At 44.2% G+C, this 72,089-nt stretch overlaps 1 long non-coding RNA gene across 1 annotated transcript; it reads right to left on the bottom strand.

Annotated features, from left to right (window-relative positions):
* Positions 1-33,298: 33,298 nt before the first annotated feature.
* Positions 33,299-44,717, bottom strand: LOC138848834 (uncharacterized). The gene is made up of 3 exons (XR_011386958.1): positions 44,438-44,717; positions 35,307-35,380; positions 33,299-34,925 (listed from the first exon to the last, which is right to left on the bottom strand). It is a non-coding gene; the product is annotated as an uncharacterized lncRNA (long non-coding RNA).
* Positions 44,718-72,089: the final 27,372 nt, after the last annotated feature.

Genomic DNA, 72,089 nt, shown 5'->3' with positions numbered 1-72,089 from the left:
TAAATTTATTCCAAGATATTTAATTATTTTTGGAGCTATTGGGAATGGGACTGATTTTAAAAGTTCTTTGTCAGTCATGACAGAGACTGTATTTACAAAGGTTATTGATTGTTCCACTTTGATTTTATATCCTGCCACTTTATCAAACTCTTTTATGAGTTCCAATAGTCTCTCAGTGGAGTCTTTAAATCGCCTATAAATAGAATCATATCATCTGCAAATAGGGATAGTTTGATTTCCTCCTTTCCAATTTGTATTTGTTTGATTTCTTTTTCTTGCCTATTGGCTCTGGGTAAAACTTCCAGGACTCTATTAATTACCAATGGTGAGAGTGGACATTGTTGTCTGGTTCCAGATCTTAGGCAGAATGGTTCCTGCCTTTCCGCATTCAATGGGATGCTGGCTGAGGCTTTGTCATAAGCTATCTTGATTGTGTTGAGGAGTGTTGTTTCTATACCAGAATTGCTTAAGGTTTTCATCATGAAAGGTGTTGTATTTTATCAAAATCTTTCTCCGTATCTGTTGAGATAACCATATGGTTTTTGTTCTTCAGTTTGTTAATGTGATATATCACATTTACTGATTTAAGAATGTTGCACCATCCCTGCATACCAGGGATACATCCAACTTGGTCTGGGTGAATGATCTTTCTGATGTGTTGTTGGATTCAATTAGCTAATATTTTGTTGAGGAGTTTTGCATCTATCTTCATCACAGATATTGGTCCATAGTTTTTCTCTGTTGTATATTTTTCTGGCTTAGAAATTAACGTGATGCAGGCTTCATAGAAGGAGTTTGTGAGGATTCCCTCTCTTTCAATTTTTTTGAGTCACTGAGAAGTATTTGAATTAGTTCTTTAAATGTTTGGTAGAATTCAGCAGTGAAGCTGCTTAGTCTTGGGCTTCACTTTGTTGGGAAGGTCTTTATTACTGATTCAATCTCTGTCTTGGTTATTCATTTGCTTAGATTTTCTAAACATGCCTCAGTTTAAGTAGACTATGTGTATCTAGGAATCTATCCATTTCTTCTAGGTTTCCTAATTTGTTGGCGTACAGCTCTTGTAGTAATTCCTGATTATCTTTTTATTTCTGTGGTATTATCTGTTGTTACATTTCCTTTTTCATCTCTAATTTTTGTTGATTTGGGTCTTAACCCTTTTTTTCTGGTTAGTTGCATTAATGGTATGTCAATTTTGTTTATTTTTTCTTTTTTTTCTTTTTTTTTTTTATTGACAGGCAGAGCAGACAGTGAGAGAGAGAGAGAGAGAAAAGTCTTCCTTCCGTTGGTTCACCCCACAATGGCCACTACAGCTGGTGTACCATGCTGATCCGAAGCCAGAAGCCAGGTGCTTCTCCTGGTTTCCCATGTGGGTGCAGGGCCCAAGCACTTGGGCCATCCTCCACTGCACTCCCAGGCTGCAGCAGAGAACTGGACTGGAAGAGGAGCAACCGGGACAGAATCTGGCGCCCTGACCGGAACTAGAACCTGGGGTGCCAATGCTGCAGTGGAGGATTAGCCTATTGAGCCTCAGTGCCAGCTCTTCATTTCAGTAATCTTTGTAATTTTTTCAATTTTGTTTATTTCTTCTCTAATTTTAATTATTTCTTTCTTCCTAGTAATTTGGGTTTGATTTATTTTGTTTTTCTAGGTTCTTGAGATTCATTGAAAGCTCATTTATTGGCACCTTTCCATTTCCTTCATGCAACAATTTCTATAAACTTCCCTCTTAACACTTCTTATACTGCATCCCATCATTTTTTATTAAAGATTTTATTATTATTTGAAAGGCATATTTACAGAGAGACAGAGTTAGAGGCACAGAGAAAGGTCTTCCATGCACTGGTTCACTCCTCAAATGGCCACAATGGCAGGAGCTGGGCCTATCTCAAAGCAGGAGCTAGGAGTTTCTTCTGGGTCTCCGACATGGATGGAGGGACCCAAGGACTTGGTCTACCTTCTATTGCTTTCCCAGATCGTAGCAGAGAGCTGGATCAGAAGTGGAGCAGCTGGAACTTGAACTAGTGCCCATATGGGGTTCTGGCACTGCAGGTAGTAGCTTTACCCACTATGCCACAGTGTCAGCCCCATCCCATGAATTTTGATATGATGTATTTTCATCTTCACTTATTTCAAGAAATTTTTTGATTTCTCTTTTGATTTCTTCTATGACCAATATTCATTCAGGAGCATGTTATTCAGTCTCAATGTGTTTGTATATGATCTAGAAATTTTTGAGTTTTTGATTTCCAACTTCATTCCATTGTGGTCAGTAAAGATGGACGTTATGATTCTGATTTCTTTTAATTTGCTGAGAGTTGCTTTATGGACTAGCATATGGTCTATTCTAAAGCAAGTTCCATGCACTGGTGAAAAGAATGTGTATTCTGCAACTGTGGGATGAAAAAGTTCTATAGATATCCATTAGGTCATTTGATCTATAGTGTCAATTAACTCTGTTGTTTCCTTGTTGATTTTTTTGTCTGGTTGATCTGTCCATTGGTGAAAGTGGGGTATTGAAGTACCCCATTACTATTGTATTGGAATCTATGTCTTCTTTTAGATCCATTAACGTTTCTTTTAAATAGCCATGTGCGCTATCATTAGGTGCAAACACGTTTTTAATAGACACATCTTCCTGTTGAATTGATCCCTTAATTATTACATAGTGCCCTTCTTCATCTCTTTTAACAGTTTTTATGTTGAAATCTGTTTTGTCTTACATTAGGATGGCAACACCGCTCTTTTTTAGTTTTGTTAGAATGAGATATATTTTCCCATCCTTTCTTTTTCAGTTTGTGTGTTTCTTTGTTGGTGAGGTGTGTTTCTTGTAGTCAGCCAATACATCAGTCTTGTTTTTCATTCCATTCAGCCCATCTGTATCTTTTACCTGGAGAACTGAAGCCATTTACTTGCAAGGTGACTCTTGATAAGTAAAGACTTGGCCCTGCCATGTTTACATAAATATTCCTATTGTTAACTTTTGTAAAGTTGGACAAATGGTTACAAAAATCTTCCAATTTCTGTTTGTTACGGAAGGTTTTTATTTTACCTTTATTTATAAATGTACCCTTTGTAGGGTACAGTATTCTGGGTTGACTGCTGATGGTTTTTTAAGACTTGGACTATATCTTGCCATCCCTTTATAGCATGTAGGATTTCTGATGAGAAGTGAGCTGTGAGTCTAATTGGAGATCATCTGAAAGTAACTTGGCATTTCTCTCTTGCCAATTTTAGAATATTTTATTTATGTTTTACTGTGAAACATTTGACTACAATGTGTCATGGTGAAGATCTTTTCTGGTCATGTCTGTTAGGGGTTCTATGTGCTTCTTGTACTTGGATGTCCCTTTCTTTCTCCTAATTGGGTAAGTTTTTTTCTTAATTATTTCACTATATAGGCCTTCCAGTCCTTTCTCTTTCCACACTTTCAGGAACTCTTAAGATCTGTATATTGTATCATTTGATAGTATCCCATAAATCTCCAACTTTTTTTTAAGTTCTATTTTCTTCTTGCCTTTTTTTGGTCTGACTATAAGATTTCCAAAGATTTGTCTTCTAGTTAAGATTTTCTTTCTTTTTTTAAATAATTATTTTATTTATTTGAAAGTCAGAGTTACACAGAGAGAGAAGGAGAGGCAGAGAGGGAGAGTGAAAGAGGTCTTCCATTCCGCTGGTTCACTCCCCAAATGTCAGAGCTTAGCTGATCAGAAGCCAGGAGCCAGGAGCTTCTTCCAGGTTTCCTATGTGGGTGCAAGGTCATCTTCTACTGCTTTCCCAGGCCATAGCAGAGAGCTGAATCAGAAGAGGAACAGCTGGGACTAGAACTGGTACCCATATGGGATGCCGGCACTGAAGTCTGGGGTTTTTTTTTTTTTTTTTTTTTTTTTTTTTTTTTGACAGGCAGAGTGGACAGTGAGAGAGAGAGACAGAGAGAGAAAGGTCTTCCTTTGCCGTTGGTTCACCCTCCAATGGCCGCCGCTGCAGCCGGCGCACCGCGCTGATCCGATGGCAGGAGCCAGGATCCAGGTGCTTTTCCTGGTCTCCCATGGGGTGCAGGGCCCAAGCACCTGGGCCATCCTCCACTGCACTCCCTGGCCATAGCAGAGAGCTGGCCTGGAAGAGGGGCAACCGGGACAGAATCCGGTGCCCCGACCGGGACTAGAACCCGGTGTGCCGGCGCCGCAAGGTGGAGGATTAGCCTAGTGAGCCACGGCGCCGGCCTGAAGTCTGGGGTTTTAACCTACTACACCACAGTGCCAGCCCCCAGATATTCTTTCTTTTGCCTCTCCTAGTCTGCTCTTAAGGCTTTCCACCACATTTTTTATTTGATCTATTGAATTCTTCATTTCTAATGTTTCATTTTGATTTCTCTCTTTTTATCTTTTATTTAATAAATATAAATTTCCAAAGTACAGTTTTTGGATTACAGTGGCTTTCTCCCCCCCCACCATAACCTCTCCTCCCACCCACAACCCTCCCATCTCCCGCTTCCTCTCCCATCCCATTCACATCAAGATTCATTTTCTATTATCTTTAGTATAAATTATTATACTAAATTTATAATAATAAATTAAATAATATATATTATATAATATATATAATATATAATAATATATTATATATATATTATATATATATAATAATATACAATAATAAATTAAATAAAGATTTCAACAGTTTTCACCCACACAAAAAAACAAAGTGTAAAGTACTGTTTGAGTACTAGTTATACCGTTAATTCACATAGTACAACACATTAAGGACAGAGATCTTACATGGCGAGTAAGTGCACAGCAACTCCTGTTGTTGACTTAACAAATTGACACTCTTGTTTATGGCGTCAATAATCACCCTAGGCTCTTGTCATGAGTTGCCTAGGCTGTGGAAGTCTGACCTAAAAAAAATGACCTAAAGTGATTTCTCTTTAAAATCTCAATTTCATGGGAAAAATTCTCATTCATTTCATGTATGGTTTTCTTTAGTTCATGGATTTGTGTCTGTTTACTTTTGTGTAATCCTATGATTAATTTTTTGAATTCCATTTCCAGCATTTCCTCAATCTCTTCATCTTCACATTTTAATATGTAAGTGCTTTTGTGTTCCTTTGGGGGAGTCATGTTGTCTTTCTTATTCTTGTTTCTTGAATTTCTTTATGTGTTTTAGGCATTGTGGAGTTGATTTTTGTTTTTTCCCTCTGATGAATTTTATCTCTGAGCTGTTCCTCTTTGGCTTAGTGGAATGCCTGTACTTTCAGTGAATACCAAGAGGTGTGTGGTAGGTGTTTCCAGGGAGCCCTGGTCAGTGCTCCAGGGTGGGGCAAGTGTCCAGGATAATATTCAACTTGGGCATGGTAGATCTCAATACCCAGCTACACCCTGCACCTTTTCATGTAACCACCAGGTCCCCAGTCTCATGGTTCCCACAGGCACTGGATCCAGAAGTTTCTCTCTTCTGTGCCAGCCCTCCTGTCAACAGAGAGGCACATGTTCCCTAACATAGCTCCACTTAGGCGGCTTGATCCTGGAAGGCTGTGTGCACCTCACTGTCCCATATGGTTTTCCAGCCACCTCCCATAAAGGCTCAAAATCAGTGGGGACTGAGAACTGTTCCCTCCAGTAGAATCTCTGGATCACACGTGTCCACAAGAGCCACTGGCCTAATGTGGCTCTCTGCCTGCCACAACCTCCAGTCCTGCCAAGAAGCTGTCCTGTCACAGCCAGTTGCTGTGCACATGCATAAAAGCTTCCACAGCTGCCACTCAAACCTAAAATTGTGCCTGCTCTTTCTCAGCTGAGCAGTGGGTGCTGTTGTGGGGATGTTGGTGTGACATAAACCTGCCCCCTCTAGTTCCACTGGGTCCAGTGAGAAAGCACTAGCAACTGCTAGTCCCCAGGACTCCAGTCTGGACTCTTGCCGATCTCTCCCTCTGGCTATATCACCACAGGATGCAGCAGTGCAGTTTCACCTCTGTCTCCAAATTCCCACAGGCTCTGGCTCATGGCTGCTTCCATTGTGTTCATGTTCACGCTGTGCGTCTGCTCCCTCCACTCAAATCCACGCCATCCCTCTTCCTCTTGTAGGATTTCCAGTGTGGTTTTCTCTCCAGTTCTCTCCCCTGATCCCCTGAGAGTGCACGTCCTACATTTTTTTTTTTACTGTTTATTCCTAGCCTGGTACAGTATCATTCCGTAATCCGCCATCTTGGAATTTCCCATCATCAGAATTTCTATGTAAAATGAAAGAGAGCTCTTGCTACCAAAGTTTTTAACAATTGCAATCAATTGATATATTTTGGAGGTAGAGTGATAGTGAATTCCACCGCCTCTGGAATTCAAAAGCACTTTATTCTCCTAACTGGCAGGGTCAACTTAGGCTGCAGGCTTCCTTGTCTCTCAGCATCAGTTTTCTTTTCTCTACACTGGAAATAATAATAATGGCAGTTTAGCAGGCTCACTGCGAGTGCTAAAGGGCTGATGTGCATGAACAAAGTGCTTTTGTTCCTTTATCCTTCCTTTGGGGGGGTTGTTTGGAAAGTGGGAAGTTGAGCAGAAGGCTGCTTATGTTGAATTTTTGGCAAAGTGTCTTTTAACATGTTAACATTCAATTGAGGGGCAGGTACTGTGGCTAAGCCTCTGCCTGTGGCACCAGCATCCCATGTGGGCTCCAGTTCCTGTTCTGGCTGAGCCTCTTCCAATCCAGCTCTTTGCTTATGGCCTTGGAAAACAGTAGAACCTGGCCTAACTGCTTGGTCTCCCCTACCCACATGGGAGACCAGGAAGACACTCCTGGTTCCTGGCTTCAGATCAGCCTTGGCTGTTGCAGCCACTTGAAGACTGAACCACTGGATGGAAGACCCCTCTATTTCTTCTGATCTCTGTCTGTAACTCTACATCTCAAATAAATAAATAAATATTTTAAAAAAGATTCAATTGATACCTTAGACTTACAATTTAGAGGGACATAAGGTAATGTCAACCCCTTCAAAAACACAGCATTGATAATGTGTTTTTCCCGCTAATTGTGACATTACATCATGGAGTCAGCAGTACAACCCCAATCTCCAGTTTACTTTGTCTTAGAAAGAATTACTGGTAGTTTCTGAAGTACCATAGTATGATTTTTGATTTTTTACTTTGTTATGGTGCAAAAATGATATGACACAGTAGAAACTGTGTTTAAAATTTTGAATTTTTATGTTTTCCTAGGTTAGCAATATGTGATTCAATGCTCTGTCACAGAGCTGGGCAGAGGAAGAGAGTATAGCTGACATGGCAGCTATTCAACATTTTAGTATAAAATAGACTTATTGATAGATGATTTTGTTTATTGATAGGCAAATATGAGTGTTCTGAGAATGTTTGGAGTAGACAAAGCTAAGCTACAAGGCTAGCTAAGTAACATTTCTTTCTTTTCTTTTTTCTTTTCTTTCTTTCTTTTTTTTTTTTTTTTTTGACAGGCAGAGTTATACAGTGAAAGAGAGAGACGGAGAGAAAGGTCTTCCTTCCGCTGGTTCACCCCTCAAGTGGCAGCTACGGCCAGCGCGCTGCACCAATCCGAAGCCAGGAGCCAGGTGCTTCTCCTGGTCTCCCATGCGGGTGCAGGGCCCAAGCACTTGGGCCATCCTCCACTACCTTCCCCGGGCCACAGCAGAGAGCTAGACTGGAAGAGGAGCAGCCAGGACAGAATCCGGCCCCCCAACCAGGACTAGAACCTGGAGTACTGGCACTGCAGGCAGAGGATTAGCCTAGTGAGCTGTGGCGCTGGCCAGTAACGTTTCTTAAATGCATTTTTGACTTAGAATATATTCAGTTGATGAAGGCTTTATCTGAATGTAGCCCCATTGTAAATCAAGGAGCGTCTGTATAGGAAAGTAGAACATGCCTTTTCTAGGAAAAGTGGTCCAAATGTCTGCTGAGATTCTTCTCCCTCAGTCCTTCAATCAAAGAATGTTCACACATAGCCCATTGATGATACAGACGTCTGGGACCAGACCCTTATCGTCTGTCTTCATGACTCCGGGATTTTCACTGATGATGCTCTTATACATCCCTTGCTTTATTCGGCTTTCAAGGTTAACTTTTTTTAAGATTTTATTTTATTTATTTGAGAGAGAGAGTTACAGAGAGAGGGAGAGACAGAGAGAAAGGTCTTTCATCTGCTTGTTCACTCCCCAAATGGCTGCAAAGCCTGGAGCTGAGCTGATCCGGAACCAGGAGCCATGATCTTCTTCTGGGTCTCCTCTGTGGGTGCAAGGGCCCAAGCATTTAGACCACCTTCCACTGTTTTCCCAAGCCATAAGCAGGGAGCTGGATTTGAAGAGCAGGTGGAGGCTCAGCCTACTATGCCACAGTGCCAGCCCCTCAAGGTTAAATTTGAAGTGTACCTCCTCCCTCCAGCCTTCCTCTATATTCCTGGGAAGAATTAGTAGTTACCACAGTCATTCCACTGCACCCTGTCCCGTTGCTGGCATCATCTTCCTCTGAATGTATCTTCCCATAATTTGCCTGAAGACCTAGAACTCCCAGAGGACAAGGTCATTTTTACTTGTAGTTTACGTTCTTCAGCCCATAGCACATTGTCTGATGCCTGTAAGTGATGGTTAGATTAGAAAGAAGGAAGAAGGGGCAGAGGGAGAAAAGAAGGAAAGATGGGGAAAGATACAAGAGAAAAACAAGGACATATTAATTATTTTGGGGGGCATTACCTTGGTCAGTTTCTCTTGGGCTAATTCACATGTAGATAATAATGTAATTACCTGCACTTTACAGAGAAGGGAATTGAGGCTTAGAAATGCCAAGGATTATGCAGCCAGTAAGTGCTGGGTTGATAGGAAATATTACAGTGGGTAAGGAAGGAAAATAGGAGGTTTGAAAGCTGATGACAGGGAATGGTTGAAGATTGGGACTACTGCTGGGTGACCACATGGACTGCTACTGGTGTGCATAACAAAATCCAAGCAAACAGGGTAATTGAAAGAGAGTTGTTGCATAGTGATTTTTTAAGGGACATAGAGTAGGAATAATCTTTATTCAATGTTGGAGGCTCCGAGCTCACTGATAACAAGGGTGCTACACTGTGTGGGCTGTGCTAGTATGAAGATACAACCAGCCGGGCCTGCACGTTCTGCAAACTGGGAAGTCACTGATCCTGCTCATGGGCCTGGAGAAGGCTTCCTGGAGGGTGAACAGAGGGAGCAGATTTGCTTTCAAATACCACCTCCCAGCCACAGTTGGCCTACAACAAAGCTGTCTCCTTTTGCCCGAGCTGGAACCCAGGCTCTTCTCCGGTCCTCTCTGCTCTCCCTGTCACAGTCTCTGCCTTTTTCTTCTCTCAGACTGAACTACTTTGGTGTGATCTCCTTGATCTCATAACTTTAATTGCATGATGTCAATTACAAATGATTTCCACAACCCACCTAAACTCCAGCTTGAACTCCTCCTCTGAGACCCACGCCTGGACTCGCTCAATAAGCAGGTCCAGCTGAATGGGCCAGCCTTGTGCCTCACTTTCCAAAATCACTTTTTCAGTAGCAGATTGAATTTTCTTCTCCATCCATCTGCAAAGAATTGGTTCTAAGCATGGAGGCTGACTGATGAAAGAGATGCTGTTCATTCTGGTTCTTACTTTACAGATGAGAAAAGCTAGTTCTGAACCCAAGGGTAAAATTGCATCCCAGTTCCTTCACCCGCAGTAACAGAGTGGAGATCTAAGGCTACATACACCCTTCCAAAGCCCCAACCTATGATTTCTTAGTACAGACTCCTTGGAGGGGAGTGGGCTTACATTGGAATAATTCATTTAACCATGCTGACATGTAATCTCAGGCCATTTATTGGGAATTTGGAAATTATTTGGGGATGAAAGACAGTTTTAAGTATTGGTGGTCATTATCATTACTGCTCGCCTCCTGGTTTGGATAATAACAGTTGCTGCCTCCAATAACCAACTCCAGCCAGGCAGTCTGCTGAATTTTGTACTTCAATGTGCAAAAGTAGTCCTAAACACATCAACACCAACATCAGCAAAAGTTTTGTGCCACCAATACTTAAAATTTGCCTCCAATACTTAAAATAGAAATGCCAAGGAATGTGTTATCTTAGGTAAATTGAATTTATTGATGACAAACCACAGATTTTTTTTTTTTTTTTGCAAAAAGATATTTCAAAAAGAGTCAGAACATGTCCCTTTGTACTTCAAAAGCCACTTGGTCTTGGGACCATAGGCAAAGTGGTTATTATGGTCGCGTGTGGGAAGAGGCGGTCAAGGCTGGAATGTGCCAGTAAACATGGAACCTCATCCTCAGAGCGCCACTTGCTCCCGCTGCTCTGGTGAGGCTAATTGGAGGAGAGCAACCTTTTTGAGAAAGGGAAGAAATTTTTGGATTTGAAGTAGATGTCTGAACCTTGCTGAATCTACGACTTAGGCTTTTAAAGGAAATATTGCAATAATTAGGAGTCCGGTTTGAAGTCAATGTGTTGCTGTAAAAATTAAGGATGTTTACAACTGTGGGAAGGTTCTCTTAAAAAACCCAATTCTGATTCCAATTTGCTAGCAAATTGCATCCTGGCTTCATGGAGGGAGTGATCAGGGAACCTGTTTAATAGGTCAGGATGTTCAGCATCTGGCAGAATGAGACTCTTCACGTGCTATTGATGAAACATAAATATGAATTCCCATGGATGATCTAGAATTCATTTGCTGAGTTTTGAAACTCAAAAGGATAGTCTGAGATTTGGAACCAAACAGAATGTTTTCTCAATTGATTAAAAACACACACAAACAGAAGACTTGGGTTTTCTTGTGTGGTCCCTGGAATAAGAAATCTAGTATTTGCTAAAATTACCATAGTTTCACAGATATTGGTTAGTCATGAAGCACCATATTATAGTTAAGTTCAGGTTATCCAAGGACAATAAATTAACAATGGGGTTTTCCTGAAGTCATGATTAGTATTAAGTACTCAGAAAAAAGTTAGTTTCTCTTGCACGTGGCAGAAGGGGGGAATGATGCTTATGTGTAGTGGTGAATCCAATGTATGGTGTTAAGTAGAAAGTGCTGTAACAAAGGGGGACTGGAGTTATATGCACCTGGGTGCAAATCCAGTTCCTATTATTTAGTAGATTTTTAGCCATGAACTTTTTGAACTTGGATTCATTAACTATATTGGGGATAATAGTACCTACCTTTCACTGTTGTTTTGTGAACTGATTACAATAGCATAGCTACAGCACTTAAGGCATGGGCCCATTCTAGAGACATAAAAACAATGACACAGATACTCACACCCCAACACATCTCCAGACACATACTGTTCATTTTGTTAGGTCTTGCAGTCACACACCAGTAGGTCAATGTCATTTTGGGAACCTCAGAGGGCAATGGAAGGAAACTGTGTTATGATCATCAAGGTGCTTCCCAACAGCCCTTCCTTTTCCCAGTAGAGGGTCCAAGGTCTAGCTGGGCACAGGACTGCCCAGCTGGAGGCTCCCTCTCTCTACTTGTGTTACAGTTATGTGCTGGGACTAGGCTCTGTTCGAGATACAACAGGAGTGGTGTGGGCAAGGTCCACATCGTGCCACTTGCCCTCCCCCTCCATTCTCTTCTCCATGGGCTAGAAAACGCACACAACATCAGGGATTTAACTCGACCACATCAGTGAAGCCAAGCCCCCAGTGGGCAGGTGGACAGCAGAATAGGAGCCCGGCATCTGGATGCTTGTGTCAGAGCTTCCAGTGCCTCTGAGAACGTTGATTTAACACTTTAGACTTTCATATGAGATTAGGAAAATACAGCGACTTTGCTTTGGTTATTTTATTTTGTTCGTTCTCATAACACCTACAATTAAATCATAACTATAATAAGAAATTATGTTTTTTTTTTAAAGCGCAAATTAGACCACGTCAGTACTTTGAGCCAGGAACTTCAGTCAGGGTCTAGTGCTGTGGTGTAGTGGGCTAATTCTCCACCTATGGCGCTGGCATCCCATATGGGTGCCAGTTTGTGTCCCGACTGCTCCTCTTCTAATCCAGCTCTCTGGTTATGTCTTGGGAAGATAGTGGAAAATGGCCCAATTGCTTGGGCTCCTGCACCCACGTGGGAGACCCAGAAGCAGCTCCTGGCTCCTGGCATCAGATCAGTCCAGCTCCAGATCTTCTGGCCATCTGGGGAGTGAACCAGCAAATAGAAGACTCCTCTCTCTCTCTCCCTCTCTCTCTCTCTCTGTAACACTGCCTCTCAAATAAATAATTAAATCTTACAAAAAAAATCAGTCACTATCCATGGGTCATTAATGAATTGCACTTACAGTCAGAATGTGTGACAGAATTGAGAAAGACTGATTCTGGGACAGAGAGAACACCTGTTTAGTTTGGTGATGAGAGAAGCTATTGACAAAAGAGAGATGAGGCTGGTGAGGCTAAGTTGAGGCTGCCTGGGCGAGGCTTTGTTGAATGACAAAGACAACCTTGGGTTGTTACTGTTAGGAAGTGGTTCTTGGGATTTTCATCCAGCCTTGCTGAACACTGCATGATTCAGTTTTATGTAACTATTGTTAGAGGCATTCATGTTTTGGAAGTCCATTTGGAATTTACACTGAGTATGTTCTTCAAGCCACAGCTCAAATACCGACTAATTCCTCAAGACCCTCCCCATTGCTCTGAAGTGTCCCAGTCAGGTGAATTGTACTCTACAACTTTCAATTACCTGTTCATTTACCCAGAAATCATTCGTTCATTTAATGGTCTAATTGAGCATGTAATGCTTACCTGGTCTGGACTAGGTATTGGGAATGCCAATATTCACAAAGCTTGACCCCCATGCCATGGGGTTTACAGTCTAGAATATGTTTAGCACTCATTGCCAGTGAGTAATGGCTTATCCTGTGTGAAGGGACTTTTGCAGGTGCTGTAAATAGAGAAAGGCTTTGTCTTCAGGAAGCTCATGATCCACAATTATTATTAAATACAGTTCTCACTTAGTTCTGCCTTATAATTATAGATAACTGTGTTCCATACTTGGCCCTATCACTAGACAGTGAATTCCTTCCAAGTGAAAACTGTGTTGTATTTATCTCTACTATTCTTCCCTGCTCACAAATATTTCTTGTCTAGAATATAGTACATATTCTACAAATATTTGCTCAAAGGAAATTCAATCCACATAGTAAAATACATCTCTTAAGAGGTTGACACTCCATTCCACAAAAAGGAACATATGAAGGCATTTTTAATTTCTCAATCATCTCTTAGCACCATCAAACTGATTATTATCAAAGGAACAATTTTAAAACACAAAGCAATCCTGTTTGCTTAAATGCTATTCCCCACTTTTTCTTTGTTAGTGGTTAGAACCGGTAATAAGTCTTTTCTTTCCAATGAGTTCCAGAAACCTTTTTGTAACTGGTCAAACTCAAATAACATTTTTATTTCATTTATGAGGCAGTAACTAAGTAAGTGGTTTGTACAATCCATGTATAATGTAGCCACTGAGGTACAGGTTATTTGGAACTATGTTTTTCAAGAAAATTTCAATTTGGTACCAAATAAGGCCTGCACTTTTGTAAAAGAAGAATTCATATTTGAAGATACTTCTTCAGTCTTTACTGGTTTGGTTTAGAGGAGGATAAAATTAGTTTATAAAATATGTCCTTAAAATGCTTTACCATGTTCTAATCAAAATATCAACTATAATAATGTGTCATTTTTCAAATGGCTAATCAATTTTAATTTTTACTGACACATACAGCTGAAAGGGACGCTGCCTTTAAGATATATCAAAGGAGACAAACCAAGTTCAAATCACAACACATTGGTCAGCGCCGTGGCTCACTTGGCTAATCCTCTGCCTGTGGTATTGGCACCCTGGGTTCCAGTCCCAGTTGGGGCACTGGGTACTAGTCTCGGTGCTCCTCTTCCAGTCCAGCTCTCTTCTGTGGCCCGGGAAGGCAGTGGAGGATGGCCCAAGTGCTTGGGTTCCTACACCCGCATGGGAGACCAGGAGGAAGCACACGGCTCCTGGCTTCAGATCGGCATAGTACCGGCTGTGGCAGCAATTAGGGGAGTGAACCAACGGAAGGAACTCCTTTCACTCTGTCACTCTCTCTCACTCTCTCTCTGTCTCTCTCTATCTCTCTCACTGTCTAACTCTGCCTGTCAAAAAAAAAAAAAAAAATCACAACACATGATTCAATAGTACAAAAGAGGAGCTGCGTGGGAGTCTGTTTATGAAGCTACATTTGCTAGAACTGGCTCCATTTATTACATTTATTAAGAGCACAGTTCTTTATTTCTGTGTAGTATCAGTCTGACTGTTTTGAAACTCCATATTTTATGGAATAATCATTATTGGTAAATTTGTTATGTTGTTCTGATTTTTTTTAAATGCTCTGATTCTGCAGCCTCAAATTTGGCTCGTGCTGGGCTCTGCAACCTTGCTCCTCTCAGGGACCATGCTGGACCTCTGGGTCTTAGCCACATCTTCCATCAGACCTGAGATGTCCACCACCAATCTCCTCTCCAAAGTCACCTTTTCAGTCATGTGTAACATGCATTAGTTGAGATGTCCATGATGTCAGCTATTGTTTATACTAATAATTGTCATTACTCTTTCAATTAGAGCACAAACAACACTACGTTGTCCTCACAAATTAATGTGGCTGGTGTGCCACTGTGGGTTTTCTCTTCAGCATTGTCTTTATTCTTCTTAAAATGAAGTATCCATTTGTAAATGACCGACTTCTCTGAATCACTGTGCCCACAAGCTTTTCATAAAGCATCAATGATTTCACCATTCTCCCACTCAAGCTTAACCATCTTCTTGTTCTTATTTCAATTTCAGTTGAATTCATGTTGCTCTGACAGGCAATGCTTTCAAATTGACTTCATATTTCTCTTAATGCCTCAAACTAGATCCTGTTCAGATAAGTTATGATAAGTTAGTATGAGTTTTTTGGTTGAAAAAAATTGAAATCTTTACATATATTTTCATAATACAAATGTTCATGAATTTCATAATATCATTTTATCCATTCTTTATAGATAAGCAACTGAAGATATACACTTTTTACTCATAGTACTATAGCTAGGAAGTAGAAGATATGAAATTTGAACTTCAGTAATCAAACTTCTATTCATTCAACTATTTCCAGTTTCTAGCAATATTGCTAGCACATAAAGGATATTTAATGAATAACTTTAGTAAGTTAATGACATTTTTCATCTTTTACCATCTAAAAATATAGCTCATTATTTTCTTTTGATAATATATATATATCAAATACGTACTTTTGTGTTGTATGAAATGCACACATATTAAAATGTAAAAAAACAAAAAATTCAAGGCTGACATTGTGGTGTAGCAGGTAAAGCCACCCCCTGCGACATTAGCAACCCATACTGGCATCATTCCAAGTCCCGGCTGCTCCACTTCCATCACCTGCTAATGGCTTGGGAAAGCATCAATGATGACCCAAGTACCAGCTCCCCTGCCACCCACACAGAAGACTGGAAGAAGCTCCTGGCTCCTGGCTTCATTCTGGCCCAGCCCTGACCATCGTACACATATGAGGAGTGAACCTGCTGATGGAAGATCTCTCTCTCACTGTCTCTCCCTCTCTCTCTCTCTCTCTATAATGCTTTCAAAATAATAAATCAATCTTTTTTAAGAAGAAAAAAATCACCTTTCAATCTTTCCACTTTGTTAACCTTTTGATGACAATCATTTCATGCATTCATAGTAAATATATACTATCTATGTAAAAGCATCATATGAAAGGAATTTTATATATATTTTCTACAACTTGTTTTTTAACTCAGTGTATCATGGACAACTTTTGCAATCAAAAATTTAGATCTATATTTTGAAATATTTTTAAAATGCAGAGTACTGTGTTCTTTTGCTGTATTATGGTTAGCTATCATTTCCTTTTTCATGGATGTATAAGTTATTACCAGTTTGGTTGGCTATGATAAACTGGAGGTGTGCTGGATATTTTGACACTTTAGTACAATTTTTTATTGCTTTTTAAAATTTTATTTAAGTTATGCAAGTTTCATGTATTTCATACATTCAAATTTAGAAACAGTGATAAAGATTAATTTCTAGAAGAGGATTCTCATCATCAAAGTACAAATATATCTTCAACTAGAACACATATTACTATACTGCCTATAAAAATAATTTACTTCTCCACTAATCATACATGACACCAAGAATACTGATTTCTCTAGGTTAGGACTTTACAACCCTAGTTCCCATTACAATAATCTGGAGTGCTAATACTAACTGATAAAATTAAAAAGGAGAGAACAATCCAACATGGGAAGCAGGATACACAGCAGACTCATAGAATGGCAGCACTCTGGCCTCAGAATCAGCCGTTAAGGCATTCAGATCTGGCTGAAGAGCCAGTGAGAGTATTTTAGGCATGGACAGCCAAGACACCCTGGAAAAAAAAAAAACATCTAAATGAAAGATCTCTGCAAATGAGATCCCAGTGGAAAGAACGGGGCCATCAAAGAAGGAGGTACCTTTCTCTGAAGGGAGGAGGGAACTTCCACTTTGACTATGACCTTGTCTAAATAAGATCAGAGTTGGCAAACTCAAAAGGCTTCCATAGCCTTGGCAACTCATGACAAGAGCCTAGGGTGATTACTGACGCCATAAACAAGAGTGTCAATTATTAAATCAACAACAGGAGTCACTGTGCACTTACTCCCCATGTAGGATCTCTGTCCTTAATGTGTTGTACTATGTGAATTAATGCCATAACTAGTACTCAAACAGTACTTTACACTTTGTGTTTCTGTGTGGGAGCAAACTGTTGAAATCTTTACTTAATATATGCTAAACTGATCTTCTGTATATAAAGATAATTGAAAATGAATCTTGATGTGAATGGAAGGGGAGAGGGAGCGGGAGATGGGAGGGTTGTGGGTGGGAGGGAAGTTATGGGGAGGAAGCCACTGTAATCCATAAGCTGTACTTTGGAAATTTATATTTGTTAAATAAAAGTTAAAAAAAATAGTAAAAAACAAACAAAAATAAAGAGAATGAAACTCAACCCAATTCCAAGATCAATTAAATTAGAATAGTTAGAATAGGATCCAAGCATCAATATTTTTAACTGACTTATTGAGTTATATTTTATATATAATAAAATTCACCAATGATGAACATATAATTCAACATAGCCACCATTACAATCAAAATACAGAACAATTCTGTCACCCCAGAAATGTATTTAGGCTACTTTATATCCCATGACCTGACTCAAATCCAGGAACCACGGGTCTACTTTCAGTCACCACAGTGCTTTGTCCAGAATTTCATAAAGATGAAATCATGCAGCATGTAGTCTTTTGCATTTAGCTAATCTTCGTTTAAATGATGCTTTTGAGATTTATCCATTTTTTTGCCTATATCAGTAGTTCATTCATTTTAATTTTATTTTGCCATTGTATGGATATACCACAGTGTTCTTATGCACTCATCAATTGATGGACATTTGGAATATTTCTAGTTGAGGACTAATATGAATAAACCTCCTGTATAAAGTGAAATATAAATTTTTGTAGGATGGGGTTTGTGGCATCAATAGCTGAGGCTCTGGTACCGTGTGATGTGAATTGGAGCTTCTCCAGACCCTGCTGGAGATTGAGCACAAAATGCTCCAGTCCCAGCACTGGGTAATTTGAAGGATGCCTTTCCCTGATCCTTTAGGGTGACGACTAGCTGTACTGGGGACTTTGTACTGGCAGGTGTAGGTCTGGAGTGGTGGAATGCAGGTGCGTTCTTCCCTAGGTCTCTCAGGGTTCATTCCAGCAACTCGGAGAAATTTACTACTAATAGTTAGAGTTCTGAAGCTCTAGGATGCAATAGGGCCAGCTGAGTGCCAGTTGCACTGGGGATTGTGGACTGGCAATGATGAGCCTAAAGCAGAATAATAAGGTAGATATCTCCAGATATCACTGGTGAATGCAAGTTACTCCAGGGATTGTGGCAAAAATAGTGACTGTCCCACGTCCAACAGGACTGAAAGGCACTTTCCATAGGACATGCAAAGGTGATGCTGGGGACTGTGCCCTGGGCACCCAGCACTGTATGTTATGAGATGCAGAAGAGACTTCTTTATGCCTGGTCCCCTTGGGTTTTCTATAGGCTGCTGCTTGTCCTGAGCCCCACGAAGCTGAGGAGAACGTGCCTGGATCATGCAGAGCTAGTGAGTGTGACTCCAGGGCTTGTGCAGTGGGCAGAAGGCTGCTCTCAGCCTTGGAAAGTGCCCTGTGTATGGCTCTGGTGGCTGCTGGTAGCATCAGGGCTGCTTGCTTTCCCTTAAGTTATACAGTTAGCAGTGGCTGTTCCATAGCCATTCAAGCATGGAACTCTAGGGGCACAGGGAGGCAATCTGGGATTCTTTTTCAGAGTTAAGTAGTTGCTTGGGTCCCAGGAGCTCCATAGATTATTTAAAGTCGGTGAGAATTGTGGAATTCTCTCATAGTTAGGGCTCCCCGTCTGTGGAGGGAGTGGGAGCTGCAGTGCTTTTTGCCTCCCTTTTCCCAACCAGATAGCGGCCCTCTGGCCAGGTGTATGATGTGGCAGCTGTGGAAGCTACTGAGGGCCTTGTTTCTCTCTCTTTCTCTCTGCTGGCTTTTGGGGTCTCTGTGCTGTTTGCCATTCCCACTGCTTCTTTACTAAAAATTTGGCTCATTCAGTCCCTTGGGAATAAAGTCCTTTTTGTAGTTCTGATTTGTTTCTGTGGCTAAAGTGAGTGAAGCTGTTCAGCCATCTTGGTGCCTCTTCAACTGTTTTCTTCTGTTATCTACCAAGATCATCTTCAGCATCTCATCTTCAGCTTCTTAATATGGTCATTTTTTTTAAATTTGCGAATGTTAAACCAGCCCAGCATTCCTAGGATATCATGACATCTTGGTTATCATGTACATTTCTTTTATGTTGATGAATGCTGTTCCTGAAGTGAAGTAGGCACGTATAGTGTTACTGACAAAGATTTGGTCTGTATTTCCTTTTTAAAATAAATATCTTTGTTTGATTTTGATATCAGGGTAATTTTGACCTCATTCACGCAGTCGGGAGATTTTCTGTCCTCTCCTGTTTTTTTATATTTTATTTTATTTATTTGACAGGTAGAATTATAGACAGTGAGAGGGAGAGACAGTGAGAAAGGTCTTCCCTTTGTTGGTTCACTCCCCAAATGGTCTCCACGGACGGAGCTGGGCCGATCCAAAGCCAGGAGCCAGGAGCTTCTTCCAGGTCTCCCAAGTGGGTGCAGGGGCCCAAGAACTTGGACCATCTTCCACTGCTTTCCCAGGCCATAGCAGGGAGCTGGATCGGAAGTGGAGCAGCTGGGACTCAACCCAGTGCCCATATGGGATGCCGGCGCTTCAGGCAGAGGTGTAGCCCACTATGCCACAGCACTGGCTCCTCTTAATTCCTTTTATAGATGTCAGTTTCTAACTGCTATCATTTTTCCCCAGCCTGAAGAAGATCCTTTCATGATTTTTAACAGCATATGCCAGCTGTCAATGAATTTTTAAGGTTTTTCTTGGTCTAAAAAACTATTAATATGTCATTATTTTAAAATTCACTTAGTAATAATTCTAAGTTTGAATTTTTCTTTTGCAGCTCTAAAAGTTTGTTATCTTCTATTTTTCACAACTTTTATTATAAGTCTGATTTAATTCTGTGCTTCTCTGTGAACCATGGATTTTTGGTTTGCTTTAAAAAGTTTTCTTTGGAGCTGGTGCTGTGGCATAGCAGGTAAAGCTGCTGCCTGAAGTGTCAGCATCCCATATGGGTGCCAGTTCAAGTCTTGGTTGCTACATTTTCAGATCCAGCTCTCTGCTAATGTGCCTGGGAAGGCAGCAGACGATGGCTCAAGTATTTGGGTCTCTACACCCACATGGGAGACCCAGAAGAAGCTCCTGGCTCCTGGCTTTGGATCCGTCCAGCTCTGGCTATTGTGGCCATTTGGGGAATGAACCCAAGGATGGAAAATTCTCTCTTTCTCTCTCTCTCTCTCTCTCTGCCTCTATGTAACTTCCACTTGGACCATGGCCTTGTCTAAATATGATCAGAGTCAGTGAACTCAGGGGGCTTCCATAGCCTTGGCAGCTCATGACAAGAGCCTAGGGTGATTACTGATGCCATGCACAAGAGTGTCAATTTGTTAAGTAAACAACAGGAGTCACTGTGCACTTACTTCTCATGTAGGATCTTTGTCCTTAGTGTTCTGTACATTGAGATTTAATGCTATAACTAGTACTCAAACAGTATTTTCACTTTATGTTTCTGTGTGGGAGCAAACTGTTGAAATCTGTACTTAATATATGTTAAACTGATCTTCTGTATATAAAGAGAATAGAAAATGAAACTTGATGTGAATGGAAGGGGAGAGAGAGTGGATAAGGGGAGGGTTGCGGGTGGGAGGGACGTTATGGGGGGGGAAGCCATTGTAATCCATATTCTGTACTTTGGAAATTTATATTCATTAAATAAAAGTTAAAAAAAAAAAAGAAATGCCACGATAATGTGCTTCGGCATGATATTCTTTGTGTTTCTTCCTCATAGACTCACTAAACTTTTTGAATCACTGTGATTATAATTTAATCAAATTTTAGAAAAAATTACCTTGGTCATTCTATCTTTGGACACCCTTTTCTTCCAAGTGTTTCTCTCTTCTCCCTGTACGGTTCAGTTACATCTGTCAAGTAGCTTGCTACTTTTCCAAAGGTGTGCTTATTTTCACTTGTTTTCTTTCTATGTTTCATTATGGGTATTTTCCATTGTCACATTTTCTCATTTGTCAGTGATTCTTCATTTCTAATGTACTGCTTCTGCCTTTTGGTGTATTTTTTTTCTTTTGAAATTTTGTCTGTTTCATCTCTTGAAGGTCCATTTGAATTTTTTTGTATCTTCCATTTCTCATATCATACCCACACTTTCCCTTACATCCTTTAGTAACTAGAATACTGTTATAGTAACTATTTTAATACTCTGTTTGCTATTATAATCCTGCCATTTTAGTGTCTGTTTCTTTTGATTGATTTTTCTTCTGGTCATAGGTCCTATTTTTCTGCTTCTTTGCTTGCCTGTTACATCTTTTAATTTGTATTTGATGCTCAACATGTTGCGTCTTAAGCTATTTTGAGTTACGGATTTTGTTTTAGTCTTTTAATTAGCAGACTTCTTTTCCTGGCATGTAATAAAGTCATTAGCATTAGCTTCAGTCTCTTTGGATTGCTTTTAAATTTTGCAAGAACCTACTGCAAGTTCTAGTCTTAGGCTAATTTAACCCCATTAACTTTTGGAAGGCTACACCCACTATTAACAGTGTTTTATGAGCTCCCCAAGATGTGCATCCTAACGTTTTCTAGTGTTCCTTTCCTCCGAGGCTCCTCCCATCATGTGAAGCTTTCCCTGTGCGTGAAGAGACAGCGTATCAGTCAGGAGCTGCGGCAGCCCCCTATAGGTCTCTACAGCTTCCTCTGGCAATCTGGCTTCCTGGAACCCTGAACTTTGCATTCAAATCAGTGAGACTGCTGAGTTGTGTCTTGTTTCGCTGTTCTGCGCTGTATCCCGTAAACTGCAAACTGAGGGGTTGTAGGGTCTGCCCCATTTGTATCTCTTTTCTTAAGGACAGCAACCCTGCTCAGTCAGTTGCTTCATGTATTTTTTTTTCTAGTTGTTTAAGGTAAAAGGGCAGTTCCAATAATGTTTAATCCTTCGTGGTCAGAAGCATATGTTGGCTTTTTTAAGATTTTATTTATTTATTTGAGAGGCAGAGTTACAGACAGAGAGAGAGAGACAGAGAGAGAGGTCTTCCATCCACTGGTTCACTCCCCAAATGACCAGAATGGCTGGAGCTCAGCTGATCCAAAGCCAGGAACCAGGAACTTCTTCTGGGTCTCCCATACAGATGCAGGGTCCCAAGTACCTGGGCCGTCTTCTACTGCTTTCCCAGGCCATAGCAGAGTGCTAGATTAGAAGAGGAGCAGCCAGAACTCGAACTGACACCCATATGGGATGCCATCACTGCAGGTGGAGGATTAACCTAATATGCCTCGGTGCCGGCCCCTGCATGTTGGCATTAACCTTACCTGAAATTCTTTGGGTTACCCATCATGCAGTTAGGGTTGCAAACCATATCTTAGACATTCATCAAGGATTTCAAATTCTTGTCAATTCTTTAAATGAATAATGATGCATTTATTATTTTTACTTCAATTATTTGCAAGTATGAGTACCTTTCTATATTTCTTATTTACATTTTTCAAAAACTAACTTGTTTGTGATTTTTTGCCCCTTTCAACTGACAGATTTACTATTTCTTCATAGGTTTGCAATAGTTCTTCATATGTTACTGATATTATTGTCAATTTATATTACAATTTTTTTTCCAGTTTACTGTATGTGTGTGTTCCAACCTTGCGGCTGGTGAAAGGTCTTGTTTGTGCTACGAAAATGCTTCTGATTTTATGTATTGATAGGTATACCAGTTGTTTCCTTTTTTGTTTCTGGTTTGCATTCATTTTGTGAAAGATGCTGTTCTGTGGCATAAAAGATAGGTTGACTTTATGTCCAGTGTCATTCTTTAAGGACACCCCTCCTAGTGCACACTCCAGGGAAAAGATTCTTTTTAGGGGTACTGTGCCTTTCTTGGTTAACAAGCTCTTCGGACTCTGATAGAACATAGTGGATCCTATGACCTCAGAAAGCTGCGTATGCACAAATGCTCAAAGCTTGAACATATTCTGGGCCTTGCACCCCTGCTCTGCTAGTCAGGGTTCCCTGGAGAAACAAACCTAGTAGGAATATATATATATATATATATATGTGTGTGTGTGTGTGTGTCATCACATGGCAGAAGGTATCACAGTGCAAGAGAAGTCATGGCAGGAATAACCTTGCCTTTATTTATTTATTATTTTTAAAATAATTTATTTAATTTGAAAGGCAGATAGGGAAGTAGAGATCTCCTGTCTTCTGGCTCACTCACCAAATATCCTCAATAGCCAGGGCTGGGCCAGATTGAAGCCAAGAGCAGGAACTCAATCCTGGTCTCCCACATGGGTGGCAGGCACCCAAATACTTGAATCATCACCCACTTCCTCCCAAAGTGCCTGTCAGCAAGAAGCTAGAATTGGAGTTGAGACAGAAATTGAACCCAGGCACTGCTATGTGATGTAGGTGGCAGAATTGTTATGAAAAACACTTGCCTTTCCCTCATCAGCAAAATTTGTTTTTATAAAAATCAAAGCCACTCTTGTGGTAATGAACCCCCCACCAAAACAACCACGTTAATCCATCCACGAGGGCAGAGCCCCATGACCTAATCATCTCTTAAAGGCCCCACCTTTTCAACACTGCTGGTGTTGGGGATGGATTTTCCAGTGCATGAACTCTGGGGGACACATTTCAACTGTAGCGAGGCCCTCAAAGATTGACGGCCATCCACAGGGGGAGTATAGTCCAGTCTACTTGAGTACACCAATTCAAATGTTAATTTCACCCAGAGACACTCTCAAAAACTATATCCAGAAATTATGTTTAGTCTGAACACCCCATAGAAATAGTCAAATTGATGAAAAAAAATTACCCTGACACCTAGCATAGACTGACTGTGACAGAAGAATCTCTCTCAGACATGGATGAGTGTGAGAGCTATGAAGGTCAAGGCAGATCTCCCTGTAGTCTCCTAAGGTACTGCTGTGGGAGCTTCTCCCTGGAGCATTTCTTCTCTCAGGTCATCCCTTAGATGTTGCTACTTCACTTTGCAGTGAGGTAACGAGCAGAACAGAACAAGGTCTGAGTCAGCAATCCACAGAGGGCTGAGATCCACTTGATGGAAGTGGGTTCCTGACACCAGACGGGCAGCCAAGGTTTGGTTCTGCAGATGAGTTCTGTGACACACAGTGGATGACTCTGAATCTAGGCTCCCAGGGTTCTTGGATTCCATGAGATTCCACATTGACTTCCTTTTCCTAGCTCATTCCCCTGCTCCACCCCTTTTAGATAACACAGGGAACCACTGGGGCTAGAGCGGAAGAAATGTCCTTATCTTAGGAGAGGACAAAGCCTTTGTCATAGAGAATGCACTGGACCAATACGAAATGGTCACCCTCCCCCTCCCTGACCAGAGCCAGGAGGGGCCCTCCACCTTTCGGCTCTTTGAGAGGTTGGTGGGGTTCCTGCAGGTTTATCCCACAGATGCCCCACCATGAAATTCTGCCAGAGCAGCCAACAGATCTTCCTGCCTAACAAATTCAATTTCATGGCTGCTTGGCATCAACAGGGTCCAGTCTTCTCTGGACTCTAAAGAGCAAGGTGGGAGTGGAAAGAGCCAAGATTTGATAAGCAGCTGGAACCAAGCCATGAACGGGCATGTGGACTTTCTTCTGTGCTCACCCTATGGGCAGTGAAGAACCAGCTAAGACAAGGTTTTAATTGGGATTTTCAGATTTGCATTTCCAAAGGTCCCCCCAGACACTCTGTGAAGGGGGTTTGAGGAGGCTGTGTTAGGACTCTGTTACCGTCATCTGGGCCGAAGTCAGGGAGGGAGTGCACGGGAAAGGTAACACTGGGATGGGGAAGAGTTGAAGGATGCAAGAACAGTGAAGTATCCTCCTACTTGGAGATTGATGGTGGGGAACGGCAGAAGAGGGCCCAGGCTGTCCCAGCTCCTGAACCCCAAATTTCCTCCCAGAAGTGTTCTAGAAGCCCCAGTCCCAGCACAGCCATTCCCCTTCCTCCTTCCAGGCAATGTAAGGGCACATAGGAGCCTTCCGGACTCCTTCATCCAGCATCAGGCACAAGAGTGGACGTGTTCATGGATAATTGCTGAGCACGGTCTAGTCAGATTCTAATCACACCAGGAAATACTTATTTGAAATTCTTAATATGAGAACAGTCTTGTTACACTGCAAGAGATTGGCAAAATATAAAAAGAACGTCCTTGACATGACTAACCTGAATGTGCCAATTAAGTTAACTAGCAGCAGCTTATGCAATTGTTTTGCATCTGGGAAGTCTCCACAGAAATGGCCTCAGCTGAGTAAAGGCATTTCTCCACCACAGGCTCAGAAAACGTTAGACCAGTGGGGCACACCAGCCAAATACCCTACCGTTACCATCATTGCAACAGCAGAGACCCTTGAATCCAGGTCTGGAAAGGCTCCATGCTTTCCTGATGGACCCCCTCCCATTCAACTGATAAGGTCATTGCATCACTGAGACATCAAACAAATAAACTCAAGCCCTTAGAACCAAGCATTTCAGTTTTGGCACAGACCTCAGGAAATTCTCTTTCATAGATAAAAGATTAAAAAAAACAATGTTACTTTAAGGTAAACCTTTATTCTTTTCATTTGACCTCTCCAGATGAAATTCAGAGGAGTGATAAAACTTCCCATGCCAGTTGGCTAAATGCTTGGAGGGCATGAAAATACGAGAGTATTTATCATCATAAAAACATTTTTATTTCTCTCAGCACTCTCAGTCCAAAGGTAAGATCTGTGTGCCTGGCTCCTCAGCTCAGGGCAGCACAAACACCATCCTTTCTTCACAGAATATGTACCTCCATCGACTCCAGTAGATACACAACATCTTCACAATCCTTGTTGTGTGGTTTGCTAAGGTTCATGGTGGCCACTATTAGAACCTCTTGGGAAGCTGGAAAGTCCATGAGACAGGGTCAGTTTTCTCAAGAATTCTTGTTATGTGTTTGGTGGGTGCTCTCGATGACCTGGGGTTTCCCACTCTGCAAGGATTTTGCATAGATGATTGCTCCACTGTTCTCAACGAGCCCCCTTTGAACTCAGACAGACATGGATTCAAGTCCGAGTTCCACTAGCATCTGACTGTGGGTGGATCACTTTTATCTGCGCCTCATCTGTTCTGTCTGTCAAATGGAGTTCAGTCAAAGACCATTGTGAAAATCAAATGAAAAACAAAAACAGTGAAATCCTGTTATATACCTTATGACACTATAAAAATGGAAATGATTATTTTATTTCTATAAGATATAGACAAAATTTATCTGATGTCAATCTGTACCCAATTCTAAGACTTTAAGCCCAATAAAGAATGAGGATGCTACTGGTAATAAATGCATAAGCTATGTTATCCTGAGGGTATTCCTGCAACCATGCCGTCAACCTTCAGTGTCACCTGTCTTCCTTATGCATATCTGTGCCTGTCCAAATGCATCCTTTATAATCCAAACAAGAAAAGATGGCACAGCCCCTAAAGGAGATGAATTTGCCACAGTCAGAGGTCTGCAAGAGCCATTGAAGAGGAATATAGCACGAATACCATCAGTTGTGTAATTCTAGGGGATGTCGTAGAGGATGGCCTTAGAATCAATGACCATTAAGGACTTCTGACGGGAGTTTCTATGAGCTTCTGCTCAGTTCTTGGTTTATGGACCCAGTCCTCAGCTCCCAGTGATAAGAGTGAAAACAGGGCTATACAAGGGCTTCTGGGTATGGGTTTGGGTGTGTCACAGTCCCTGAGCTAGTCTCATGTTTGCCTAGCCTCAGCTTCCAGACAATGAGTTTTAGGTAATTCCTAGGCTCCTGAATGCCTTCCATGGATATGCACAGGAAGCAGGCACACAGGTGGCCAAAGCTAATCTTATGGGATGTCATGACCCACACATGTTAAATTGTCCTCCAAGTGAATCCAAATCAAAGAAAAGCCAAGCCGACCTCCTGAGCAGGTTTTGGCCCACTTATCGTAGCTTGCACAGGTGTGCAGCCCCTATATCCATTGGTGGTTAAGTCGAACTGCTAAAAACACCAACTCAATTCTACCACAGTATCTTTCTGCTGGAAGCTAAGAGGGAATTTAATAGTTCTACCTCAAAGTACCATCTGAGTGGTAGAAGAGATACTCAGAAAACCCAAGACCGTCACAGGCAGTGAGCTGAAAACTATGCCCCATATGACTTTCCACAATTCTGTATTAATGTTGGTCAAAGAGAAACCAGCTGTGGAAACCTTTTTTTAAATTTTTTTTATGTCCAGAAGCTTTTTCCGAGTAGAAATAGCAACTGCCTGAATTTCTTCCTCTCACTCACTCTCCTTTGCCTCATTCTTCCTCTTGGTACCAGGGATCCATTGCTCACCGTTCTAGTCCTTGCACAAAAAACGACTTCAGACATGAGACAGAGACGTAAGCAAGCTAGCAAAGTTTAACAAAGAGATAATGAAGACACTGCACCTGTGGGTGTCTCAGTAGAGAACTGAAAGTCCAATCTGCATTCAGCCTGGGATTTTATGGATGTTGGGTGTGGGCCTTTTTGCTCCTCCCCCTGTACACTTTCTGGCATACTGCTGGGTGGAGGGCTTTCTGAGTATGGAATCCCTCCCAGAAATTCATAGTAGTCCCCTTGGTGGATGGCAGATGAAAGTCCACTAAGCTGTCCCTAAGGAGAGGGCTGGGACCCCCCCAATCAGGTTATTGAACAATGGCAAGACTTTGGTTATGTAAATGCTGGCTTGCTTCTAAGGCTTGCTTCCTTGTTCCATCACACAGAAATTCCCATTTTTCTTCTGGCCCCTCACACACACACACACACACACATAGGCTCATGTCCACCTGGCTACCTTAACACTCTGTTTTCTGAAGACTGACTATATCCCAGGCATTATGCGAGCCGAGCTGTTGAAATTGGTAATAAAACTTGGTTCTTGCCTGTATTATTTTCTGTGCCTGCCCTAGCAAAATACCACAGAGAGGGGTTCTCACAGTTTTAGAGACTAGACAATCTCAAGGTCCAGGTGGCTGTGCCATTGGGGCCTGTTGAGGGTTCTCTTTGCTTTGCAGACAATGGTCTCTTCCCTGTGTTCTCACAAGGTTTTTCCTTCATGCAAGCATGTTGGGTGGGAGTTTGGAGTGACAGAGTTATGGGGGAGCAAACACTTTAGTATCTCTTCTTATAAAGATGTAAATCGGGGCTGGTGCTGTGGCCTAGTAGGTTAAGCCTCTGCCTGTAGCGCCAACATCCCATAGGGCTGCCAGTTCGAGTCCCAGTTGCTCCACTTCTGATGGAGCTCTCTACTACTGGCCTGGGAAAGCAGCAGAAGGTGGCCAAAGTACTTGGGCCCCTGCACCCACATGGGAGATCCAGAAGAAGCCCCTGGTTCCTGGCTTCGGATCGGCCCAGCTCAGGCCAGTGCAACCATCTGGGGAATGAACCAGCAGGTAGTAGACATCTCTCTCTGTCTCTCCCTTTCTCTGTCTGTAACTCTGCTCCTCAAATAAATAAATAAATAAATCTTTAAAAATAAGATATCAATCTCTTCATGTCGAGACCCCATCCTTCTAAACTTATTTAACCATAATTTCCTCCTTAAAGGCCCTATCTCTAAATTGAGTCATTTAGGTTGTGTATTGCAGCATAGGAATTTGGGTGGAAGGAACACAAATCAGCCCCCTGTGCTGTGCTTGAGAAGTTCAATTACAGGGTAGGAAGTAGACACATGAGAAAGAGTTGTGCCCTGAGGTAGCTGCCATGCTTTGAAGAAAGTTTCAGAGGTAAAGGGGAATTTAGGATAGACCTTGAAGATGATGCAGGCACCTGGGAGCTGATGAAGGAGACAGAAGAAATTTCTGATGGCAAAAGGCACTGAATGTGCAGGAGGCTGCCTCATGAAGAGTGTTCCCAGCTGCTGAATGTCCACAGGGCCAGGCTGGCCAACCCCTTCTTCATTGTTCATAAAGAAATAAATTAATAACTAAGTGACATTTACTGAGCAACTATTCGGTCCTTGTGCTGTGTTTAGTCACGGGAACACAGAAAAGACCATGCCCTGCCTTTTTGAACTGATGGCAAAGCAGAGCTGCAATGACAGGGCCAGGATATGGCAAGGGACAGAGCTGTGTCCTTAGTGACCACTCCTGGTCCTTCTTGTATTGGAAATCCCATGGGATTCTCAAATTCTATTCTTTTCCTTAAAATTCAAAGCTCATTCCGTGTAAGACTCCTGCAAGCCTTCCCAAGACCAAACTGACCAGACAAGGAAGAGTAGAGCCCCTGGGGAGGGGAAAGCAAGTCGGCTTTTGTCTTCTTGTTCCATATCACAGCCCTTGTTTTCCACTTATCCTAGTGCAATGCAGGATTTGAATAGTGTTCCTAAAATGCAGAGGACAGTCTTGGTACAAAAGACAATGTGAACAAAGGCAGGGACAGAGCGGTGCACAGAGAAGTTCATGGAGAAATGAGGGGAACAGCCTGTCTCAGAAGACAGTCTGGGGCCACCTCAGTGGTGTGGAGAGCCCGCACTTCTGCCATCCAGATCACTAGCTGAGCTCAAATTCTGGAAAACATGATACTTCCCTTTGCATCTGTGGACCATGCTTCTTCTAAGTTTGCTTGTACATAAACACAACTCAAAGAGTTATTGTGAGAATAGCTATAATAATACAGATCACAGTAACTATCTAATAGGTCAACCAATAATTCTAGGTGGTATGAAGGTTCTAAAGTTTAGTAATTAGGCAGCAATGAACTGCAAGATTTGGGGACACTGTTAAAAGCCAGGACATAAAGAGAATTGTTCTCCAAAATGAACATGCGGACACATGCGCACACAAATTTCACCTAATGAATGAAGTCAGCTGTGCTCATGTACTAGTGAGGTGATTGCATCAACCTGTCATCCCAGCTGTAACCCAGTGTGGGTGCAAGGCAAGGTTTTCTTGGCACGGTGCCCAAACTGAGAGGATGGTTGTCAGACTTCGTGCTGTTGGCACCAGAGCAACTTCTCCACCAGCTCAGTTAAAGGTGGGTCCAGTGGCCCCTGTCCCCAGTGCACACACATAACTGTTGTCATCTACAGAAGTCAGTTTTCTTCCACAGAACATCAGAAGGTAAAAGTTGTCTATTTCTCATTTGAGAGACAGAATCCTGGAATCTGGAGGGAAAGCAAGCTTCCATGGAAGTACACAGCCATGACTAGAGAAATCCCCAAAGATTACTCAAGTCAAAGAAATAAGAGGCAGAGCTCAATACCCAGACCACAAAAGACAGAGAAAGCCAGCACGTGGGGAGCACGTGGCAGGGCACTTGCTCAAGGTCGCATGCTCTCTGGGAGTCGGGCTAACTACTTCTTTCCAAAAGACCAGGGAAGAGTGCATGATGACTTTTTACTGCTTTGATGGGAGCAAATCTACATTTAAAAATTGAGGGCAGGATGAGCATTTAGCTTAGCAGTTAAGACACCTGCATTTCACAACAGAGTGGAATCAAACCTGTATCTGATTCCTATCTTCTGTTCCTAACTCCAGCTTCCTGCTAATGCAGATCCTGAGAAGCATCAGTCATGGCTCAAGTACTTGGGTCCCTGACACAGATGGGGGATACTCGGATTGAGTTCCTGGCTATGGGCTTTGGACTGACCTGGCCCTGCACATAGGGACATTTGGAGAGTGTACCAGCAGATGGGAGAATTTGCTCTCTCTCTCTCTCTCTCTGTTTCACTGCTTCCCTGATTCTTAAATAAATATATTAATTAAAATTATGAAAAACAAACTTGCAGAGAAACTTCACAATGTATTAATTTATGTAAATCTGTTATTAAATATATACTTGCTAGACTCCTGTAAATCAAATTACATTTTCAGAAAATTTGCAACAGTGGAAGTTTTACATTTTATAATGCAGATGCTTGTCAATAAAAGTGTGGTTTAGACCTCGACTATACACACATGGATGTGGAATGTGGGATTGGATGGTAATCCTAAAATGCGCAGAGCGTTCTTAGTGAAAAAATAATTGATCTTCAACAGGTACTTCCTAAGTGTTTTCCACAATATCTATGTCACACTGATTTGTGAATAAAGTAATAAACCAGTCTTTTACATCTGCATCCTCTCTTTTTCAGGTCTCTGCAAACCGGGGAGATACACAGGTCAAAGGTAACAGTCCACTGTACAGATGAAGCAGTTGAACCTCAGCGGACTGGGGCTGTCTAGAGCTGGTGTGCAGAGCTCACATAGAGCCAGCCCATGCTCGCTTCCTTACAGCCTTCCTTTTCTACTGCATCACGGCAACATTGCATTGTCACTGAGCTGAACACATTTTGGCCTAGGGAGAAGATACCTCGAGTTCCCTCTGCCAGAGTGGCCCTTCTCCCTCCGGGTCTGTACTCAGTGGGGCTCATTGCCCTGCGGGAGTTGCAGCGTGGATTCCTCATAGCCTCTCCGCCTCTAGGGCCCCTCAGAGCCCTGCCATGTGCACCGCTGCCAGATGGTTGTTCCCTTATGCAGGCCTCTGCACTACACCTGTTGGCTTAAAATACATCAGGAGCTTCCTAGCCCTGCCGGGATCAAGGTCCAGCGAATGTGTCTGATCCTTGATCCTTGGGGAGCTGTCCTCCCTGATTTCCCTGCCTCTCCTTCTCTCCTGCTTGCCACATGCTACAGACCCAGCAACATGTGTGCCCACGATTCTCTTTCCCTCAGCCCCTGCATGCTCCAGCCCCCTAAGCAGAGGTTGCCTTGGGGTTCCCCTCTGGGGGCCTTTGCATATCATCACTGCATGTTGACCTATAAAGAAATAACTTTTAAAATGGTTGCTATTCAACTGACTACGAGATTTCACTTAGTTTGGTTTTTAAAATTATGACTGAATCATCTTTCCAACAGTACTACTGTATAACAGCACATGGTAGACATAGAAAAAAACGTTTGCTGAATATGTGAATTTGCTGAATATATGAATGAATGAATGGAAATGGAGTACCTTATTCTCTAGAGCTTTCTTCTTATGATATTTCTCAAGTCTGAGCTACATGCATGCCCAGAGCTTCTTGCCAGAACAGATTTTCTTCCCCCTTTAAGGGGATTTTATGGCTGATCACAGGGGGCTCTATTCTAACAAGTCACCGGAAGAATTGGGACATGAATGCCTTACACCGGAACCCACAGGAACGAGGAGCTGGGCAGGAGCCACTGCGGCTGGTCCTGCTAATCCTGGTGGACAGCTCTGCCTGCAGTGACAATGAGGCCACCCAGGCTGTCGATTGATGTGGCCAAGGCAGGCCGGAGCATGGGTGGTCAATCCTCTGGCTGGCCGAGGTGTGGGTGTGCAGGAATCCGCTCCACACCCACACAGCCCAGGATGCCAGCTCTGGCCCGAGGCAGCCTGGGGAAGAGGCAAGGCCACTCCTCCTGGGAGACAGGGCCATGCAGGGCCATTCCAGGTTTCTGGGTCATCTGGGGCACAGCCAGAAGTTGATCTGAGAACTGAAGTGAAATGAAAGAACTTGGGCACAGAGGACAGACAGCAGCGCAAGCATCATTCGCCTAAACATCCTCGCTCATGGGTTGGAAAGTAACTGACCCTGGAGAGAGGGGGACCTTCCATGATCTCTCAGCAAAACAAAGGAGGGAGTCCTGGGGCTTGGAACCAGGGTCCTCCACCTGCTGCTTCTTCCTCCTCCTCCATACACTCTTCCTAAGCTACCTTCTTTCATACCACATCATTGAATGAATGCCTCCCTGCAAGCATGTGAATTATATTGCACAGTTCATATCCAGAAGTCAGAGGTACCGATGAGGAAGAAAGCCCAGTCCTACCATGGACCAGCTATGTGGCCCTGGGCCAGGTACCCCTGTGGTACCTCCGTTTCTTAAACCTTCTAATTGGGAACTGATAATACCCTTCTCACAGGTTTGCCTTATTGGCCGTGGCTACTTCTATTTGAAAACGTACCAGGTGCAGAGGCTTTTGCATATACATCCAGCTAGTCCCAGACAACACTCTGCAAAGCATGCAGTGTGCTGAAACCAACGCAGCCTATTACAGAGGAAGTGCAAGGGCCTGTGTTGTGGTACAGCGGGTTAAATGCCAGCGATGCCAGCATCTGATATCAGAGTACCTGGTTCAAGCCCCAGCTGTGCTGCTTCTGAGCCAGCTCCCTGCTAATGTGCTTGGGAAGGCAACAGAAAATGGCCCAATGTGTTTGAACTCCTGCCACCCACATGGGATGGAGTTCCAGACTATGGCCTGCCATAGGCTATTGTGGCTATTTCAAGAGTGGACTAGAAGATGGAAAATCTCTGTCTCTTCCTCTCTCCCTGTCACTCTGATTTTCAAGTGAGTAGGCAAAAATCTTTTTTTTAAGAGAGAGACAGGGTGCAGACTCCATCCTATGTCTGGCTGACTTCAAATCCAAAGCGTATTTGCTTATACCTAGGATGCTATCATATGTCAATTTCCTTGGAAAGTTCTAGCTAAGTTCTCCTGTCTAGAAGACACTTCCAAGCATGTCCTGATTTGGACAATAAGTTACATGGTTGTCCTACTTGCTCCACATCTCCCCTTTGAGAAGACTGCTTTGAATAAAAGGCGGATTTACCTGGGAAAGTAAGGCTGGAGAGGAAAGCCACCCTGGTTTGTCCAGCAGATTGGGCATCTTTGTTTAAAGATTTATTTTATTTATTTGAAAGACATAGTTACAGGGAGAGGTAGAGAGAGAGGGAGTTCTTGGGCACCGTGACTTACTAAGCTGCATCTGACAAAACTTAGCGCCAGTCAAGAGGAGAATACTGGAGGCATGTGACTTTATCTTTCTTTTTGCAAGTTCTACCAAATGCATCTGTAGTCACCCTAGACTTTTATGGAACTGAAAGGCCTGTTTTGTGGTTAGTTATGGGATGATGTGGGCCATCTTGGTTCTTGCCTCACATTGAAGAAGAATTTCCATGCAGACAGGCACAGTGAGAAATCTTCCGCAGAAATCAGGAGGCAGGCTCCAAGAGAGGAGTTGCCAGGGAAGCCTGTCAGTACCAACTCTTTTATGCACAAAGTGGCTCTCTCTGATTTACCTTCCATTTAACCAACCAGGAGAGGAGCAGAGTAACAGCTAGCAACCAATCAGAGGGCTAGAGTAACTACCACTTAGGAGGCAAGGAAAGACACATCAGAGGGCTGTAATCCTGTCTAGACTGTTGGCATGATAAAATTAAGTGTTGCTAAAGACAGACTCTGTGAAGAAGCAAGCACTTTGTACACTCTTACAGGGACTGTCCCTTTTCTCATTCTGACAGGAACCTGATCTAACTGCCTATTAGCCCATTTAACTCCTTACAGTAGTTTTCCGGTTATTGATGCGTAGGCCTGGATATTGTCTCTGCAATATTTTATTGGCCAGGTCCCACTGTCCCTTTAGAAAGGGAGAGTGGCTAAGTTCTACTTTTTTATGGATGTTTACTTTTACCATTAGGTTCAGAGTCCCGATTCTTTATTAACATTTCTTCTTTAGAGAAAACATTCATGGTAAAGAGAGAAGAAAAATAATGACAACACAAATCAGAAAGCAGATACAAAACAATCACAAAAAGGGGAAGTTAAAGTCTCTTGCGTTTTGAAATCCACAATGGAAAAATCAATCTGGAAGAGAAAGGATTTCCAGTCAAAAAAGGCCCAGGGGAAGACAACTGGCACCCCACACAAGGGGAAGGCATTGACGGCCTAGATTCCCCTTGTTCAGAATCCAAAGGAAGGCAAAGCCTTAGTCTCAAGCCTTGCCCTTCCCCCAAAACACACACCCAGTACATTCCCAACAATGCTTAGCTTTTGATTTATGAGCTGCATGACCCCATACAAGTCAAGTCCTATCTCTTTGTCTCTGTATCTCAGAGATGATTTTCAAGATCCCTTCCTGCTTGAAATCAGTGTGACTCTAACCCGACCTACTGCCTACTAGCTTTTCTTTGGCAAGTTGCTATTCCAATGTAATTGTGATGGGGAATCTGCCCAGATAAACAGGAGGCTGATGAGGTTATTCTGCTGATTGTAATAATGCTTGGAACCTTGATCCACTTTTTCATTGACCTTTTATTTTCATATCTTTTGAACTCTTTGAGGGATTGTGTTTTTCTCACCATCGTGTCTCCAATACCTGGAACAAGAACATATTTCACAACTATTTGTTGAACAACATATGGATGAATAAACTTTTATCATCATATAGAAATTTGAAATCTTGCTCTAAATTGAAACATCTCTCAATGAGGTCCGTGAAACAACAGCCATTGTCTCAATTCATTCTGTAGAATTATGTGGAAAAAATAAAGGTTAAAAATTTCAGCATGGCAAACTCATTAATCATTGTGCTTTATTTTAACACATGTTGCCTTCAGCAAAAATATCTGACTTACTTCTGCAATATACATGTATATTCCATGGTTTGGGTTGAAACTAGCCAGCTGACTCCTTTGGCTTAATCCACGCTCAGCTAAAATGCAGGCTGGTGTTAAGAAGTACACAAATAACCCCTTACCTGCCATGGACACTGTTGTCATGGAAGACACTGCAGCTGAAAATCCTTGGTTGGCAAGAAGAATGAAGGTCATACTGAAAATAAGGTGCAAAGGGAAAATAATTGAAATGACACAAAAGGCAGATTTTTCAACACAGTAAATAAGACATTGAGGAAAGATCTCTGTGGTCAGAACAGCCCAGTTCTGCTCAAGGTGAAAGTTGAATTTCGATGGCAATCGTCTTCTTGATGCTTAAGAAGATTGCTTAGCTTTGTGACCTGCTGCTATGGTTTTCAATTTCATGAAGGAAAGTCAACCTGAAAAGTCTCCATGCTGAATGATCCCAGACTCTACTTCATTTGACACTATTTGAACCTTCTGTTTCCAAGTTGAATTTTCTGTTCAGTGTTCCTTTTGTCTGATTTTTGCATGACATGACCAAATGCATCTGTAATTATCACGCCTTTTCATAAATTATTATTATTATTATTATTATTTGACAGGCAGAGTGGACAGTGAGAGAGCAAGAGACAGAGAGAAAGGTCTTCCTTCTGTTGGTTCACCCCCCAAGCGGCCGCTATGGCCAGGGCACTGCACCGATCCAAAGCCAGGAGCCAGGTGCTTCCTCCTGATCTCCCACGCGGGTGCAGGGCCCAAGCACTTGGGCCATCCTCCACTGCCTTCCCGAGCCACAGCAGACAGTTGGACTGGAAGAGGAGCAACAAGGACAGAACCGGCGCCCCAACAGGGACTAGAACCCGGAGTACCAGCGATGCAGGCAGAGGATTAGTGAGCTGCAGCGCCTGCCACCTTTTCATAAATTATTATGGAATTTATAAACCTTTTTTGTACTGGTTATCAGGTCATCTGCCTTGAAACTGACGTCTTCTGTCTCAGTACTATTGCATTGATCCGGACACATGATCTGGTCAAAAGAAAAAGAGTAGAAAGAAATACTCTCCATCATGTTTCTTTGCTTATGAGGACTAAATAAAATCTTAAGGAGCAAACCAAAATGTATTTAAATGCAGGTAAAGATGTGGAGCAATGGAACCTCTCATTTATTCGTGGGAATACAAAATGACACTGACTCTTTGTAAGACAGTTTGACAGGTTCTTAGAAAACACTCAACATATTCTTACCATAAAATCCAGCAATTGCACTCCTTGGTGTTTACCAAATGAGCTGAATACCTAAGTTTATTCAAAAAGTTGTATGTGGATTTTTATGGCAACTATATTCATGATGCCGAAATGTGGAAGTAACCAAGATGTGCTTCAGTACGTAAATGCATAAATAATCCTGATACATTCAGATGATGGAATATTATGTAGCACTAAAAAGAAATGAGCTATCAAGCCCGAAAAAGCCATGGAGGAAACTTAAATACGTATCATTAAATGAAAGAAACCCACCGGAAATGGCTATATTCTATGTGGTTCCAACTAAATGATATTATGAAAAACTAAAAACTTCAAGAATAATAAAAATATCAGCTTTTGCCAGGGCTCAGGAATGGAGAATAAAGATGAACAGGCAAAGCCTAGTTCATCTTTAGGAAAGTGACAATATTCTATATGATATGATAATTATGGATACATGTCATTTTAGAACTGTCAAAATCCCTAGAACAAGAGTGAATCCTGTGGATGATTATGACATGTCAGTGTAGGTTCATTGACTGTAATGAATATACCACTTTGGCGTAGATGTTGATAACAAGGGAGACTATACTTTTGGGGGAATTCCTCATCTACTTTGAATTTAAAATTGCTCTAAAACATAAAGGCTTTTGTGATTAATAATGCCATGAGTTAGAACATTTTAACCTAGATTTATAAATTGGTGTCAGCTCTACTCCATAATTTTTTTTATTGATGAGGTAGAGATACAGACAGAGGGAGAGACAGAGAGAAGTTCTTCTATCTGCTGGTTCAATCCCCAAATGGCCACAACAGCCAGAGCTGAGACTATCCAAAACCAAGAGCCAGGAGTTCCTTGGTCTCTCACATGGGTGCATGGGCCCAAGCATGTGGGCCATCCTCTACTGCTTTCCCAGGCCATCAGCAGGGAGTTGGATCAGAAGAGGAGCAGCCAGGACATGAACTGGCATCCATATGGGATGCTGTGCCAACAGGCAGAGGCTTAGCCAACTTTAGCACATTGTTGGTCCCTCTAATTCAAAGGTTAGCCAAGAAAATATTAGAGCTTCTGACTGCAGATAACACCTGAATTAAGTCAACCACTCTTCCCATCTCTTCCTTTCCACTTTCCTCACCCTTTTAGGGAAGCTGAGCAAACATCCCATCATGGTCCTCTGAAGTTGAGGCCAGTGGAGGGATCATCTCCTACCACAGATAGAGAAGGGAGGTATTTGGGGACATGCAAGTTGAGATCTGTGGATAATTAAACTGGAGAAAAGTTCAAATGGGTTGTCAAAACAGGGAAGGCCTGAGGCTCATGTAAGGAATCAGATAAGAGTCAGGTGTGGGAGAGACAATGAGACTAAGAAAAAGAACCAATAGTAAGAAAGATGTGTAGGAGGTTCTCTGGGTGAGTCTCAGAGACAGTGTATAGTTGAGCATAGCTGGGTCTTTCCATGTCCCTAGTGACGGGTAATCTGGTGGGTTGGACTCACTCCAAGGTCTTGGGACGTAGCCAGCCTATCATCTTACCGTGGCTTCTCTTGCTCTCTTATTCTCTTACCTCTCCTCAGCGTTCTATTCTCAAATTATATCTTCTCCCAGTAGGACCTCAGACTTGATTTGGATGTTCTAGCATGAACATGGTACATTTCCAATGGTGTGCATGTGCAGGCACCAGTGACTCTGCGTATCATGTGTAGAGTGCTGTGGGTGAACATGAAGTCAGAGGGAGGGCAAAAAATCAGTTGTAGCTAAGGCTCATCTTCGAAGGAGCTCTTGTCCCTAGATCCCAAAGGTTCACTCTCCACAGCTCCAAGACCCTGAGCTTTCAGAACATCCCTGTTGGTGTTCTCTTAGAGACGTACTATGGGGATGTGGAAGAGCGTGGAACTGCAAGCCCAGTTTTTCCAGCTCTGTGTAGGACACTGTCCTTGAAGTCTTGGCTGGACACAGGTGCTCAGGTGAAATAGATGGAAAGTCCCTTTCCTTAAGAAGAACACTGTTTAGTAAAGGAGATAGCATTAACACTCAATGCAATGGGAAACAACACAGACATGATGAAAAGTACGTGGCCTAACTGTAGCCTGGTCTACAGGTGTCAAGGATGTCCCAAGGGTCTAAGTAGCAGGGGCCAGAGGGCTCACTTTTGGAGCCAGGCCCAGACTCCAGGGGAAAAGCTCCACATGCAATGATGATGATAGTGATAAAATAATAATTATGATGATTACAAGATAATCACCATTTTCAGTATATATTGCATGCTGGCATACTGTTCCGGTTGCTTTGTTTTGGATTATTTTCCACTTACACAAGTTAAAAGTTGTTAGCTGTATTTTATGGAGGAGGACATTGAAACTCAGATCCTCACCAATGTCACAAAGGACATGTCCCAGATCTGCTTGTTACTGATGTTGCCTGATGCTCTTTCCTCGGTGGTATAAAGTCTCAAAGCAGCAATGAAATCTGTGATCGTTATTTTAGGTATCCCTCTGCCTGGACCAGGGATGCCCAGGAGCCAGTAGCACATTATTTCTGAGCGTGTCTCTGAGGGTCTGTGAAGGGATTAACATCCCAATCAGCAGACTGGAGAAGGAAAAATATCCTGACAATGTGGATGAGCACTGTCCAACCCTCTGAGGGGCCTGAGTAGAACCACAGGGCAGAGGATGGGTGACTCCGTCTCCCTAGTTGGACTGACATCCATCTCGTCCTGAACCTGGACTTCAGGGCTCCTGGTTCTGAATTTTACAGACTCATCTGGAATGAACACCCTCAGCCCCTGACTCTCAGACCTTCAGACTCCCCCTGAGCCACACCAACGGCTTTCCTGGGTCTCCAGCGTGCGGTTGGCAGATCGGGGAACTCCTCAGCCTCCACCACCACCCGAGGCAGTTCTCCATCAGCGTCTGCATCTCCCGTTGCTCTGTTTCTCTAGAGGACCCTGACCAATACGGAATCTTCATCCAAACGAGTCCATTGAAAAACTGAAAGTGAGTGGGTCCTCCAGTAGGGCCAAGTTATGAATTTCAGGTTACACAACCATTGCTTCCTAAGCTCGTTTATAAAAAGAAATGGCCACAAAGCATTCCACAAATAGAATTCTTGCCAGAAAACACACTGGAGACAAAAGATCCTGGAATTTCTTATTCCAATCCTTTGGGCTGAAAATAACCTATTAAACCATGTGGTCACATAGATGGACAGAAGTAGTTATGATTTCAATTTCCCTTCAAAATCTTTCATTAGTCTTACTGACTTGTTTATTTTAGAATCTAAACTTAATTACCAAATGACATACTTATTAATGCCATTTGTTTTGTGAAAGAAAATACTGCTTTGAGTGGAGCATAAACTCTACAGTGGTTGGCTGCCTCCACGCATCTGTGTGAGATTGATCTGTCCAGAGAGAACACTGGCCTCTGGCAGCCGGGGCATCATTGCTCCGAGCCAGTCCTGGGGGATGGCCCCATCTGACCTAGTTCAGCTTGCTATGAAAGGAAAGGGCTGAGTTTTGTGCTATTGCTTTGGAAGGCAACATCAAAATGGGAAACTCATGGGAGTTGTGTGTAAAGGGCGTGCATCCAAGGGGAAGGGGGGTGGGGTGAGTGACACTAGTGAGAACGAGGAGGCGGGGAGAATGGAAAGGACCATCTCTGCACCAGTTCTCTGCAGACCCTGAGCGAGGTACTTTGCCTACGTCATACCTCATCCTCACCATGTTGACAGGTATGTCACAGATTCACCCTGTGGAGGGCTGGAGGGGAGGGGAGTGGAAACTGAAAGCAAAGGTAAAAATCTTTTCCCAGGCCACGGAGCCCCAGCTGACCCGCAGGTTGGCCCCAGCCCTCCGCAGCCCACTCCTTTACTAACCCTATGCCAGCAGTCTGGAGGAAGTTAAATCTGGAGGTGGAGACACAGAACAGCGCATGCTCATCCACCTGGATGACTACACTGAGGAAAAGGGAGCGTGTCTCCTGCTTACGTGTTAAGAATCAAAATCAAGAGTGGGCATTTGGTGTAGTGATTAGACTGCCAGGTGGGATGTCGGCATCTGGACGAGTGCTTGGGTTTCAGTCCTGGCTCCAGTCCTGACTCCAGCTTCCTGTACATCCTGGGAGACAGCAGGGATGGCCCAGGTACTTGGCTCCCTGCCACCCACGTGGGAGACTCAGACTGAGTTCCCAGCTTTTGGCTTCAGCTGTCCTAGCCCTGCCTGTTGAGGGCATCTGAAGAGTGAGCCTGGAGATGGGAACTTTTTCTGTCTCTCTGCCTTTCACATAAGTAAAAAAAGTTAAAACCAAAGGTCTAGCTAAAGTAGTTTTTTTTTGGGGGGGGGGGGGGTTGGAAAGAAAATACATTGTTATTGTTTGGTAAAAATACTTTCATTGAAAATATCAGTATGGAAATGTATCTAGAGTTATAGACACAAATATAATATAGATGAACTTCTGAGCTTCAGGTGAGAGGTAGCATGTGATGAGACAAAGATATGCCATTGAATTCAGCAGACATGGTCGGCATCCAGGCTTCCCGCTGGATGCCTATCCATTCATAAGTTTTCCCCATGTCATGCTTCCTCCTCTGTAAAATGGAAGAAATATACCCAGTAAGGCTCAAATGAAAGATTAACCACCAATATGTTTTAAAAAGTTAAGAATCACGGGGCCGTGCTCTGGCATAAAGGGTAAAAACACCACCTGCAGCGCTGGTATCCCATATGGGTGCTGGTCTGAGTCCTGGCTGCTCAATGTGCTTGGGAAAGTTGCAGAGATGTCCAAGTACCTGGGCCCCTGTACCTACATAGGAGACCTCAAAGAAGCTCATGGCTTCTGACTTTGGATTGGCCCAGCTCCGATCATTGTGGCCGTTTGGGGAGTGAATAGCAAATGAAGACCTCTCTCTCTCTCTCTCTCTCTCTCTAACTCTATCTCTCAAATTAATAAATCAATCTTAAAAAAAGAATCGTGGTCATGGTCCCCATCAGGAAGAGCTAGCTCCTTAATTCCTGGCAATGCGGGTTGTAGGAACCAGTTTTGTACCTGGAGCAACTGCACCATGAACTGGTAATCACAATGTAGATTCCTTTCTCTCACTCTTTCCAGAATCCTCTCAATCCCAGAGAGGGAGAGAGAGAGATAGAGAAGCACATTTTGCTTTTTACAAGTAATGTGGCTATGAACACTTGGTGTGCATCTGCTTGCCTTTCTTCAACATCTATCATTTAAATTTCTGATGGAAAGGGTTTGTATATCTTTTTGCCTGGTAAAGTGAAACAACCATTTTATCAAAGATGTGGGTTCTTTCAGATGGCTGGTGGGGAGACTACCATAACCCAATGATACTCTTCTGTGTCCATTTGCAAATCTATTTCCCCTTAAGTGTTCCCTAGAGGAGGTAAGCATTCCCAGACAGGGTATTGGGCTGAGTAGGAAGGCCTCAGACAAAAGGAGAACATCTACCTGTTTGCAGTCCTTCTTCTCTGCTCAGGATTCCTCAAGTTACATGTACCTGGCTAACAGCCTCATAGCAGGGTGGGAAGGCTGCAACATGGGCTCTTTGTTACTGGCAGGCATTGCAGCTGCCTCTTCACAAGGGCATGGCTGTGTCCCCTCCCGACTGAGAGCGTCCAACAGAGGATGTTCAGAACAGGCTTTAGGGATCATGCCCTGTCTTGGGCCCAAATTTTATTCCCACGTAAGGCTTTCATTTATCTGTTTTTCCACCTGGGTACTTCAACTTGGGGCAGTGTTTGGTTTTTTCCAGTTTTACTGCCTCCATGTAATCAGACGTATAATCCACAGTGGAGAAGGTCTCCCTTTCATTCACTTAGGTTCCCTTCCACTCCGCTTGCTAGCTAATCAGTCAAAGACTTGCATCTTCCAGGAAAGACCCAAAAGAAGGCCGAAAGAACAACTAATACTGCTAGCAATTTTATACCACCCCCCCTGAAGTCACAACTTCAGGGTTACACAATTGTCTTCCCAAAGTAAATGTCTTTTCAGAGTTTTACAAATGCAAAATCAGGTGTCTATTGCTTTCCAGGGTGACTTACAGGACTCTTACCATTTTTTTAAAAAAAATTTATATTTATTTGAAAAGCGGAGTTTCAGAGAAAGAAAGGGAGAGAGACAGAGAGAGAGGGAGAGAGAAAATCTATCTACTGGTTCATTCCAGGAATAGCCGCAACAGCCCAGGCTTGGCCAGGCTGAAACCAAGAGGTAGGAATTTTTCCAGGTCTCCCCTGTGGAAACTGCCCAAACACTGAGCCATCTTTATCTGCTTTCTCAGTTGCATGAGCAGAGAACTGGATGGGAAGTGGAGCAGCCGGGACTTCAACTGGCGCCCATATGGGATGCAGGCACTGCAGATGGTGGTTTAACCCGCTACTCCACGATATTGGCCATGTTACCATTATTTTTTATCCACTCTAAGAATTGAGGGAATTTTGCAGTTCACTATGTATTTTTAAAATTCCTATGTCTTGATGCCTAGTTCGATTTTACTTAGGATTCTTTAGGAAAATAACTTCCCTCCATTCCCCCCCTCAGGAAACATGCATATCCTTTTCATTTTAAATCACTTGAATCATTCCCTTTAACTGCTCTATGATTGAGTGCATATATACTTTAACCAACTCATCATATAATTAAGAAAATCCATCATGCCCTAACCATAGTATATGGAGGAAATTAAAGGAAAGTAATGTACATTAGAAAGATATGTACATATTAACAGGTAAACACAATCTCACATTTGCAACAGCACACATGATGAAGTCATCAGAAGTTTGGGCTATGAGATAAGATCGCCACATGACAGCTATGAATGCAGATGAGTAGAAATGTATTTTGCTGACAACTCAAGCCCCATTTAAGTGGTGACATTACCACTGGTGACAAGATTATCTGAAAAAGTGAATAAATCTTGGAAAAGTTTCAAACAAAAGCACAGTCTTCTGATTTAAACAGTGGAAAACGCAGTGTGTGTTCAAACCATACACAAAGTAAAATACCATGTGTAGACACAATGTGGAGCTAGGCTCCAGGCTCAGATAATAGATTTTGTACCTACTGAAAATTCAAAGGGTGATTGCAAAATTGTGCAGTATGAGGGAAGATTCTGGGCTATGCATGCTTGTCCCATAAATTCCATCAAGCTTCTTTGGTCTCCATACATTAATTGCACTAGCACCCTCCTGCCCCAATAATTTTGACAACAAAAATATCCTGTTAATTTTCCAAAATTGCACCTATTGAAAAATGGCTGTAGGTCAACACAAACCGACTTAAATTGTGAATAGTTTTCCATGGATTTTCCTCAGTTCTCTCTGCAATGGGTTCCATCTCTCCTTTGTCTAAAAGCTCATTCTGAGGGAGGGAAACATCTCTCCTGGTGGCTTCCTAGAGGGGAGAAACTATTTTTGCAGAAGCGTTAGGAACTATCCTTTTGCTCAAGTTGTAGCCTTAGAGTTCCCAAACCAATTAGCACAATTACTCTAGCCAGTCAGCCCAGTAATGGAGCTGAGAGTGGGGACAAATGTCTTTGAAGCAGAGAAATGCATGGGGAATGGATGGACACAGGTGTAAAGGTCAGGGCTGAAGGGATAAATGGATCCTGAGTAGGCAGCCAAAAATAGTCCCTGCACACTTGCAGGGTTGAGTTGATTTATTCAGGGAGATTCCAGGTTTGCTTGTGGTGTGCTAGACCACCTGGGCTAGAGGTTACACACACACGCACACGCACACGCACACACACACACACACGCACACGCACGGTGTGTGAGAGATTCACAGAGTGCAGTCAGGGCAGCTGGGAATGGGAGGCAGGAGCCCGGGAAAGGAGGAGGCGGGTGCTGCAAGTCCAGACGAGCTGCCTCGTAAAAGGATCAAAGCCCCGGGAGATCCCTCTGCCAAAGCTCTTGCAGCGTGTGACAGGAACCCAGGTGAAAGACGGGTGGGAGTGGAAATTGAAAGAGACCCCTTGATGATTTCCTGAGGAAACTCACCTGGTTGGCGATGACTTTGCCTGGCAAGTTCTCCTCCTGCACCCACATGTCCTCATCAACTCCAAACTCACAGGAAAACGGCACGGTTGTGAAACTGAAGGCAGCTCTTGGCAAAGACAGACAACTCCAAAAGGAGAGGTTGTGCAGGACCGCTTGGCAGCTACGTTGCTGTTTTGGACGCCTTGCTCCCTTGCTCCCTCTTGCCTTGCTCTAAGGCCCACCTCCCACCCACCCTATCTGTGCAGCACCTCTCAACCCATCGAAGCTGTCTGCTACTGCCTCTCCTTCCCTCTGTGCAACACCTGCCTGCGGCCTCTCCTCTCTTGCCCCACCTACTTGTCTGCTTATTTTGCCAGCAAGCCTTCCTTAAAACAAAACTCGCACTCTTTGCCTCCGCTGCTCAGACTCTTACAGTGAAGCGTCCATTTACCACAGAATTAAATGTCAATCCTCATCCTGCATGGCCACCATCTGGCCAAACCCAGCAGAGCTCTGAGCCCTGGTCTGCAGCCTGGCGGATGCGCACTGGGCTTCTGCTTTGGATCAGGCACCGAACAAGGGGCAGAGCTGCCCTCCAACCTTTCCTCCACTCTCCTTCTTAAGGCTTCAACATCAAGCCAAAGCTTTCCAGCAGCCAGCACCTGTGTAGGATGGTCTGTTCCTGGGGCCCTCGGTTGTCTCACGATTCCTGCATTCAGGGGACTTGTGGTCCTGACCATGCCCCAGTGCCTGAGTCAGACTACCCAGTCAGCATCATCTGTCCCTTATCCCCTTCTGATGATCTGGCTTAGTCGGGTGAAAAGTGTAGATTCATGAGTACCTCTCCCAGTTCTGAAACTGTTACAAAGTGTTCCCTCCTCTGGTCTCCGCCCTGTGGAGAGCAGAGGAAACTCAGCCTCAGAACACAGTTTATTTTAATAAATCACTTTCAGCCTTGATGCTGATTTTCCTGATGCTTAACATTTTTTAGAATTAAAAAAAAAACTCCTTTACTCTCATATTATTCTTTTTTTCTCATTGTAGATTTGGAGCTCGTAATGTTCTCAACCTCAGGTGATAACTGTTAATATTTCACAATGTGTACATCAAGGCTTTTACTCCAACTGCTATTAATAGTTCAGAAATTACAGAAAAAAATAAATTTGTATCTTGCTTTCTCTACTTGACATTTCACTGTAGTTGTCCTGCCCACATATTTTCTAGGAATAATTTGTTCTCTGCCCTTTTGGTTACCATAAACAACAATGTGATGGACATCTTTGTGAACAGAGCCTTTCTCTCATGCGTGGCTACTTCCTACACACATATTTCCAGAATTGGAATTGCTGGGGCCAGGGAGGCTAAGTTCCTGGCTTTGCTTTTCGACAAATGTTTGCAGGGAATGTAAAGGTGACCGCTTAGCACAGACAGGAGGGGGCGTCTCCAAGCCTGTCCTCCTAGCCTAATTTATTTCATGACTTAATGGTTGCCTCAGCCTTCTTCTCAATTTCAAGGAAAAAAAAAACATAAAACTCTGAAGCTAGATTCTGAGCCAACCTTTCACTTATATAAGGTGTGCCTTTTTGAAGTGTGAGGGTGAGAACTTCCAATCTCTCTCCAGAAAAAACATGCAATAAAATTGGAGACAGTAGCACTCCATACCAGGGGTCATCTTGGAATGGATGTGTTTTTCCCAGCGCTTTGCAGCGGGGGGGGGGGGGAGAACCCTAGCAAGAAAAAATCACGACCAACTCCGTGCTGGTGCACATTCTTAGCTGAAACAGCCTATTTCTCTACTACTGAGGCACATAAACACAGAGGCCAAGCGCAGGCTGACTGTCTTTACTTTGAGTTCCAAACAGTGACTTCTGTTGAAGGTCACTTTACTGACCCAAAGACTGGGATGTGGCAGGGGCAACTCAGGCTGGAGCATTTCTGCCAAGGAACTTCCGTATGGCACCCCGGGGGGGCTTCCCCCTGGACAGGACATGGCCCCTGCTTGAGGAAGGAGAACACCTGGAATAGAATCAAAGAGAGACAATGATTCTATGAGTGCTCTGAGTTCTACAAGAGAGCCTTCCTAAACAGATAAAAACAATTTCAAGAAGAAACTGGGCCCTTGAGGTTGTGTATCTGGTGATGTCTGCATGGTCCTCCTGCAAGACTGTCAGAAGGGCAACGTGGAAGGAGCTGGAGCGGACTGGGGGCTCCTCGAGGTCTATGCATCTTCAGTCAGCTCAAGGGAGTCCAAGAACAGAGTCCCCTCCTCCCCACATGCACCACCAAGCAGGGGGCTCTGGGGGGAGCCTGCAGGCGGGGGCGGTCCTTGCACCCAGAACTCCCCCCAGGTCTGATTGTGTGTCAGACTCCCGCAGGTGGCCCCCCAGGCACCACACGTCTGATGTGTCCCAAGCGGAACGTCCTGCTGGGAGGGCTTCTCCTCTTGTATCCTTACCTCTGTTAGTGCCTTCTAGAAGCTTCTCTTCACTCAACGCAGAAGCCAGCAGACTGCCCCTCTGCTCCCTCACACCACGCACGGTGGGGCCTCTGCCCGGCGTTAATCTCCTCTTCCATTTCCAGTTGCCTGGATCACACGTGCTTCATTTCTTGTTTACGTGCGTGCAAAAGCCTCAAATTGGTGTCCGTCCTCCAGTTTCTTCCCACTTCCCCTGACCCCTCGTCTGCGCCACCCTTTCTTCCCCATCCATTACCACGCTAGGTCCACATGATTGCCCTGCAACGATGCCATCTGATGACTCCTCTGCTTAAAATATTTCAGGGGCTTCCCAGTGTTCCCAGAAGGACACTCAAGCCTCAAAGCACAGCAAGCAAAGCATTGCCTTGGTTTCTTGAGTCATCTGTATTCTGTCTCGATTCCCACACTCTGCACATAAAACATTCCCCAAACACACCGGGACTGTTCAAATCCCATTCTGTGAACAGAGTGAGCTTCTGCCTGGCATGCCTGGCTCTCACACTTTCTCACTTAATGAAGCCCATGCTGGGACTTACCCAGAACAACTGTGACGTGCTGATCCCATAAACACCCCATACGCGCATTTAGCACCTTGTGCTGTGATGAGCGCTCTCTGTGCCAGTCTTCCTCATGGCAGTGGGAGCACCTGCATCTGCATCTCCTAAGAGTCTTGAATGGTTCTAGACCTGCACTAGGTATTTAGGAGATTGAATGGCAGAACTAACAGGATAAACAATGCACAAGAGGCCAGTGTGCATGACCGGGTTTGTGGCTGGACTAGCTTACTTGGGCCTCAAGTTCTCTCCTTAAAAATATATGTCCTGGGGCTGTCACTGTGGTGCAGCAGGTTAAAGCCCTGGCCTGAAGCGCCAGCATCCCATATGGGCACTGGTTCTAGTCCTGGCTGCTCCTTTCCTGATCCAGCTCTCTGCTATGGCCTGGGAAAGCAGTAAAAGATGGCCCAAGTCCTTGGGTCCCTGTACCCGCGTGGGAGACCCGGAGGAAGCTCCTGGATCCTGGTTTCGGATTGGTGCAGTTCCAGCCATTGCGGCCATCTGGGGAGTGAACCAGAGGATGGAAGACCTCTCTCTCTGTCGCTACCTCTCTCTGTAACTCTGTCTTTCAAATAAATAAATAAATCTTTTTTTTTAAAAAAAAGAATGTATGTCCAGTCGCTGGCACTGTGGCATAGCAGAAAAGCCGCTGCCTGCAGTGCCGGCATCCCATATGGGTGCCAGTTCGAGTCCCGGCTGCTCCCCTTCCAATCTAGCTCTCTGCTGTGGCCTGGGAAGGCAGAAGAAGATGGCCCAATTGCTTGGGCCCCTGCACCCATGTGGGAGACCTGGAAGAAGCTCCTGGCTCCTGTCCTCAGATCAGCTCAGCTCTGGCCATTGAGGCCATTTGGGGTGTGAACCAGTAGATGGAACGCCTTTCTCTCTCTCTCTCTCTTTCTACCTCTGCCTCTCTGTAACTCTGCCTTTCAAATGAATAAATAAATAAATCTTTGGAAAAAAGAATATATGTCTATAAGTATTATAGGTATTCAAAGTTGGAACTGTATGTGTGTGCATGTGTAGGTGAATGTAGGTGAATACATGCACACACATTAGATTGTGTTGGTTATGGAAATTGTGGGGGGATTTTCTTATGTGTTTGTAAAGTAGAAATGAATGTTTCATGACAAGGACACATCCTATGAAAGAGTGATGTTTCCTATAGAATAAGGTAAATTCAAATCCTGTAGTTTCATAGTGAAGAATTTTTATCTGTAACCGGGGCCCATTGATAGGTAAAGTGGCATCAGTTTGCAGCTTATTTTTTTTTTTGGAATTTTTTTTATTTGACAGGTAGAGTTATAGACAGTGAGAGAGAGAGAGAGAGAGAGAGACAGAGACAGAGACAGAGAGAAAGGTCTTTCTTCCATTGGTTCACTCCCCAAATGGCCACCACGGCCAGCACTACGCCAATCCAAAGCCAGGAGCCAGGTGCCTCCTCCTGGTCTCCCATGGGGTGCAGGGCCCAAGCACTTGGACCATCCTCCACTGCACTCCTGGGCCACAACAGAGAGCTGGACTGGAAGAGGAGCAACCGGGACTAGAACCCAGCACCAATAAGGGATGCCGGCTCCGCAGGCGGAGGATTAACTGAGTGAGCCAGCGCTCTGGCCCTGCAGCTTCTTTAGAATAGGGATCACCTGTTACACAAATTAATATTTAGGCTCCAGAGTGACTCCTCCAATAATGTATATTTAACAATTCAATGAGTCATTCCCAAGTGAACCATTCTAATTGATTATTTTGTAAGTCTCTGTTGGTGATAAAGATAATGGATGTTTTTGTGGAGCAAATTGGTTTCCTTGCTTAATATCTGTTCTTGATGTCACTGCCCAGCAAACAAATCGTGAAGGCTATTACTATAAATAGCATGATGGTTGGCAGAGGAAAAAAAAAAAAGCTGTGTTTCCTGACAGTGCAAATTTCACACTGTTTTAATTACCACAAACGTTCACTTCTATCTCATAGCACTGGGCAGGAAATGGAATAACTGAAAATGTGTGGACGTTGCTACAGTGGCCAGCCCAGGATGCAGCCTCACTCCCTCACCAGTGTGGCTACGGGCTCTGTGGCATCCTTAGGCTACTCAAAGTCTCAGAGGCCAATGTGGCCCTTCTGACAGTCAACAAGATGAAACTGGTTGATTATGGTGCCGGGCACAACAGGAAAGACACCTGTCTCCCCCAAGCAAACAGTTGGAATTTGGAAAAAAAATCAAAATAAAAGCAGAGACTTCTGGGATTTTGCTATTTAGACACCTACACATATTCACGGTTCATAGTTCAGGCAGTGTTGGAGAAACAACAGGGATAAGATTTCCTTAACATATCTTCTGAAGGATGAACTTTTTGCTTCTCTTCACTACATTTTAAGGCGTTTTCTCTCAAGTGGTCAACGTTTCTTTTCATTTCCTCAACAAACACCTGTCTTCTCTCTTGTGGTTCCCACTGTGCCCCACTACCTGGAACAACCCTCCCCCTTCCCTGAACTCTGCATCCTTTTTCTTCCCTGAAATCCCCCTTCAACATGAGGACAGGGTGAAAATGCATTTGCCTCAGCACGAGGGATCTTATTCTTGGGCCTTTGGGGGATTTTGAATTTGGGATGAGAAATTTTAGGCTCTAGCTCAGAAATCTTCTACAACGCTGTGTAGTAATGGAAAAAGCACACGTTGGCATAGGCATATACAATTTACTCTAACCTCTTATATACTTTCCATGAGAAGCTAAAGTCCATTGGATTTAGACCCAATCACATTAGAAATGACAGTATCTTACAATTTTTTTGAAGAAAAAATTTCAAGTCTTAAGTAAGTAGTAGAAGAAGGGAAATATTCTCTTCCCATAGAGATAAGGATGAAATTTCTTACAAAGTGTGGGAGGAGAAGCTACAAACTTAGTGTCACAAAAGACTGCACATAATTAAAACCAACACTACTCATAGTTTTCATTGAAAGTAAGCATAATGAATGTTAGCAATGAAACATGGTAGCCAAAGACCACACCATGGTATTACGCTTCAGTACCAAAGAATGTTCGTATTAAGGGAAATTCACTAGCCCTCCTCAGCTCTGTGTTCAACAATATACTTGGGTATCATGGTTAACATGTAGAAAGAAATTTCTAAGAGGTCCAAGGTATCAATCCTAAGACCATATTTGTGGAAATTACAGTTAAACAGACACCAGCTTGATATGAATAATTGTATATGGCAGCTGAGTAGTTAAAATGTGGACAATGTTGGCTATCAATTTATTGTCTCTTAGTTTCAAATTTTTTGCCTGATCTCTGGAAGTGATGCTGAGCTGTATATAGGTATTAGGGCATTCATACATTAAAGTGATCAATTTTTCTTTGTAAATCAAGATGTCTCCCAGGCAGATTAAGGGAAAGGAAAAGTTTTAGACCTCATTTGTTTAAAATATTGGGTACTGAAATACTGTCTTTCACTGATACACCTTCTTGCGTGGAGTTATATATATCTGAGCTTTTACTCTCTAGGTTATTTAACTGTTCGTTCTCAACCTTAAGAGGCTATAACTATGAATATTTGGGTTCCCTTAAAGAGATTCAGAAAGCAGTAGGCAGAGAGAGAGAGAGAGAGAGAGAGAGAGAGAGAACTCTTCTTTGGAGTGTGATGATCCTTGTTGTATGTCCTAAAATGACCTCATTACATTCAGGATTTGTTTTGATTTCCTTACCTGTGATGGATTCATTGGAACCCAGGCTGGCCTACACCCAAGTTGTCCATCTCTGCGTTATTTACCTTTATTTCATGGAGTTGGGACTCTGGGATCTATCTTCTCCTGGGATACAACTTGGATAAGATATCTCATGAACACAACTTTGGCTACTGATACTTTTTAATCACTGCCACCTATCAAATCCTACATCCCTTGTTTCTTGCTTCTCATCCTACAAGATCTCACTCAAATAAGGTGTCCTTTGTGAGATCTCTCTGAGCCCTCAGAGCAATTAGAATCTCTGCAGTGATCCAAGACCCTTGGCTACCATCTCTCTGCTAGTCCTGGTGATGTTACACTGGAACTGACATATGTCTGTCGCCTCTCCCCACACACACACAGGAAGCTCTTGGATGGCAGACTATGTCACATACACATATACTTTGACACAGTCTGATTTTACAGTGAGGACTGAGTAGGTGCTCAATCAATATTTATTATTTACAGAAATAAGTGAATGTGTTGAGATCTTTCCTAGTCCACACAGCATTTGTGGGCTTGGTACACCATGTCATCTCCTTTAACCTTAGTGCAGTCATTGTTTAAATGGGTCAATGAGATTAGATGATGTCAAAAGTCCCTTGGAATTCTAATGCCTTATAGATAGATATGTGATTCAATAAATGATTTTATATGTTGTCTTTGAGTTTGTGTAAGAAATTTTTACACATACAAAGCTTTTTGAAAGTAATTATTCCAAATTTTTTATACAACCTTGATTCCAAAAGTCTCAGGTAGAGGAGTTCTGTTCATCTCTGTTTATTTTATTTTATTTTTTTTTTTAATTTTTTTTTTTTTGGGCAGCGAGGCGGCAGGCTTGTTGGGGCGGGGCGGCCATCAGAACGGCTGGATGCCTCTCCAGACAGAATCTGAGCGAGGGCCCCGGTCCCTCAGCCCGGGACAGCGAGGCCACGTGGTTCCGTGGACAGCACACACGTGGCAGGCCGGCGAGCGGCTTGGCAGAGCGCCGAGAGCTGGGCACACAGCCCGAGCTCAGACCCGGGCTCGTAGGGGCACAGGGTCAGTTCTCCCGTGTGTCCAACCCCCCCCCCCCCCCCCCAGGACGCAGGGTGCCCGGGCGTGAATCGGGCGAATTCCTCCCCAGGTCTCACCGCTCAGTGCCCTCAGGCTGGGAGCCCACCTGGCGCGGGCAGAGGAGCGGCCCCCTGGGGCCTGCCCAGGGGCGGGGGCTGTGGGGTGTCGGGCTGGGTGCCCTGTGGGGCTGAGCAGAGGACTCTCCCGGGGAGCTGTCCTGGGGGACGAGGCTGGGCCCCGGCAGGTTCTCGGGGTCTGGGCAGGACCGTGTGGGGTGAATCCTGGACTGCTCCCAGGTGAGCTGCTGCTGGCCTTCATCTTCCTCAGCCCCGCAGCCCCGCGCGCACACACACACACACACACACAGGCCGATTCCCCACTTCCTAACACATCACACACACACACACACACACAGGCCGATTCCCCACCTCCTAACACATCACACACGTGCTAGTAAGATTCCTCTCACTCTGGGCAAAAAGAATCCACTGTGTAATATAAAAGAAAAGTCACATTAACCATTCAACCATCTTTTTGAATCATCCAGCCTCATCAACCATAGCTGTGGATGTTCTGATGCAAGCGTGTAAATTGGAACCCAGAGAAAAATTGGCCCCTTAATTACCGCTATAAGCACTTCCAGGGCCGGTGCTGTGGTTCAGTGGGCTAAGCCTCCATCTGCAGTGCCAGCATCCCATGTGGGTACAAAGTTGTGTCCTAGCTGCTCCTCTTCTTTTGACAGGCAGAGTGGACAGTGAGAGAGAGAGACAGAGAGAAAGGTCTTCCTTTGCCGTTGGTTCACCCTCCAATGGCCGCCGTGACCAGCGCGCTGCGGCCGGTGCACCGCGCTGATCCAATGGCAGGAGCCAGGTGCTTCTCCTGGTCTCCCATGGGGTGCAGGGCCCAAGCACTTGGGCCATCCTCCACTGCACTCGCTGGCCACAGCAGAGAGCTGGCCTGGAAGAGGGGCAACCGGGACAGAATCCGGCACCCCGACCGGGATTAGAACCTGGTGTGCCGGTGCTGCAGGCGGAGGATTAGCCTTGTGAGCCACGGTGCCGGCCAGCTGCTCCTCTTCTGATCCAGCTCTCTGCTATGGCCTGGGAAAGCAGTGGAATATGGCCCAAGTCCTTGGGCCCCTGCACCCACATGGGAGACCAGGAAGAACCTCCCAGCTCCTGGCTTTGGATCTGCCTAGCTCCAGCTATTGCAGCCATTTGGGGAGTGAACCAGAGGATGGAAGACCTCGCTTTCTGTCTCTGTAACTCTACCTCTCAAGTAAATAAATAAAATCTTTAGAGAAAACACAACATAGAAAAGGACCGTTTGCTTTCTTGATGCCCTCATGTAGTGGTTTGTATAGGAAGCTTTAACATAACATTCAACTAAAGCCTTCTTTTTTCTGTCAGGTTCCGAGTCTGGGATAACAGAGGAGAAGCCCTTCCTAAGAGCTGTAAGTCTGAGATATTTGCACAGAAGACCATATTACAATTTTATGAGAAAATACAATCGGGAGGGAGCTGCATCTCCAGGGACTTCTATGCTGTCATAGAACAGGGACCTTGGGCACCATTGGAATCACAACTCTGAAGATTTTCTGTCTATAAGAGGAAATTACCATTTTGGTCCCTTCCTCAATTTGAGACCAGTCATTGCATTATTTTTATTTTAACCTTATGGGACTATGAAATCATCCATTTCTAGAAAGTACCATTTTTCTTTATGCTTGGTCAAGAAGTTAAGTGTATAGTTTATATTCCAAGCCTATTATCCTGGAAGAGATTCTCTGCTGTCTAATTAGAACCCGGGTAGCAGGCTCTCTTGTGTTCCTTCCAATTGCCAGGCACTGCACAGCTTCTCATTATTGGCTAACAGATGCCAAGGGAGGCAACGCCCCCAACTGGCCATTCAAATGAAGCAAGATGAAAGCAATGGATAAATTAGAGTGTATTTATTGATTTCCCTTTCTAGATGAAGAAATAGGCTCAGATGGTGAAGTAGCCCGTCCAGATGACAAAACCAAGCATAAGCCTACAGTGTATGATTCTTTTCCCATCTCTCTCTCTCTCTCTCTCTCTCTCTCCCCCCTCTGTGTGTTTTGTGTGTGTATGTGTTGTAAATGAAGCAGATCATATTTAAAAAATACAAAGTTCTAGACATGTGTCTGTTCAATAACACTTCAAACAAGGAGAAAATTGAGCTGAGACACATATTGGAAGTGCTCAAAGACATACGTTGTATAGGAAGCTTGGAACCAAGGCCTCTTGAGCCTTTGCATGTTGGTCTGTGTATAGACCACACTGAGAAAGCCTGGCCTGGCTGGCAAAGAGCACGTGGCAAAGCTGCAGGGGAACACTGGCTTTGGACCTATCAAGATTTTGACCATCTTAGCATCTGTCTATATGCATCATATTTCAGGGTAGTTTAATCATCTCTACTTTATCAACAAAGAAAAGACACTCAGAGAAGATAATAGCTACCTTGAGTTCATTTTAAAATGAAGTAAGTAGTGTCTATGTATCAGGGGTTTAAAAGTGTATGTCCCTCCTTCCTTAAACAGGGGCACTGGACATTTTAACATCATTATTTTTGCTAAAAAATCCAACTTGTGTAAAAAAAATTTAAAGGTGTGGAGAGTTAATGGAAGGAAAAGTAAGTCCCTCCCCAAGGCCATTCCCCAGGGATGATCATTTTAAATTTTTTTCTGACTTCCTTTATTTTGGTAGTTAGTGTCATAATCCTAAATATTATGTTTAGAATTTTCTCCCTGTATTTATCTGCTGATTACTTTAGATGATATACTTCTATTTCTTGTTGCATAACCTTCTTTCTCTGATAGGAGAGTGTGAGAGAATTATCCCCCACTGTCTTTCATCCATTTAATATTTTCTGCCATCAAATGTGACAGCTCTGTGAGTACTTTCACAACCTTGAGGTTTAAAACATAATTACAGGGGCTGGTGCTGTGGCGCAGAAGGGTGAAGTCCCAGCCCATGGTGCCAGCATCCCCTATGGGCACTGGTTTGAGTCCCAGCTGCTCCACTTCTGATCCACATCTCTGCTATGGCCTGGGAAAGCAGTAGAAGATGGCCCAAGTCCTTGGGCCCCTGCACCCACTTGAGAGACCTAGAAGAAGCTCCTGGATCCTGGCTTCAGATCGGTTCAGCTCCAGCCAATGCAGCCATCTGGGGAGTGAACCAATGGATGGAAGACATCTCTCTCTCTCTCTCTCTCTCTCTCTCTCTCTCTTGCTCCCCCTCTCTGTCTCTAGCTCTACATCTCTCTGTAACTCTCTTTCAAATAAATTTTAAAAATTCTAAAAATAAATCTTTAAAAACATAATTAAATTCTATCTGATACTATAATCAAGTCTTTCTTTTTTTGTCTATAGGTTGGTTCTGTACATGGAAACCAATAAATAAAATTTGAAATATTTGTACATATTAATACTATTTGCTGTTAGACCAAGTATTGTATCTGTACCAAAATATTAAGAAAATAGATTTCTCTGTCCCTAATTCTGTCTGTTTAAAAGAGAATGACCCACGTGATATATTCAGAGTGACTCCTTTTTTTAAATAATTCATTAAATACCCTAATCATCCACAGGTTGGTTTGCTTCATGTTTGATTCTTAAATTTCTAGCATGGTTTCGGGGTTTCGAATGTTTTACCCCTGATTATAGAAGAAACATATAACAATATTCTCTTATTTACAATATCTTATTTACAGATTTACAATCTGTAAATCAGTCATGTTGATTGTCAGTCCCACTGGGCTGATTGCTTTCTCAGCCTGCTTCCTGCCGTCCGACTCTCGTTCTGCTGTTTCTTGAATCCGATGTCTTCTTCTTCAGTGTGCACATGTTTATGGTTTCTTGTGATACCCTCAATATTTTATCTCCAGAGATAATGAAAAAAATAACTTCCTGAGTTCTTGCATAAGTGAAAATGTCTCTACATCATACTATTTGAGTACTTGTCCATTTGCTTCTGATGTTGTTGGTGAGAAGTTAGCTGATAATCTGGTTGTCATTTTTTGGCTTTATTTGTTTTCGGGTTTTGGGTATAGTTTTCTGTGTTTCTCTCTAAACATCTAAATTTTGATTCTCAACATGCTGAGCTGTCACAGATGTGCATATTGTGGATGTGTGGTTCATAGCTCATTCATTCTGCTTGACCTTGAGTCGTCCTTGCAACCTAAAAACCAGCGGCCTTTGGCCTGAGCATATTTATTCTGTTGTTACTTGATAATTTTCCTGTTTGGTTTTTCTCTGTTCTTTTTTTTTTTTTCCTGGAACATCAATTCAATATATGGCAGGTATCTTGAACTGGTCTTTTTTAATCATCTAATTTTTCTTTCATTTATCACATTTTGATTTTTTGTTTTACATTTTGAGGCCAATCCTTGACTCTTTTATCTTTAATATTTTCTATTGATTTTTGGTCAGGGCATAATTTTTAAATTTGCTTTTATTCCCTAAATGTTCTTCTTTCAATAATTCCTCTTTAGGAAGTAATCTCATCATTATCTAAAATCTCATCATACTTTAACAGTCTTTTATTCCTTGGGTTAATTCTGCATCTTCTTTTTTTTTTAAAGATTTATTTATTTATTTGAAAGTCAGAGTTACACAGAGACAGAGAGAGCGAGAGAGAGGTCTCCCACCCGATGGTTCACTCCCCAATTGGCCGCAACAGGCAGAGCTGCACCGATCCAAAGCCAGGAGCCAGGAGCTTCTTCCAGGTCTCTCACATGGGTGCAGGGGCCCAAGGACTTGGGCCATCTTCTACTGATTTCCCAGGCCATAGCAGAGAGCAGCCAGGTCTCAAACCAGCGCCCATGTGGGATGCTGGTGCTTCAGGCCAGGGCGTTAACCCTCTGTGCCACAGTGCTGGCCCTTGCTTCTTCTTTTTAAAGATATATTTATTTATTTGAAAGACAGAGTGACAGAAAGAGAGAAGGAGAGAAAGAGAAAGAGAAAAGTTCCACCCTCTGATTCAATCAACAGCAGCCAGGGCCAGGCCAGGCCAAATGCCATTTAATATTCAGGGCTAGGCCAGGCCAAAGCCAGGAACCAGGAACTTCATCTAGGTGATAGGGACTCAAGTACTTGGGGCATCGCCTGTTGCCTCCAGAGTGCACATGACCTAGCAGGAAAATAGATGGGAATTTTGGTACCCAGTACTTAAACCAAGCACTCAGATACGTGAGGAGAGCATCCCAAACAGTATCTTAACCTATTGAGCCACAGCACCCACACCTTTTTTTTTCTTCTTCTTCTTTTTGAAAGATTTATTTATTTGAGAATCAGAGTTACACAGAGAGAAGGAGATGCAGAGAGAGAGATCGATCTTCCATCTGCTGGTTCATTCTCCAATTGGCCGCAATTGCCAGAGCTGTGCTGATCTGAAGCCAGGAGCCAGGATCTTTATCCGGGTCTCCATATGGGTGTAGGGGCCCAAGGACTTGGCCCATCTTCTACTGTCTTCCCAAGCCATAGCAGAGAGCTGGATTGGAAGTAGAGTAGCCGGGAGTTGAATCAGTGTCCATATGGGATGCCTGCATTGCAGGCGGTGGCTTTACCGGCTAAGCCACAGCGCTGGCCCCCACTTTTTCTTCCTAGTTGGGTTCTTTCCCCCGATTACCTTACTTCCCTGCTGCCTCACACAAATAGGCCTAATCTTCAGAGCCATGATATTTGCGGTTGAAGAATTGCTTGAGTACAGATAGCTGGCGTGACTTCTCTCAGTGCTACGCTGGAGGCTTTGCCCAGCAAGCCTTTCTCCTACGTGGATGTGAATTGATTGGCAACACCTAGCCTGGGTTTTGCGAGCAGACTGACCTGCCTGCACCTTCCACTCCCACCCGCCTGTCAAATAAGAATTTTACTCTGGGGCCAAGTCTAACACCTGCACCTAAAAGTTGGGCCAGCACTTGTTCAGCTGTTCTCGAATGTGGCACGGAGTGTCCTGTGCCCAGGGCAAGTTGCCACAGGTCGCTCTGCACAGGCAAAGAGGTTGAGTCATCCAGGGGTCCAGTGGGAGACTTGTCTTTCCATAGCACAGATTCTGCTCCTACATTCCTAACTTCCCACATCCATAGACGCTCTGTTGGAAACTTGTGCAGGGTTCTGTTAAGTAAAACAGCTCCTCCCTCTCAGATAGACTTCTCCTATCTGTTTTTTTGTTTGTTTGTTTGTTTTTGACAGGCAGAGTGGACAGTGAGAGACAGAGAGAAAGGTCTTCCATTTCCTTTGGTTCACCCCCCAATGGCCGCCGCGGCCGGTGCACTGCAACCGGCGCACCATGCCAATCTGAAGCCAGGAGCCAGGTGCTTCTCTTGGTCTGCCATGGGGTGCAGGGCCTAAGGACTTTGGGCCATCCTCCACTGCACTCCCAGGCCACAGCAGAGAGCTGGACTGGGAGAGGAGCAACTGGGACAGAATCCGGTGCCCCAACCGGGACTAGAACCCTGTATGCCGCCTCTGCAGGCGGAGGATTAGCCTAGTGAGCCAAGGCGCAGGCCGACTTCTCCTATCTGTTATGGCCACCCAGCTTTCATCCTTCAGATATCTGTTAAATTTCTCAGTGTTCTGGTATCCCTATTTTGATTCTCTGCATTACTGATCTTTATGCCCTGCCATTTAGTTGCCTGTTATTCCAAAGAAACTGGGATAGAAAAGGAGGTAAATATGTATGCTCATTTGTCTCCATGACGAAGCAGAAGCCCCTGGTCATTACATGTATCTTGCATATTTATGAAAGGATTATTCCAGGGTGAAGTACTGGGCATTTTCTCAGAGTTCTCACTCCTAGCTCAGGCTGCGATGATAGAATCCCACAGAAGTCCAAGATCAAAGAGCTAGCAAGTTGGGTTCCTGGTGAGGGCCCTCTTCCCACTGTGTCCTCTTATGGCCAGGAGTGGAGGACGGGGGAGAGAAAGACAGAAAGAAGGAAAGAGATATCTTCTTTAAGGCCAGGTCCTGTGGGACCCTTAAGACCTCGTTTAACCTTGATTACCTCCAAAAGACCCTATCTTCCGACCCAGTCACACTAGGGGCTAAACCTTTCATGTAAGAATTTTACTTCTTTGCAGCCATTTCTGCATATAATCCACAGAGGCCACTCGAAATCTGTGATTTTAGAAATGGAAAATAAGACCTGGAATACAAAAACAAAACAGTAAAGTCCAGGAGGAATCAATCACACACGCACATACACGTGAACACATACACACAATACACACATACACACACCCTGTCCCCTCACCCCACAGGTGGCAGGATCCCCTACACCACCTCACGCAACTTCAAATCCATTTCTTCCGAGGCACACATTTGCTGTCAGGCCTTGCTGAGCCTTATCTTACTGGCAAAGGCACATGGCAATTACAATGGCATTGACAATCTTCTGATCTGTCTTTGTATAACAGAACCTTCAGATTAAGGGGCGATTATGCTAATGGGGGAGACAATCTTAAAACAGGAATGCTTTTTGAAGATCGCTTGTTCAGGTCTCCAACGAACACCTACTTTCTGTCTGCAACATCCTGCACAGATGGTCTTTTCTTGATCATCTCCAGCAACGAGGAACTCGTAACCTCCAGAGGCTGCATTTTTGTTCCCTCTGGACAGTGCAGTTAAAAGGCCTCTCGATGTAGCCCTCGTGCAGTTCTGTGGAGCTCCCGGCCGTGTTCGCTAGCTGTGGACTGTACCGTGTGCAGCACAGGCCCAGGCCACAGTCATGGGGGAGAGGAATTTGCTATTTCATGTGTTTAACAGGACAGGTAAGAAAGAGATCTTTGTAATGTCAGCGACAGTTGTCACTTCCCTATCTAAAGACACTTGCATTCCTCAAGCGGGTCTTTTACAAAAAGCAAGCCTGTCAAGTGAAAGCTTTAAAAATAATTCCATTACCCACCTTACAAAGACAGAGTGACAGCCGATCATTAGAAGAAAAAAAAAGTCTTCACGGATGGTGCACAACTTGCAAAAGATGCGCTCTCACCCGTTATAAAAGGAGACATAGAATAACATCCCGCCAGGAGAGCCGGGCCCCCAGCATCTCCTCAGCCCCTTTCAGAGACGATGCTTACTCCAAGTGTGCCTCCAACTGTGAAACAAAGCCTCTGAACGCAAACAACTGGGAAGTCTGAACACGCCGGATCCACGGCCTCCCCTCTGCCTGTTGAGAACCCTGGGGACTTCCCGAGCCTGGCTGGCCCGCACCATGGTTCTCAGGAAATGCACGCTGGAGGCTGAGTGGTCACCTGTCCGCTGACACGGTGTTGTCCTCGCTGCACTAAGTGTGAGTCTGAAACGCACAGGTGGCATCCACAGACTGCGTTGCTGAAGATCCTGAGAGCCTTTGCCTTCAGTTTCCTTATCGTGCAGATTAGACACGAGAGAACTGGTGTCACTCTGGAAGGCAGTGGTGGAGAAAACGCCAGGGCTTCGATTTCCTGCTCCAAGGTTATTTTTCTCTATCATCTACTCTCCCGCTGGTTCTCCACAACCTGGCACCACTCTCTGCCCAACTCCACTCCGTCACTCTCCCCTGTTCATTCTGTTCTAGCCACCTGGGCATTCTCGCTATTCTTGAAACACACCCAGAAGTCTCTCCCCACAGGGCCTTTGCACTTTCTGTCTGTCTGTCACCATGGTCTTCTCTACAGATCTCTCTCCAGATGGTGCCTCTGCTGAGAAAGCTTATCCCACATAGGACTTTCTGTTACTCTCTCCTTTTCCTGATGTGCTGATCTTCCAAGCAATTACCTGTGCCCTAAAATTATAGTAGATATAAAAATATCTGTACATGTTTTATATATATATATATATAACCCCAGTGTATGTAAGCTTCATGAGAGTAATATATTTGCAAGTTTGTAAGCACTGGTAAGTCTCAGGATCAAGTGGGCGGAAATAAACATTTATGAAGGCACGGTTGAATGACTGTTTTTTTTTTTTTTTTTTTTGAAAGGCAGAGTGGAGAGAGAGAGAGAGAGAGAGAGAGAAAGTTCTTCCTTTGCCATTGGTTCACCCTCCAATGTCCGCCGCGGCTGGCGCGCTGTGGCCGGCGCACCGCGCTGATCCACTGGCAGGAGCCAGGTGCTTCTCCTGGTCTCCCATGGGTGCAGGGCCCAAGCACTTGGGCCATCCTCCACTGCACTCCCTGGCCACAGCAGAGAGCTGGCCTAGAAGAGGGGCAACCGGGATAGAATCCAGCGCCCCGACTGGGACTAGAACCCGGTATGCTGGCCTCTGTAGGCGGAGGATTAGCCTAGTGAGCCGCGGCGCCGGCCGAATGACTGTTTTGAAATGGTTCAATGCCATTTAAGAACTGATGGCACACTGTGCTCTTGCACTACAGGGACTCAACTCACAATCTCAGCCCACTGGAGACTCTATGGCACCCTGGACTTCGGTGTCCTGTTTCAATTCCTCATTGAAATCAAAGATTCCCTAAGGCCCTGCTCCCTGTGTTAGTGACTGCTCAAGCAACCTGGAAACTGCTGTTTACAAGGATCCATTCTTTGCCTTTTAACTCAAAGTCCAGCGTGATTGAAAGCATGAAAGATAACTGCCAATACCTGCAAATCGCTTTGTAAGTCCAGAGGTGAAAAATGATAAATGAGTGAAGTGGTATGAAAAAAAGTGAGGACAGGAGCCTCGTTTGGTCCAGGAATGGACTCTTGGGGAATGAGGACTGGAGGCAGATGGGAGAGATCTCCTAGGAAGGGGATAATGGCGTTGGAATGGCAGAAGCCGTTGAAGAAACTGGACTCACAGGCAGAAGCAACTCAGGAAAGGGGGGGTCATCAATGCAGACAGCACCCGGGGAAGGCCTGGCTGCTGGGGCAGCTGTGGCCCAGCGCGTGTCATTTGCCCTCTACTGTCAGCGACTTGCAGGCAGGGACGGGGCCTTTTCCTGTCTAGGAACTCAACAAACGTGTGTTACCTTAGATAATGAACAGAGAACTGCATTTAGAAGGTGCTTTTGGAGTCGGAGAAGCACAGTGATGAGGCACAAGGAATCCTGGAAGGCAACTCGCGGCTCTGCCCTGAGCTGTGGCAGCTTAGGCACAGCTCGCACCTGAGCCACGTCTTCAATTAATCACCAAGTCCTCAGCAAAGAGCAGGAAATGGAGGCGTCTGGGAGACCCTCTGACTCTGGCCTCGTAGAATTTTATAAAATATTCTTTTGCCTTACTTTCTTCTTGCCATTGACTAGTGTTTGATTTGAAGCCTATCATCGTATCTGCAGGCCTTGGGAAATTTGCTCCCAACCACACTGATGGCCAAGGTCCTTTCAAGCAGCCAAGATGCTGGACCATGGTTACACTCCACTTATCTACAGGTCCATTTCTCAGCAGTCTGACACATTCAGGACCTTTTGATCCTGAGCTCAGCCAAAGAGTGCCCTGAGAACCCACATTCACAGTCAGAAGGCCCCAGCGTGAAAGATCTGCACACCACTCCTCATGCTGGACAGAGTCTGGATTCTTGTTTCCCTCCTATTATGCAAGCCGGCTGGTTCCTCTGCTGCAATGGTGCTCCTGACCATTCTTCCTGGTAGACCCTGCTGTGTTTTAAGGGCTTGCTCCAGTTTCCACAGCTCCTGAGCTGCTGCTCTGCCCTCCCACTGCCCCAGTGCCTATTGTCGCATCACATGTTGCCATTCTGATAGGTGCCTGTCTTCATTACGGCCTTCCCTGGGCTGGAAGCTGAAAGGTGGGGTGGAGTGGAGGGAAGACCAGCGCTGTGGCATGGAGGGCAAAGCCCCCACCTGCGATGTCTGCATCTCATGTGGGTGCAGGTTCTTATCCTGGATGCTTCACTTCCAATCCAGCTCCCTGCTAATGTGCCTGGGAAAGCAATGGAAGACAACCCAAGTACTTGGGCCCCCACACCCACAAGAGAGACCTAGAAGTTCCAGGCTCCTGGTTTTGAACCAACCCAATTCCAGATGTTGTAGTCATCTGGGGAGTCGACAAGTGGATAGAAGATTTTCTCTCTCTCTCTTTCTCCCCACCCCGAAAAAACTGCCTTTAAAATAAATACATCTTTAGGAAAAAATAAATAAAGCTGACGTTTGTTAAGGCCAGTGTCATTTTTTATTTACCCTCTTCCCTAGGACAGAGCAGTCATCGAGTAGGGGTATAGGGAGTGTTTTCTGGAGACTTCTGGTGATCTGGTTTGTGGTCCTCAGCAGAAGAGACACAGTTCCTCAGAAGAGAATCATTGGAGAAGGCATTCAGGAGAGACAGATCTGTGAGTACTTAGCCAAATCACATGTGGCATGGCAGGATACTGAGCGAGGAGAAAGAAAAAGCTAAAATCAGATACCGAACGTGTACAGTTCAGGATGCGAATGGGTGTTCAAAATGACATCTCGGAGTGATTTTGAAATTACGTCGTTCTGTATGGCAGATGGGAATTCAGAATTTCTGGAAATGTCAAATACATTTCAGAAAGACATCTATTAAAAAGAGCTCACTCTACTTGTTTGGTGTTTGACAAGCTCAACTTCAGTTATCTGGAGAAGGCTGTGATGCCAGACAAATGAGATGCTACATCAAATAGCAAACCGACAAGATCTGACTGATTGCTGTCACTTGCCCGGCACTGAACAGTGTGCACCAGGCTGCATCAAAGGCTGGACTCTCAAGGAAGTGCAGAGACAAAGGTGACACAACCAAAATGGTCAGGGTGCAAGGTGGCACCCAACAAACTGACACAGGTCATGCAGAGTATAGGCCCTTAGCAGAGGGAAAAGAGGCCAGTCTTGGCTAGAAGATATGGGAAAGGAAGGGTTCCTGTAGGAGGTGGGACTTGGGCCAACCTTGCAGATTAGAGGGGGTTGAGGTTAGTAAAGAGAAAGAGAAGGTTCTCCAGCTGACGGAGGTCATTGAAGCGAAGGTCCTGGAACAGGACAGGCAAGAGCGAGTGAGGCCAGCAGAGTCAGGAAAGGAGCAGGCGGGATAGCATCGGGCAGCGTCTGTCAGGGTGTGGGGACTCAAAGCTGGACGGAAGTACCTGGATCTGCATGTTATCAGCAAGGCAGAGACAAATAAGCAGACAGGCGAGGAGAGCAAATTATCTGGTCCAGTTTCCATTACGGTCAAGTCACAAACAGCCAGGTGCTGTAGATTCCCTGAGAGGGGACAGGTGCTCAGTGTCTGGGACATCCTCCCCCACTTTTCTGTGTGCTCTTCCCCGACTACACCCTGGAAAACAGGCAGCTGAGTGTTCAGACCACATCTCACACCTTCATGGGCTTTGACCTTCCTCCTTTGGAGAGTGCTGTGAACATTTCATTTCAGACAAGTCCATTAAAAGAGAACTGGACTATCAGTTTGCTAATTTGAATACAACAAGAATCTTGGGCTCTCACAGTCTTTCACTCCTTTCCAAAGCCTCCTTGTGGGCCAGCATTCTCCCTCTGATCTGCAGAGTAAAAGGAAGAGCTCCTGCTGGATCTTACCGAAGGCGCTCCCTGGGCCTTGGAGAAACAGTCACCCAAGTACCCAGCTTTGAAGTTGGCAAAACCATTTCACAACAGCATGAGCCCATGTTACTTACAACGAGAGCATGGTCTGCTGATCGCTGTGAAGGCTTGGCCTCAAGTGTTGAATTCCCTTTGATGGACTGAGTTCTGTCCACACACTACAATTCAGTAAACCGTGTTGGCGACAGTCCTTTCTGCTTGTGTCAGCCAGTCTCAGGGTCAGGGACTGGGTCTCTCATGCCCACATAGAACATTGTGCTCAGAATACAACAGGGAGATGGGAAATGCTTATCGAGGCAAACTGAAGGCCACACAGAGGCGTCTTTGCCTCTGTGGAGGGCTCCACACGTTTCCACATTTTCTACTAAAAACACACTCATTGACTGTCTCATCCACAGTCAGCTTCCACACAGATCCAGTGATGCCAAGTGCTGTGTTCGTCCAGGGCAGGCATTTTGAGCTCTCTGATTTCAACCCAGAGTCTTCCTTTCTCTCCTACCCCATCCGCCCATCTGGTCACCTGCATCTTTGAATCGTATTTCTGAGCCAACCATTTCTCACCCCATTTTCCAACGCTACCCTTGTCTCCATCTTCATCTCTCCTCTGGGTTATTGCAACAATTCCCAGATTGATTTCCTTGCCATGTGACCCTTTTAAATGTGACCCACCATGTCCCTCCTCCCTCCAGGAGCCTACATCTCACTCAGAGTAGAAGATGACATCTCTGCAAAGCCCTCCATGGCCCCTGTGAGTCGACCCAGGTCTTACCTCTCCCCTCCCTGCGTGGACTCCAGCCATGTGGCCTCTATGCAGCCCAGCCCCCTGCCTCCCTAGGGCCTTTGCATTTGCTTTTTTCTTCAGCCTGGAATATTTTTCTCCCTGATGCCCAAGTAATTGGTTTCTTTTTGTTTGTTTGTTTTTCTGTCTGATTTTTCTTAAATGTCACCTACCCAGAGAGGGCTCTTCTGAGCAGCCTATGCAAAACAGTTCCTGGGCAGGAACCGCCCCCACCCTCTCCAGCAGGTTCCTTTCTCCCTGGCAGCTGCAATAGCTAACACCTTATGTATATAAGGCTCTAGAAAGTTAAAGAGCTCAAGGAGTTGTTGAGTGAGTGAATAAATGAATTGTGAAACTTTACAAAGATTCAGGGGGCGCTGTGAGATTATATCCAAAGTTGTGTCACACATTTTCCCAAATGATTTATCAAATTACCAGCAGATTTTCCAAAGGGTTCTTGGCTGAAAATTTTGAAGAACTATAAAGGGCCAGAGTAGCTATCGGGGGTCCTGTGATATAATCTTGGCTGGGGTTTACCTTTTATCTGTAAGATGGACACACAATGCCTATCACATTTGAAAAGACCGAATTGTTGGAACTGCCCATGTGCATGTTCCTGTGGTAAAATAATTACTGAATGTCCACACTCCAGTCTCAAGAAATGCACAGTTCAATGAAGCAATGTACATGGAAGTGGTACATTTTATCAACTGTGGGATGCCAAGGAGATCCAATGAGGAATTCTTGCACAGAGCCATTCAAGAGCAAAGAGGGTTCCTATTTGAGAGACTTCTTACCCACCCTGCTTCACCCCTCCTTATTATAGTGAGCATTTTTAGGGCTCTAAATATTGACTAAGAAAGCATTTGCCACTGTCTCCCAGAACTTGGCTGGATCTTTATGAAAAACATTTACCTTCCTTGAACACATGTGTATCTTGTTCTCGTGCCACACTGTAGGGCTATCTGTCCAGGGTTCAGTATAGTACCAGGGTTGCCCGTCCAGGGCTCAGCATAGCATCAGGGTTTGGTTCAGGACCAGGGCTCAATAGAGTTGCCTGTCCATGGCTCAGTAAAGTGTTCAGGGATCAATACAATATATTATCAGTGAAAACTTATTAAACTTTTGCTCACCATGCTGAAGACGTTTAAGTGCTTAATAGAAAAAACCTGGAAGACTAGAAGAAAAGAGGAAAGGATAGGATGAAAAATATATTTTATCTCATCTACAAAGCTATGTGTACTTTGATTATTTCACCACATGTTTACTGGACACCTTTGGCAATCATATAGGTGATGCGTGAGACACAAACCCTGACCTTGAGCGGGCTTTAGGAAGAATATTTCTGACGTGTGTACGAGATAGACTGGACTAGGGATAGGGCTAATGCAGAAAGCTGGCCTGCACTGACTACAGCAGTTCAAGTGGGAAATTTCATGGGACTAACCAGGTGTGGGGAACGTCTAGCCTGCAGGCTGTTGAAGGCCTGAAAAATCATTTGGTCTGGCCCTGTCAAGGCAGCCACAGGTAGGACTCTAAAGCAGGCTAATTTTTGATTGATCATTTTGTAAGGCCCGTGAGTGATGTTATAAATATCCAAATGGACCTTGGCAAAAAAAGTTTCCCCACCCTTGTAAGGAAGACGTTCACAGGAGGCAAGGTAAGGAGAGAAAAACACAAGATGCTTTGAAGGAAATGTGATGGGGTTTGGTTATTTCCTAACTTCATTCTTTTCATCTCTCTCTCTTGCTCTCTCTTTTAAAGTTTATTTCTTTATTTGAAAGGCAGAGTTACAGAGAGAGGGAGAGAGAAAGAGAGAGATCATCCATCCACTGGTTCACTCCCCACGTGGCCACAGCAGCCAGGGTTGGGCCAGGCCAAAGCCAGAAGAAGCCTGGAGGGTAGGGACCCAAGCATTCGGGCCATCTTCTGCTGATCTCCTAGGCACCTTAGCAGGGAGCCTGATCAGAAACAGAGCAGGCAGGACTTGAACCAGTGCTCTTACGGGATGCAGGCATCTCTGGTGGCGGTTTAACCCGCTGCCCCACAATGCCAGCCTCCTGCTCATCTCCCTTTCCTGAGCTCTTTGCCGAGCCCTGCACCACCCACTAGCAGTATAGGGACACGAGTACTACAATGAACTGCATTGGTTTTGTGGCTTCCAGGAGGCAGACAGAGCATTGGGCAGTCTGTATACATCATCGTGTTTCACGTTCTGAAGTAGGGATTTTTCCCTCCCCCGCTGCTGTTAGGGAAACGTGAACTCAGACACACAGGGAGGCTGAGCCAGGGTTAAGAACCTGCATTGTGGATTCTCAGTCTGCTGTCTTCCTGGGCCACCAGGGATGATGAGGGTGTGGTTTATATGACTGAGGGGTCAGGCCCTAGTGAGTTGAGGGTGAGGGACACACAAGATGGACAGTTGTTAACGGGGCACACCCAGAGCCTCTGGAAATAACAGGATAGGAAGAAAAGTCCCCAGATGTTTAAACAGTTGGTTCTGAGGAATGTCCTTGCTGTTAACTTTATGAGAAGGTGTGGAGGCCGTTTGGGAAGGGCTCTGGCTGTTTCCCCGAAGCTTGGAGTACTAAGCCGACCTCTACCATAACCTTGCTCTGAGACCTTAGGCAGCTGGCTTTCCCTCAGGGGATGTGCCAGGAGCGCTGGACCAAGTATTCCGCAGTCTTTCCATCTCAGCCAGTGGCAACACATGCAGAAACTAGGGCCATTGAATATCGGTGACAAGTGAATAGGAAGCGATTCAGCTGGTATCTTCTTTTCTTCCTTTGCTTTCCCATTTATCTCTGAAGTGTGAGACACAGAATCAAGAGGTTGGGTCCTGGAAAGATATCCATAGGATATCAGGGGCAGCTGGGGGGCAAGCCGGGCCCAGGCCTTCTTCTCTGGAGGCTGACGTCACCTACATGCTCTTGAAGTTTGAGAACCTGCCGGCCAGCTCCGCGGCTCACTAGGCTAATCCTCCGCCTTGCGGCGCCGGCACACCGAGTTCTAGTCCTGGTCGGGGCGCCGGATTCTGTCCCAGTTGCCCCCCTTCTAGGCCAGCTCTCTGCTGTGGCCAGGGAGTGCAGTGGAGGATGGCCCAAGTGCTTGGGCCCTGCACCCCATGGGAGACCAGGAGAAGCACCTGGCTCCAGCCTTCGGATCAGCCCGGTGCACTGGCCTCAGCGGCCATTGGAGGGTGAACCAATGGCAAAGGAAGACCTTTCTCTCTGTCTCTCTCTCTCACTGTTCACTCTGCCTGTCAAAAAAAAAAAAAAAAAAAGAATCTGCCCTGTTGACAGAGAGAAATGTGAACGTCCATGCGTATTTTATCCATGTGTGCTGCTCTAGCAAAACTCCTGGGGCTGGATAACTCAGAAACAGCGGACGCTTTCTCATAGTTCTGGACACTGGAAGTCCAAGTTCAAGGCTCTGGCAGTTTCCATGTCTGGAAGCCTATTCCTTGTGGACGGTGCTGCTCAAGCGTTTTCATGTGGTGTCAGGGACAGAAGAGCAAGAAGGCTGTGGCCCTACGCTTTCACAGGCGTGCGGCTGGAGCCCTTCTTCCCTAACCCCCTCCTGAAGGGCCCACTTCTTAACACCATGACATCAGGAGTTTCAGCATGAGTTCCAGAGGGGACACCGACACTCAAACCACAGCACCACTGCTCACCGGAGCAAGCCAGCCCCCTGCTCTCAGCACGGTGAATGGGTGAGTGGGAAGATGGGATTGGGTGAGGGGAGGAAGTGGGTATGGAGAAGCATGCACTTCTCCCAGCTGGCTCTGGGCCTCAGGGCCGACTCTCCACGTTGGTGAATGGGAAGCAGAACAGCCAGCCGCAGCCAGAGGCAGAGTGGTTGGACAGGTCTGGGCAAATGCAAAATTGGGGCAGAGAATGCATTTGTGTTGAGGCAGGATTTCAAAGGGTTTGGTGCCTACACTGATAGTTTCTGTTGGCACAAATGAGCTCTATTCTGTGAACATCTTCAGAAACTTCCGTCCCTCCTACTTGCTTTCTCTCCCTCTTTTTTTATACTTTATTGAACAGTACAAAGAATCAGTGCATTTTTTACCCAGTTTTCAGTGAAAATAATTAGACTCCTGTCAGTGGAGTGCTCAAGCCAACTCATAAACCTATTGTTAAATTTTTAAGAAATGCTGTAAGCTGGTTGTTAAATACAACCATCATTAAAAAATAAATTACATAACTCACAATTAATAATGTAGTGAGGGGCCACCATTTTGGTGCAGTGGGTTAAGCCACCACCTCTGACACTGGCATCCCATACGGGTACCAGTTCAAGTTCCAGCTGCTCCATTTCCTCTCCAGCTCCCTGCTAAAGTGCCTGGGAAAGCAGCAGCTAATGGCCCAATTCCTTGGGCCCCTCTACCCACGTGGGAGACGTGGATGGAGTTACCGGCTCCTGGCTTAGCCTGACCTAACCCCAGATGTTGTAGCCATTTGGGAAGTGAATCAGCAGATGCAAGGTCTCTCTCTCTCTTCCTCTTTCTCTCCCTCTCTCTGTAACTCTGCCTTTCAAATAAATAATAAATTAATATTTTTAAAAATAATAGTGTAGTGAAGTGAAAAGAATAATAACAACTACTAAAAGCCAATACTTCTTAATTATTTTACTAGAGTTTCTTGCTATCTATGTTCATGAGGTTATTGTATCGTGTCTAAATATAAAAAATAGTACACAAGAGTGGGCATATATTTTTCCAACTTCATGTTCAGTGAATTTATCTTGGTAGCTCTAAATAGGTCATGATTGGAAGTATTTACATCAGGCAAATATGCAAACATTGAAAATCAAGTCTTGATTTATTGGTTCATTAATTGTCTTCATTTAAGTGAGCCATGGAGAACATGTTAATAAATGCAAATTAAGCTTAAAAATGTGTCACGTCTGTAGTGGTTACATGGTGAATAACAAAACATTTTGAGGAAATATTATCTTAGCAATCTAAATTAGTCATCTGACTCAGCAAAGGAGTTGCCCGTGTCATTGATGACCAGGTAACATTCCAACATACATCTTTAACTCACTTTCATCTGACTCACTTGTAACTAGTGTGAGAATATCAACGCACATTCATGTCTAAATAGCATGCATTATCAATAGCTATCCAAAATTGGCAACAAACACACGTGTTTGGCAAAAATCAGTGGAAGTATTCTGTGCAATCAATAAGCCATATGGAATTTACAATAAAGAAATTTATTGTTTAATTATTTGTAAATTGCATACTGCACATACTCATCTGTTTACCTATCCGTATGCAACTTATGTGAAAATATATATTATTTTCCCCAGAGAGCTAGTTGGTAACTACTTGCCAGCATGTCACTTGCTGTTGGGGTCACCATTTGACTGACAGGAAAATAGAAGCTTGCAAATAGTATCACTGTTTGTGACATTGAACTCAGACAGCACTGGGCCCTGAGTAGATGCTGCAGTGAAGTGATTTGGAGACCATATCAGGATTCCGTAATGCTATTAGATTATATTAAAGTACTCTATCATTTTTATCTCCAATGCTTTTTATTGACTTCCTAACACAGTCCTTCATTCCTTATCTCCAAATAAAACTATCTGACAGTAGTCTGTGACATTGAGGACTCACAGCAGGGCAAACACATGGCACACGGTCAAAGCTGAGGGTAGCGTTTGGAAAGGGAGCAGCAGGTTGGGAGAACTGTACTCCTGGCCAATTTCGCATTTCTCACTTGAAAGCTCAGGTGTCTTGGGAGTGAGACACCGTGCCAGAACAGCAGGTGAACATTGTTAAAGGCCAGGCTCCTGCCAGTCTTCTTGTACCAACCTACGTTACCTCTGTGTGGTACACATCAAGTGCTCTGTAAATGCAGGGACAACAAGGAGTCAATCCAAGAGTGATGGTTCAAAAACACTGGCTCTATATAAACAGCATGCTCAGTGCTTAACTTAGTGGCTGGGCCTTCATAGACATTAACTTTCTTTTTTTTTATGACTTATTCATTTATTTGAGAGGAAGTGGTACAGAGACAGAGAGAGATCTTCCATCCACTGCTTCATTCTATAAATGGCCACAACTGCTAGGGTTGGGCTGATCTGAAGCCAGGAGCCAGGAGTTTCTTCTGGGTCTCCCATGTGGATGCGGAGGTCCAAGCTCTTGGGCCATCTTCCACTGCTTTCCCAGGCCATCATCAGGGAGCTGGATCAGAAGTAGAGCAGCCGGGACTCATATCAGTGCCTGTATGGGATGTCTCACTGCAAGCGGAGCCTTAACCCACTGCACCACAGCGCTGGCCCCATAGACATTAACTTTCACCCCTAAACAACTCTCATCTGACTGTATCTTACAGATAAGTAAACAGGAACAAAAGTGTCACATGGCTTCATAAGTGACATTTGTCAGATCCAACTGTCAGCTGGCCTTTGTTTAGAGTCTCTCTAAAGCCTGTCTTCTCGTTCCTGTACCACCAAGAGGAAGGGGAGTGGTGTGTGTCCGCAGCCTGTGGTCTCTAGGAGAATATACAATGCTCTTTTCAAGCATCAGAATGACAAGCAGTTTTCCTTTCCTGTCGGGACAGA

Source organism: Oryctolagus cuniculus, chromosome 2 (assembly GCF_964237555.1).
Source record: "Oryctolagus cuniculus chromosome 2, mOryCun1.1, whole genome shotgun sequence".
NCBI classification, from domain to species: Eukaryota; Metazoa; Chordata; class Mammalia; order Lagomorpha; family Leporidae; genus Oryctolagus; species Oryctolagus cuniculus.
The sequence above is the reverse complement of the archived record's forward strand: the minus strand, read 5'-3'. Positions and strand labels throughout refer to the sequence as shown.